At 41.4% G+C, this 72,089-nt stretch overlaps 3 protein-coding genes across 4 annotated transcripts; 2 read left to right on the top strand and 1 right to left on the bottom strand.

Moving 5' to 3' along the window:
- Positions 1-43,144: 43,144 nt before the first annotated feature.
- On the bottom strand, positions 43,145-47,612 carry slc25a47a (solute carrier family 25 member 47a). The gene is made up of 6 exons (XM_073493067.1): positions 47,095-47,612; positions 46,355-46,398; positions 45,671-45,742; positions 45,182-45,361; positions 44,759-45,023; positions 43,145-44,348 (listed from the first exon to the last, which is right to left on the bottom strand). The coding sequence occupies exons 1-6, from the start codon at positions 47,129-47,131 to the stop codon at positions 44,035-44,037; spliced, it is 912 nt and encodes a 303-aa protein (XP_073349168.1). The 5' UTR covers positions 47,132-47,612; the 3' UTR covers positions 43,145-44,034.
- A 397-nt stretch (positions 47,613-48,009) lies between these two features.
- On the top strand, positions 48,010-56,742 carry slc25a29 (solute carrier family 25 member 29). 2 transcript variants are annotated; one of them, XM_073493066.1, is made up of 4 exons: positions 48,010-48,266; positions 50,818-50,861; positions 51,418-51,501; positions 53,126-56,742. In XM_073493066.1, exons 1-4 carry the CDS (start codon positions 48,239-48,241, stop codon positions 53,894-53,896), a joined length of 927 nt encoding a protein of 308 aa, XP_073349167.1. In that variant the 5' UTR covers positions 48,010-48,238; the 3' UTR covers positions 53,897-56,742. The 2 variants fall into 2 exon arrangements, with proteins under 2 accessions (XP_073349167.1, XP_073349166.1); XM_073493065.1 differs by lacking the exon at positions 48,010-48,266 and having other exon boundaries at positions 50,728-50,861.
- A 7,915-nt stretch (positions 56,743-64,657) lies between these two features.
- Positions 64,658-69,615, top strand: vrtn (vertebrae development associated). Its single transcript, XM_073493176.1, has 3 exons — positions 64,658-64,814; positions 65,814-66,142; positions 66,678-69,615. The coding sequence occupies exons 2-3, from the start codon at positions 65,831-65,833 to the stop codon at positions 68,439-68,441; spliced, it is 2,076 nt and encodes a 691-aa protein (XP_073349277.1). The 5' UTR covers positions 64,658-64,814; positions 65,814-65,830; the 3' UTR covers positions 68,442-69,615.
- The last annotated feature ends 2,474 nt before the right edge of the window (positions 69,616-72,089 follow it).

Genomic DNA, 72,089 nt, shown 5'->3' with positions numbered 1-72,089 from the left:
TTGGATGTAATAAAAACATCGTGTACCACCTTTAATTTATATCGTAATGATATAATGTCACGGCAGGCCAAAACTAAAACATTGTTTTTTTTGTCCTTCTCACACTGTCACAGTGTGATCATGTTTAAAGGAGACACACTATTCTTTTACGTTTTTGTCTTTCAATGTTTTTTATATTTATGCATGTAAAAGATCTCGAAAGTTGAAGTCTGCACCACCAGAAGCTCCCCTTTCCCACAGAATATGCTGCTCCTGAAACGCCTCGTCTGTAGCCCCGCCTTTAATTCAGTGACTTTGTGACATCACACCAGGTCAATGTGTCACACATCTGCATAATTTATGCCTGGCACATACGAATTAATCTAGCACATCTGCTCTGGTGTTGTTAACGGTGCTGGGTCAGGCGTGTGTGAGCTGACCAATCAGAGGAGACTGGGTATTTAGAAGGGGGGGCCTTAAAGGGACAGGAGCTAAAACAGAGCGTTTCAGACAGAGGGTGAATACAGTGCTGCTGCATTAAAGCATGTAAACTTATCGTAGCAGTAACCCAAAATAAAATTATGACCTTAAAAATGAGTGAAATACGCCTCTTTTAAAAAAAAAATATCAGGCAATGTATGAGAAATAAAAGATCATTTAGGAGCTTCAAATTAGATTTAAGCTTACTTTTCATCAAAACAATGTGACTATCAGCCCCTCTAAACATGAGCAAAAAAATAATAATTCAATATACATATTCTCTGCTGAATGAAGCGCATTTGATTTTCTTCATAATGGCATTATTCCGTCACTGCCAAAATGGTTTAACTGCTCTCCTGTGACAGGATGGAACAAAAACAGCTCTGACGTCTAACGCTAAAAACACAAGTTTGTGCCTGCAGAAAGGTTTTCTGTAACGTCCGACATTCACCTTGCCTTATGCAATTCGAAAAGGCACCCGGTTATCATGACATCCCGGAAAGAGTCGACAAACCGAACATTTACCAGCAACATGGATGTGACTCAGATGCTGATGAGCAAAATGCAGGCATAAAAATTTCCAGCTTACTGATGACACACATCATTCTCACTCAAACATGCAAACTATGTTCATATCATGCCAGTCTTAGCATGACCTGGATTTTGCACGATGACGCACTCTCTGTGTGCAGAAGCTTTTCATAAGACAGCTGCGAGGAAGAGGCTTGATTGGTTTAAATGCTTGATACCGAATTAAGGCGATGATCTAATGGCTCTCGGGCTCGACGCCAACCTCGTGTTGCGCTTTAACCGTTGAATAGGCCGAAAGGACACAGCATTAACGTGTTTATCATCAGATGTAATATCATACTGATAGAATTTGTGTGAGAGGACGCTGACACGCTGCCAAACAAGCTGTTTGTCATAAAAAAGTTCCCATCGAGTACAAAGAGCGTGTGATCCTAGCCTGTAATAGAAAAAAACCATCCCATCAACACTCAGCGCTCTGTAATCAGGAGTTCCTGTGAATTTGGTCTCTCCACACCAGTCTGCGACGCTGCTGCTGTGATCTGGATTAGACCACTGGCGTCGTTTGGTTGTTTACATGCAGGCTAAAAGGAAGAAAAGAGCATGTGTGCTCGCTTGCGGAAAACTCGTGGCCGGTGTCGCTCTATTGGCCCTGAATGTAGTTTTCCTAGAATCATTAGGACTTCTTAGATCGGCTCGGGTCCTGCCTCGTGTGACCCCACGCTCAGAAGGGTCATTGCAGAAATACTCAAAAGCTCATTACCTCTAGAAATGGTTGTGGAAGTACAAACACTCAGACATGAGCCCCCTTCAAATCACAGACACACACTTTGACCGTGCAATACCTTCTAAAGCACATGATCGCAAATGTGACAGGATGACTGACTTTTGCTTCCTAGATTATGCTGGCACCCTTTGGCATTTCACCATCACCTTTACCTTTCAAGAGCCTTGAGTCAATCAGTTGGATCAGATTATCAGGGAGGTGTTGCCAGTTTGTGTTGGCAAGTCTTTCCATTGGCAAAACTTGTAGGATCCTGATTAGACTCATGATATATAAACACTGCGATCATGCCTACGCTGTCGTAAATAAAGGTTTATATTTGTACCTTTAGAGGTACAGTACGCTCTAAGGTACAGCTGTTGTACCCTTGACCCTGGGTACTTATTTGTACCTTTGTACCTTAATTTAAAGGTGCGCTACACAGTTTTAGGGAAATAATCTTAATCAGAGGAGAAAGATCTTCATTGGATTTTTTGTGCCTAAACAAGCTAAATAAACAAACTCTTCATTTTCACGACTGTTCATACTGTTTTACTTTGTTTATATGTGGCGGACCCTGCCACCTTTCTAGCCTCAAACAGTGTTCTGGGGACCTTATTTTCCTCTGAGAACAGCTTGTTCATTCAGTTATGGATTAAAATAAATATTTCTGAGTTTGTATTATTACCTCATTGATATGGTCAATATTAATTTGAAACTGACTTTTTGGCCCTCAAAAAGCTGCACATCGTTACCTTTAGCTCCAATATTTTGGGGTACCACAGAAATTGTCTCCTACCATACCCCCTATTTCTGACAGTGCACACACAACAATCCTAAACAGAAAAACACGAAGATAAAAATGTGACATGTCATCAGTGTTTTTCTGATCACTGCGACCCCACTTTCTCTTAGAATAATCACAGAGTCTGTTTTGCCTCCGTGAAAAACCCTTTTCATTGTTTGAGTCCCTCTTTCTCTTCTAAACCCTCCTAGTCCACCACCACAATCCCACAGCTACTGCTACTTTTCACATTCTCGACCGCCGGCTTGACAAGTATGGCTTAATGAAACACTGAGCCTTGATTCTGTTTTTTTTTTTTTTTGTTTTTTTTCTGAAATAAACTGCTGGAACCCTACTTTCATTAGACACGGCCTGGATCTTGGCATGGGAGCGCGGGTCATACAAGGACAGCCCAGAATAGGAAAAACAGCCCTGACGGAGCCTGCAGCAAAGCACTAAGAGTGGCAGGCATCCAGCATAAACCACTATTAGTACACTGGCCACTGGAGAGTCACTGAATACACACACGTCTCAGGTAGGACACACACACACACTCGGGCCTGTCTGGTGATCGCCATGACACGTATATCACGTTGTATATAGTTTAAGGTGAGGTGAGGTTGCAATAAAAGCAGTTTCGGCTATTCATGGTCAAAACACAGCCCTGTCCATTATGTTCGTCAGGCATTTGAGTAGGTTTGTAGTTACTAAGCAACCGTCATGTAGTCCCTCTCAGGCTAATCTGTCTAGGCCGCTGTGGCTGCATGGAGCCTGCGATGCACACTGATACATCACCTTGGATCACCAGCGTCCTTTGTCCACAAGAGCAGCGCCGACACGCCGAACTGGCCGTCTTTAGAGAGGCTGGCATTTTTTTTCTTTATCGCGCCACGCGGCCCGGTCATTTAGCCCAGAAAAATAACTAATCTGTTGTGTTGATAAAGAGTCAGCGCTCAGGGAAGATAGGTAGGTCTTTACACCGCGCTCCTTGCTGTGGTTTATCAGTCTGCTCAGAGGCGAGGCGCGCTGCCTCTTTTGACTTTTTCCGACGCCACCAAAACTAAGCAGATAAAGCTGACACAGAGTGCGCCAGCTGAGGTCTGATATGATGAGAGGCTGCTCTCAAATGTCAAAGCACAAAGTTACCATCCAGAAGTGATTTCTACTCCGGCTGCTAACGTGAATTTGACGTTTTTTTAAGTGCGTGTTTTGAACATTGATTGCTGTTGTCGAATGATAACAGAGGCTCCCCTGGGACAGGTCTCTTCCTGGAACTGACTGTTTATTTGACCCGCTTGGAAAATATAAAACACTCGCTTCAAAACAGATTCCCCTAAAACAGAATTCGTGCTACATAGGAGGTCTACGGGGGGTCACGGATGTGTGATGCAACCATTTCAGATTTTGATGGTAAAAAACCATTCATGATTATTATGCATTCATTTATTTCACAACACTGCAGACGTATAAAATCACATGACCATTTTTAATTTAATTTGTCACCACCACATTACTTTATTGGCTTTTGTATTGATAGTTGGAAGTGGAAATAATACAGCGATCAAATAATAAAGAACAAAAAGAAAGGTTTGTTTTCATTCTGCATTGCTGTCTGCCTGTTGTGTCGGTAAAGGTCCTTATTTCTTTTATTTTCCCCACTGTTCAAAAGGATTTCGTATCTTATTGTCTAATTTCTGACATGACCATGACCATCGGGGACGACGCCAACTCAACAGATGGGGACGGGAGAGACATGAAGCGGGAGAGGACAGAGAGGGAGCTGAAGATTTTTCTTCACGTACTTATTTATACAAAGTAAACGTGTTGCACCATACTCGACGCGTAGATATTACTGGAAGCGGATCATGGGATTTTTCGCCTGACATGTTGGGAAATAGACACCATGTAAGCTCTCTTGTCGAGAATTAGATAAGTGGATCTATACCCATCTTGAGCGCGTATGAATGAATAGTGAAACCAGGAGAAAACAGCTGACAACACCGCCTCTAAAGCTCACTAACGATCTTTCATCTCTGGAGAACTGGGAACCTGAACCAGCCGAGACTCCAGGAAGACACTGCTGTTTCAGAGAAAGAGCCAGATTAGCACATGAAACCACAGCTTCTCGTTTTTGTACTTCACCTCGAGTGAACGTGGCAGGCTCGCTGTTTCCCCTCCGTTTACAGTCTTTATGCTAAGCTAAGCTAACCGGCTGCTGATTGAAGCTTCAGATTTACTATAAGGACATTAGAGTGGTATCAAAATCATATGAATATGAAATCTTTTCCAAGATTTCTTCGACTGCAAATATGTTAATTAGACAAAACGAAAAAAATGATCACTGTCTTTTTATTTTCCCTGTGAAGTGACCTGATGTGTAGGTCAGTTCCACCGTTCCCGAGACATAACATACTTTGGTGTCAATTCTTTGTTATACTGGCATGTAAGGGAGTTTGTTGCCTATTAGACAGCAACATTTGTAGAATACCAAAAACAAATGTTTTTTAAAGGAGCAATATGTAGAATTTTTGTTGAAAAGATACAAAAATTAACCGTTTTGACGTGATGATGCCTGTGATGCTAGCGTGCTAATCAGCTAGCCACTGCCTGTCACTCCCCCGGTGCTGCAAGGCTAACTGAGCTAACGGCAGCTACATTTTAGCAAAAGTTAGCAGTAACACTAACAATATGCTGTTTGTTTTGGGTATGAATTCAATGAATTCAATTCAGATGGCCAATTCTTACGTATTGCACCTTCAACTATTTCTAATCTGAATCCAGGATCCACTCTGAATTCAGGCTGTACTAAATGTTTCGTCATTTGTTAGATGTGTGTCTTTAATATAAATAATGGTTTACTATCTTTATCATAATGCAACATCTCTTTTTCGGTGCAGGCAGGTAGTGATTTTCTGTGAGCATGTACCTCTGCCAAGGCTGCATATTGTTCTAAATTTATGAAAGAAGATCAGAAGATTTTTTTTATCTCTATTTCCTGATTCAATTTGAGCCGCTTCCCCTCAAAATGTCTGTGAGAACCTGTGTGTGTCCAGCCCCTCCAGTCTCAGCATAACCAGTAGTTATCTGCCGGTTAACTCACAATAGCTGCCATGTACCGTGTGGAAACCCAAACCTTTCAATTAGCAACAAGCATCATGTAGTTAAAAGTGCACCCAGAAACCTTTGCACTTTAAAAGCTGATATGAATTGAGCCGGGTGACGTTTTGCATAATTTAGAGACCACTTTCCTGCTCCGTCATGAGCTGTTTTCACCCTACGTGACCCAAAGACTGACTAAACAGAAGGGAGTATAGTAGACAGGTGGGACTATATTTGTTCCTTTGTCAAAGCTTATCAGTCCCTTTTTTTAAATCAAGATATCACATATTAACGAAGATCTCCAAGAAAACGTGCGCACACAGCTCACACACGTGAGGCGTGAGCACACACGACACAAATATAATAACTTTTTCAACACAATCTCTGATGGAGACAGTATTAAGACTTGACTCAGTCCGATAAAACTAAACAATTTGGGACTTTCCCTTCAAATAATCGCCGTAAATACTCTTAATACAGAGCCACCCAAGCGTGGGGGGGATTTTCCAACAACTCAGACAAGATTTCACGGAGATTATAGCATTTTTACAATAAACATTGAAATATTAAAGGTTATGGTTGAACAAAAAAGGCTGTAAGCTTACTATGGACCGGGGTGTGACCACGCTACCATAGTGTTAACTGACACTATTGGAAGAGCTGCAAGGGAGAGCGACAGAGAGCACACGAGACACTCAAAAGGAAAGAAGGTTCCTATTTCATGAACCACTGCAGTATCAGCACAGTTGCAGTCACTGACTCAACGGGAAACCAAAACTTAATTTGAAGTCAGAAGAGGCTAAAAAAATCCCCCCCCAAATACAATGTTTCCTCCCGTTTGAGCTACATTTACCAAAATCCACAATGCCCAGCTGTTTTGGGAAATTATTAAGCCCTTTCTCAAAAGAATGTATCACTTTGTGATGTGTTTTTTAAAGATTCACATGCTCAGCCGTAATGAATGTGCTCAGGGCGAGGGCCACAGAAGGGCCGGGGAATTTGGGAAGTATTGAGAAACTGTCTAATACACTGGTGCTCTTCATCTTTTTGTTGATAGTATAAAAAAAAATATTAAAACGCCGCCAGACTTATCCTTTAAGGCTTTGGGCGGAGCAGTCAGTAATCCTGTTTCCCAACAAACAACAATCACAAGAGAAGCTTTCCTTAATTCAACACGACCCAAAACAGATCTGAGGCAAAGCAAAGCAGGATTGTCAGGCGTCATTGAGTAATGGCCAAGTCACAAGTTCAACTTCGGTCAACTTTGATGGGAATATTTGCACAATTGACCAAAAGCTGTGTTGTCAGTTGTGACCTTTGAGGAGAGCACTGAGTTCAGAATGGAGGAAGCTATTGTATATGAGGCAATTCACTGTTGCATCATGCACTTATATTTAACTTTAACTTTATCTAACCCTCCTCAGTATGAACTGCATTTTTAAAATGAGTGAAGAATTATTTTATAAATCAGCTCGTCCTGTTACTAAACCAAAATCACTGTGATGCTTACTAAGTGCGATATGACTGTCGAGACTGTGTGATGTGCTTTGTACGTCTGGGATTATGTGTAATATTGTGTAACCATATGTTTGACCTGTGTGTAGCTAAACTTCTAGAACAGAGTCATGCTGCGATATGTACAAGAGGCTATGGTACTTGGGCCCCGTTGGGGTCGGAGCAATGTGAGTGCAGGCCAGAGGGGGACTGCAGAGCAGGGACAATCTTGCTCCAGCAGGATGCGGAGCAACTGGGCCGAGTGTGAGTGCGCCCTGAGAAACGTCCCAGCCTCAGCAAGACACGTCTCCAGGACATCAAAAGGACCTAAGCTCCAAATGGCAGGACAGTTTATTGCAGGATGGCACCAGCCTATCTGATAAACTGTCATCAGTTCCACCTCTTCAGACATGGCCCAGAGTTCACAAAGAAGTGTGAACTGCCCTCTCAGGACCCCGGACCCCAGGGTGCCGTGGCCTGTTCTAGATGCTAATCTTTGATGACTCCACAAAGTCAGGAGTGAAGCATCACTTTCCAAAGTGTGCATGAAACAGAGTGAGAGGGACAGCGAGAGATGCAGGACCCCACACCAGCAAAGGATCATTGACTGGAGAATCACCGCAATGCCTCAACCCCCCTTCCCCCTGCAGCTTCGCCAGGCATACAAACTTTACAAGGGTTGAATAATAAGGATAAGACAACACTAAGTCCATACTTAGATCGGAGCAGTCCGTTTTAAGGTCCCTCTATTCACCTTCTGTTGTGTTGTTGAACACAGCTCCATCTACACCTGGTCCAACCCCCCAGTCCTCTTTGTCTTTGTGTAACATCTCGTCGTTATGGTCTAGCTCGTGTTTTGTTGTTGTCACGTCTGCGTCTTTAGATAAGTAAATAAATGTTCGACCATAAAGTCGTTGTTTGTGGTTTTCTGCACATCTTCCAGTTACATGAATTACAATTAATTATTTCCCTTGAATTAATATGTGTGTTAACAGACCCACTCTTACCTGATCAGGAAGGGGTTTCACTGTGTTATTGTACTGACTATGAGGTCATGTCCCTGGTCGAGAGACTAACAATAGCCTGCATAATAACCCTTAATAATTAATACCATATTAATACTAATATAATTATGATCATACATATATTACTGACACGATGGGTAATGTTATAATGATGCAAGAGAAAATTCAAGAAATCATTAAAATCCTGATTGGTCAGCTCACACATGCGCGAGCCAGCGCCGCTAACAACAACAGAGCAGCTGTGCTACATCCATTCTTACAAGCCGAGTCATCCATTAGGCATAAATTATGCAAATGTTTTATCATGGCGAAGTGGTGTGATGTCACAGAATTAGAGGCGGGACTACTGACGAGGCGTTTCAGGAGCAGTGCGTTATGCGGGAGAGGGGAGTCTCTGTTGGACTTTGGGCTTTTTAACTATCAAGACCTTTTACATGTACAGGAACATGCAACACACTGAAGGAAAGGAAAGGCTGATTAATGATTAATATGATAATTGTTTAAGTTTAAACCTTTTCATTAATCAAGCCTCTCTCCTTTTGTTGTATTCATTTTCTGGTGTGCAAGAAATTGGATTTCACTGCTGTTTTGTATTTTTTTAGGGCATGCTTTAGAAGTGATGAAGTCAACGCTTCCTGGTGTTTCTTCTCTTTTTGAAGTCGAAATTGATTTCTGCAGAGCAAAAATATATATATATATATTTATACTTCATTTCTTCAAACAGTCTTCCTTTTCGTTATTTATTCAGCAGTTTGGTCTCATTGTGCTCCAAGGAACATACTGTACCTACATCGGCACAAAAGCAGAGGGGATCACGTAAGGTGCTTAATTACGTAAAACAGTGCCAACCTCTCTTTATGATTTCATCAGAATATCCCCGACTGAGCTCTCGCATGCATTTCTTATGATGGCCCAGTGTTTTCCGACCCTCGTGGGGGCATCCATGACAGGCTGCAGCTCCTTCAGATGTTCGCTGCCTTTATGAAATGAGAGGAGGCGGGCTGAATACTGAGCAGCTTCAGTTACCACAACATGGAGCCAGAGGGTGTTTATACTGCTGTTACTATGGAGATTTGCCTCTCCACTCTCTGTTATGTAATAAAGTTTTAAAATTCATTTATCTGAGGATGAAAGAACAGTGAGCCTCAACCCCTCAGAGGGAGGTAGACGCAGAGATTCAGAGAGTGTTAACAAAAGTGTTCGTGTAGCCATCAAGGTTGTTTATGATCTGAGCAACCTTGAGGATTCTGGTAACTCACTTTCAAGTTCACTCACCGCACACGTTCACGCCGTGACTGAATTTCATTGAGCGGAATTTATGAATTAATTTGTTTTCTTCCCTGTTCGTTAATGATTAAATGAATCTGCATCTGCTGTTCGTATCCTTGGGTGCAATAAACCTACAGCACACCACAGTGCAATATAATGTCGAGTGCATATGATCAAAGTCGGCGTTTCTGATTATGACAAAAAAAATGTGTTAGTTGGAGGTTTGAGGAATACTCTACCAAGTATTTGTCTGTTAGTATTGAGTAACTCCCTGCAGCTAAATTAATACAGGGGTTAAATATTTGAAAGACTCCTCGTCGAGCAGCTGAACCAACAGTTTCGTCCTTACGGTGGAACAAAGGTCCCGAATAAGATTTGAAACCAGGCCCGTTGCGGTTGTGTAGTTTGCGTATTAGCGCTGTGACGTCGTCTCTCTTTGTCACACAGTCGCAAACTGACGGATCTATTGTTTAACAACAGAGCAGTCACTTCCTGTAGTAATACACTTCTCCTCTGTTGCATTGTTTTTTTGCATTGTTAATTTTAAAGACACTCAGCAGAGCCTCCATGTTTGCGTTCACAAGTATGCACGCTCACTTTCTTTGGTGATTTTGCAAAGCTGACTTTGTGAATATTTTGAAGCCTGCATAACTTCTTCTTCTACTTTATTTATTTGAATAGAAAAACCTCTGGGATGGACCAATTTAATGACAGGGGATACAGTATGGAGGTGATTCACAGCTGCTCTGACCGGTACTGTGACTTCAGGGACGAGAAGACACGGCAGGCAGGGACAGGAGAGAGGTGTACCGCGACCAAAGCAGAGGTGACGTGGAACGACAAACCAAAACTGTGTTGGTGAGTTTGAATGAAGTGTGTTTTGCGACAAGTTAACGAGGTTATTAAGCTAATCTTAATTCGGTAAAAGACAGAAACTGGAATTCAGATCGTGTACGAATGTATTTTTTGATATTTTGTGAGTTTCTTTTGTTTTCTTATTAGGCTAAGTAGCACATTTTTACATCAGTGTTCACATCTTCCAGCTGAAACTACAGGGGTTATCAGACTATCGCCTCTTACGGTACAAAGTAGTATTATGAGACAGGACGGGTAGCTGGGTAGTGTGCTAACTTCAGTTGACATCTCTGCAACACAGTACATAGACGATGTTGACATAATGTCAACACTGTTATTTCTTTACATTCTGTTCATAATGTTAGGCATAAAAAATTCTCCAAGAAACTGTCCCCAGTCTTCAGTTGAAGGTTTTCATAAATCAGTATTTGTTGTGTTTCCATCAAGACTGTGTCAGACTGACACAACCTAACTGCTGCAGTCAGACGGCCGTGTGTTTTCACACAAAGAACGACACACATCACATTTCAATGAGCGGCTGCTGAGGGGAAGGTGCTGTTGATAAAGCTACTGAGCAGCTGTTCAACAAAAGGTTAAAGAGGGATTACTCATCAGTGTTCTTGAAAATTAATGATTGATTCGTGTTCCTTTTTAGTGAAATGAACAACTAAAAGTTATATGAAATGAGGACACGTGTAAAAAGCAAAAAGCCAGTCTTCTTATTCTCCATCTTTGTTTCCCCTACACCATCAAGCCTAGCTACACTGCACTGGGAAGGTTTTTTTTTTATCTCACAGCAGGCTCCTGCTCTGATCCTCGGGAGAAGCAGCAGGAAGGATGAGGCACGGATGTAGAGATTTTGCAGGAGAACCGGGGTCACACGAGGCCGGGTTGTCTCTGAGGAGCAGCGGCACAGAGGCGCGGTGGTACAAGGCACAGACCGAGGCGCGTGGACGGGACAGGTGACATGCAAAGAAAAACAAAAAAAAACTGACAGGGATGGAAGTAGAGTGAGATTAAACGAGGAGACAAGAAGAGCTACAGGAACGGTTACGTGCCTGCCATGAGGCAGAAAGAGTTGTAGCTCCCAACCCCAGATCTTATCAGAGGGAAAGTTCCAACATGCATGTTCCAGCTGCAGTGACGTACTTCATCGGCCTCTGGAGTGTGACGCGCTTGGGAGCGTGACGACGGCACACACACATACTCCATATGCACCGCAGGCTGCAGCAGCACTGGAACGATGCTTGATTAGTTGTGGTTATTTATGAGCGCTGATAAAACTACAGCCACAAAACACTTGTCAGAGCACAGATGAGTTTATTTGGCCTGTTGCATGGCATTACACAACGGCGGCGTTACATTAGCTTAGAGCAGTGAATGGAGAAAGCATTAACTGAGATGATACGAGGAAGATGAAAGAGATAGGAGTAAATGGAGCACAGGTGCAGTCCCTGGGCAGGCCCTTGTCTGCAACACCGACAGACTGTACTGGTAAATACAGAGAGATTAATGCATCTCTAGCTAGCACCAAGTGCTCTTCTGGGCAAGCCTGTATCGGACAAAGTTTGTTTACCGTGTAAGAGGGGAAGGATCGTTCTTTTATAATGAGATTGAAATGTCGTACGCACTGTTTACATACTTAAGTGAACTATTAAACAACACATTGACAGCTTGGCCCGGTATTTGAGTGACAAGGAAGAGCAAAGGAAAAAGATCATGTAAGCATCAAATGTATTTCACAAATGTCACCATCAACCCAATGTTTACTTTCGTCCGCCAGGTTTCAGCAGCATGCGACGTCAAGTCGGCAACTTGTGTACCAAAAATTTCCCGAGATGTTGCTCCGACTTGAGAGGCCGTGCACGTGAATTCTCCCAGTCGGATAAACATTTGTGGATTTATCCCCACAGCACAAATACATGTGTTTTCCCCTCATTCTTTGTCGATTTCTCTGTTTTCATCCCATGTGGCTGCGTTCCTCGTCTTCCAGTCATGTTTTACCTTCGTTTGCTGCCCAGGTTACACTGGATTATACTTTGTTTTTGGTTTGTACTACTTGTGTTTTATTGCCACCTTTTGTTTTGGATGTTTGATTTTGGTTTCTGCATTTGTTTTTTTTGGACTACTGTATTCAAGCCTGTTTTTTTGTTCTGTCACCTGCCTGTCTTGTGTTTGGGTCCATTTTTGCACCGTGGAAATAAGAGTTTGTTTCAGTCGTGTGTGATTCAATGTCCTCCTTCTCAAATTCTACAAACAACAACCCAAAAAAAATCATTAATATGTACACGTGTAAGAAATGATTGATTAGGCTTCCACTTGTTCAGTCTATACATTGTTATCTTTACACTGCAGGAACATGTGAGTCATGTGATGTTTCATGAGCACATTAGCAATAACAGACCTCTGCCTCCCAGGTGCGTGCTCACACTGTTGAGCTGTTAATATGTAACCATTAACCAGAAAAGACCACACAACTAGGACACGGGTGGTCCATCTATAGAAGAAAACAACATGCAAAGCGTCACAGGCATAACAGAAAGCGAAGCAAGGAGTAATATCTCTTAGGTTTTGTTGGTTGATACTGCTGTGTTGCTAAAAACATACTGTACAATTTGAAACTAGGCCAGTATAAATAGATATTTGGGAGAGGATGTCACTGATTTTAAGTCTCAGAGCACAATGCACCCTGCTCCGTGTAGTTAGGCGACAATTATACGACACAGCAGGGAAACGTGAACCCAGAGCTCCTTAAGATCATTGCGCTGAACTCTTATCATGTTAAATCCTTCCTCAGGTAACTTAAACAGATTGGACTAAGGCGAGCGAGGTAAAGATACGTTCAAGTTTAATATAAAACAGGCGGCAACTATAAGCCTGATCGAGGCAACAGAAATAGCCTAGACAATCCTGCCTGCTCTTACTATAAATACCTAATGCTGCAAGGATTAGCGCTTGGTCACCTTAAGTGTAAGGAAACAGATCAAAAGGTCACATTTGTCACAAGTAGGAGGCTACTTCTCCACCTAGTTTAATGTGTTATATGTGAGGGGGCTGACCTACTGACATCAGGTGACCTAGATATATATTTTAAGACGAACAAACAGTGTGCACCTTATCTTCACTGGTCACCATTTTGATGGTTGCATCAGAGTGGCCTTAAGGAGGATAGTCTCTTCTCAGAAAACCTTGGTTACATATGTAACCCTCCCTTCTCTGTTGTATAATATTGTTTTCCCCTAGTAACATATTCCATATATAGTCTACCAGACAGAAAGCTGACTGAAAAACGTAGGTGGCCTCGCTAATCTTCAGACCACCTTTAGCCAGTGACAATGGTGTGATTGTGAGCCAGCCTTTGACAGTGGTAGAGCAAGGTGCTCTGGCATGAAACAGATAAACAGACCTGTTTTCTGATGGGCTGAATAGATTTCTTTTTGCCTTACCTTATAGTCAGGGACCATCTAAATGAAAACAATCAACTCTAAAAAAGGAGAAGAAATGCTTTGTACCAGGCTTAGGTAGCAGTCCCTGCACAGGTATAACAAGCACTACGGTGACGGTTACAATTACATCACGCATAACAAACAAGAGATTGAAGAGTATACAGTACGGTGCATGTCGTCTCGAACGTCGTCTCCTTACCGTGACGTCTCGAACTGTCACGGTAAGGAGAGTGTAACCCTTCTGCACTTAAAAGCTGTTCGTCAACTGAAATGAACCAACAAGTAGAAGAAGAAGAAGAATAGATGATTAAACGAGACAAAGAAGAAGACTGTGTGACTGACAATGGGCTCCAAAACCTACGTATGTACGAAACCGTGACTTCGGTGTACCTTGTCTAATACCATGTTAAAGGCTCTGCATGCTAAAAGCTACCATCAGCATGCTAAGCAGGTCTCATGTTTGCTCTGTTCACCACCTTTGTTCAGCAGGTTAGCATGCTTACATTGTAAAAACTCGTACTGATGGTGCTAGGGGAAAAGTCAAGAAGTCATTCCAGTTATTAGGATTCATCCTCGGGGCGATATTGACACATCGAATAGCTGCACAGTTCATTGTTCATTCAAATTCATTCATACATTCATGTCAGACAGAATGTAAAACTGTAAAAATGGATGAATGAATAATAGAGAATGAGGTAATGCCAAGTTCATCTGAGGTGAGTCTTTATATCAAGAGCATGTTAAAGGTAGTTTGCCCCACAGTGCCCTGCATTTCACTTTTTGAAATGCTGCCAACCTATCAGGCCTCAGAGTGTGTCATGGTACGCTACACGTCCTGGACTATAACTGTTTGTGTGTGTGCGCGCACTTTTACTAACACAAACAGTTGTCGCAAGTGTATCTGTGCGTGTTCATGCCTGTGTTGTGTTTGCCGAATCTGGAACCCCCTGCCCCACCTGTGTTTCAGCAACCTCAGCGAGTACATTTTGTGTTTGTCGTGTGCGTTACATAACCTTTATCAACCGGTGATTCAAAGTCGTCTGAAGCAGCCCCCTTCACTATTTTCACAACATGTCAGATGAGTGTGCGGCGCTATCACGGGACTCAGTGTCCCGAAGGTTGTCTGGAAATGCTGCCTGACAGCAAGAGTAAAACTTCTGTCAGGTTTCCCAACGGTTGTGTCATGGGCCTAATGTCATGGGAACTGATACTGTCTTAGAAAAATCTGAAGCATCTGATGTAAAATGTTTTCAGGATTACACTTGTCGGTTTCATTTTCTCTATGATTTTTCATCTTTTTAAAGTATCACCTGGTCTTGAGGAGCACCGGAAATGAATTTTTTTGACTTTGAATTTAACACAGAGCTACACACATTTTGGTTCTTCTAAACTTTACCATTCACAGTCTGCATAGTGTGCACGCCTTTCATTCCTCTATAGGTGTCCCGTCTATAATCAACCCACTAGCTTCTCACCTTTTGAACAAAGCAAGGAGTGGCAGTGTCACTTAAGCATTTGCATTACATGTAATTATAGTACTGGATGCCAGAAAAAGATTTCAGTGACACTCTTACATGGTGTACGAATGTCACCTAGCTGATTCATCCGTTGGCTATTGATGCTGACAACCTGAATCTGACTTTTAAATAAGAATTACTTTATTAAATGGCAATATGTAGGAATTTTAATTGAAAACATGCAAAAATTAACTTAAAATTATCGACATTTTTCAAGATTTGTCTTCAAATGTTGATGTGCGCGTCTTGAGTCGATGGTGTTTACTTTTTGCACCATGCAACAGTTGTTTGTTGCTAGCAGCCTATCGTCCTGGTTATTCAGGCTGTTGTTGATTTTGCTTGGCATTGGCTGCTACTTTAAAAAAAATGAAGATTGGGATGACGAACCGGAACTAGGAGCGGAAGAGGAAGCCACCATCCGTCCCTGAATGATGTTAAAACCCTTCTGACGTCACTTGCTTGGAGGTGGTGTGGCATACTTTGACCTGACTCCGGTGGTTTGAGTCAGGTCCTTCCGTGCCCAACTCGGTACGTTATATCTGGTAATGGAAGTGGTGCCAATGGAAAACCCCTATAAACTTCGACCAACACTTACCCCTCCTAACCTCGTCTTTTAACAGGCATGTCACTGGGTAATAAGGTATCTGTCACGACTCCTGGCACTTCACGACAACAAACCATGGAATACCTTTATGTGTATATGGCAGGCATTGTCCAAGCGGACCCCATAAAGAACTGCTACCCGCCCGTGTTTGTGTCCATTTGGCAGCAAAATCCAGGCTTCTGCTGTCATTTCAGATCAATAATGATCAACTCATTCCCTTCACCAGGGGTTTTACCGTCCACCTCCTGACCTGCAGCTCATCCGACCATTAGTCCGTCAGTATTTATACCTATACAGGTCAAATTCATTCATTCTCCACCAGACTGTTGAGAGTCTTTGCTAGCTTTTCTTCTTTTCCTTGCCTAACTACCTGGACTACCTGGATTTCCTGGTTTTGACCCCTGCCTTTAGTAAACGTAACTTTCTTGCATCTAGTTGTTTTCACGCTGTGTTTTTGGGTTAAACTCTGCCTCAGGCCGTTCCAGTCTTATCTTCTTATCAGCGCGCAGCACACACAGTACACGCTCTCAACATGCAGAGCAGGCAAAACACATATAGATAATGGCAGGTTCCAAATCATAAAGAAAGAAAAAAAAATGTAACAAGGGTATATTTGCAGAGTCAGAGTTCAACACACTGTTAAGATGAAAGGAAAAAGAGTCAGCTCTGGTAAATTGAGGACAAGTTGTACCCAAAGTAACCCTTATCACGTGAATTTTACACTTCAACGTGGTCTTGTACAAGCCCTCGTTTCTGTACATCAACAGGCAATCATATACATTAAAGTCTGCCAGGTCAGCAGCTTTGTTTTATGAGGGTCACGTGCTCCTTTGGGGATTCCTGTGAACTTTTTTAGTGACTCATGTGGTCGAGACATCTCTTTTGAAGGGCATTAAAGCAAGCCATACGTGAAAAAAAAAATACTTTTACAATGTGGGAAGTACACTTAGTTTTGTGTTTTGCTTTGAGTTAGATGACTGATACCAAACTCACATGTGTCTGTTCAATATGAAGCCAATAGCAGGTTAGCTTAGCTCAGCATAACGACTTGCTCAACATCTTGTATGTTATTTGTGTTTGAATACTGAAATGTTAAAGCAATAATTTGTGGTTTTACAAGGGACCGGGGATGATGGGACCGGCCAGCTGAACGACACGGCGCTGGAGGCACACTTGCAATCTCAGGAACAGCTGGCCTCCTGGGTTTTTATGTACAGTCTCAGTGTCAGGCTAAGAACAATACGTAAAAATAAACATTTCGTGAGGAGTTGTCCTTCATGATGGCCAGACTAGAACACACATTCTATATAAACAGTAGTACATTATGTCCTGTCATTGAAGTTAAATTCTCCAACCTGTCAGGATCTCCAAGCGAAGAGGAAATCAGGCGTCTCTACAGGCTAAATTTGCTCACTGACCTGCCTGTCGTGTCACAATAAACATTTGAAATTGACTGAAAACGCTGCATGCTACAGTCAGATATCAAACTTTCCCAGCAGTGTGCATAAGGACTTGTTGAAATAAGGCTGCGGATGAGTCATGGCACACATCAGATGCACATTACAACATCCTCTGTCCTGGTGTTGTTGTGATGTTTATGAGAGCAGACTGTTCTGGTTTTGAGGACGTGAGACGTGTGCTTATTCAGTATATCACCGTTTGACCTCAGCTCACTCCATCTGCTGAGAGTAAATCTGTCACTCCTTTTGAACTTTATACATCTCCAGAGCCTGGGCCCACACTGAACGACCCTATCTCATCCACCCGACGGCAACTGTTAACACCCGCTGTGCAATAAATCTCCATGCTGCTGGAATGGGACCCATTCCACAGGTGGTGGGATTTACAACAATAAGATAGCTGTGATAGCCGTTAAATGATTCGAGGTCATCCACAGTGAGCTGGAGTCTCAATTCATGGTTTTTCAGCTGCTGTAACAAACTAATTAACAACACAGTTTAGGTGCACGTAGGAGGTGGTGGTGGTGGTGGTGTGGGCGGGAGGGGTGTTGTGCCAGGTGTCCTGCAAATGCACCGGAAAATTACTCAGCTGCAGCGACTGTGAATCCATGCAGACGCTGTGATCGTTTACGAAGCCAACATGCCCTTGTATTTCCTGTCCTCCTTTGTCGTCCACTGTCCTCCTCTCAACTTTCTTCCCCTCCTCCTTTCCTTTTTTTTTTTTTCACATCCTCTCTCACTTTCTCTTCCTGTCTTGCCGTCTTTAACCCCTTCCGATGTTATCCTGACTTCACCTCACAGTGTGTCCTTCCTCTTTGGCTTCAGCCCCACAGATGTTAAACCACTTGCTCCGCTACGTGGGGAATCCTTCAGATGTAAAAAACACATTAAAAAGTCTGGTTGATGAATAATGGATACCATGTGAAATTTTATTGTCTCACTATAATATATGTATTATATGTGTGTGCTGCAATAAAATGTTTTATGGAGGCCTTTTCTCGTATGTTTAACATCTCACTGCCAGTGCATCTGTCAGAACAATTCCCATGTAAACAACAGAGTCATTAAAATATGAGATGGTCTGTTATGGACAAAATGAGGACATTCTCTCAAAACATGTTTGTCCTTGTTGTGGTATCCCATGCCCCCTTCTCTGCTGGTATTCCCCCACCCGCCCAAATCTTACTTGCAGGCCAGAGTATTTGGACCCAAAAGGGACTCTTTGAGCCAACAATGGGGACACAACCCCAAGTGTTAATTCTTTTATTGACGGCAATGTCCTTTTTATTGATGTGGCTTTCAAGCAGTGTCACCACAGCGGGGAACAGATTCACCTGAACTGACCCTGAAAAGTACACAAACAACTGCAGCGAAAAACACTCGGCCCTCTGACGTAACTGTGTTTTTGGCAGATACGTCTAATGAACATATTGCAACACTCAATTGAGAGATACAGTGAATGAAACTGGGGCAGAGTCACGTTTTGAGTCACTTGTCAACCTACAATGTAAAACAGATCGTACGGATGTTTATGACAGCGTGACGTGAGAGTGGAGCGAATGGTGCTGGCTGGTGAGCGGTGACTTCCCTCTGCTGGAATTGAAGAAGACTTGCGTCGATATCACGCAGAGTTATGACGCATATCGGCCATGTCCAAAATATTAAGCCCCAAAGCTTACTGTCATTAAAATTTGTTGGTAAAAAAAACATAAAAGTGCAGTATCTACTGACACAGGGGCATCAATGGTTTATGTAAGACCTCTGAACACGTGGGCACTTTTTGCAATAAACTCAACCGAGTGGCGTTTTTTGTATTATGTTTCATTATGATTTTGCATCACATGTACAGTACAGTGTTAATTTAATCATTTTTTTCTAAGTAGCTTTGGTTAACCATACAAGATCTCTGGTAGCGTTGCTGTACTTCAGCTTCTTCCACAGTCTTGTGGAGGAGCTTCCCCAACACAGGATTGACGACACCATTGAGAAATCTGTAGAATTTCCAAGAAGCCACCATGAAGTAATAACAGTGAGCTTATGAGTTGTGTAATTGTTGTTTTGAATGTTAAGTAACACCCAAAGTTTTTGGGTTTTTTTTTCAGATGGCCTATTTATTGATTTATAGAAATGATGACATCATGTTCACATTTGTACTGACGTCAGTGCAAGTGTAGTGAAACAACACTACAAACGGCATGAAAAACAACTTCTGAGTTATAATACTGAATGTAGACTGTGATATGGTATTAATAAATGGTATGATGTGGTATTAAAAAATAATCATCCATGAATTCTACTCTACATCTGCATGAATGCCTCATTTCTCAAACTGACTATATGCTATATATGTTTTTCCTATTTAGTTTCCATTGCCATAGCATACCTAATCCTACTGCATCCACTATAATATGTAAAGAAAACATATGACTTACATGTTCTCAACTTCATGCTACATAAATCTGACCCTCAGGAAATTGCCATAAAACCCAGGATATAGTTTACTGCTTGAATACCTTCCCTGCCTAGGGTAAACTTCATGGGAACTCGTCATGCGTTACGACTACAGTAAATAATTTATAGGACTATAAATCCTTCACATATACATTTCTATAAAATCTTGAAATGTATATGTGGGAAGCCATAAATAAATTATATTGCAGTATATTCAGTTGGTAACTGAGATCTTTATCTTTCTGTTCAGAATGTAAAATATCAGTTCATTTTGTTTCCACTGACATGAACTTGGCCACTGTCACCGTTTTCAGTTTTACAATTATTTGTTGATGCAATTAGTAGTGGCTGGGTGGTTGGCAAAAACCCAGCTCTGCTGTTGCTGACCCTCATGACCTCTCTCTTTCTCTCCCTCTAATGTATGCCAAATGTACAGACACATACTAGACTGGCTTTTAGGCTGAATGTCACATTTACAGATTAGACAATACATTTACACAACAATAAAACTGTGTATGTGAACTAGATCAAATTGTTTACAGATGGTGAAGGAGAAGCAATGGATTTGCACGGAGCTGCAGCCACCCGTTTATAGCTGTGGTCTTTGGTCTGGTCTGAGTGTGCTGATAGCTGGTAGCAACTGGGAATTAATCAGCTTTGTCTGACCTGATTATTGTAGAATATTCAAAGAATTTAGACCAACTCAGTATTGTTTTTGTTTTTTTGTGAACCTTGTGTGCCAAAGAAAACACAGATTTTTGGCACAGCCACAGCCATGGGGCTGGAAAATGAAGCCAACGCTGAAGTACCAAAAACTCTACAGGGGTGAATTTTTGTTTTAATTACATTGAGGCTTGAAGTTTGTTGAAGAGTGGGAAAAAGAAAAGACTAGAAAGACTTTCTGGTGAGTTCTGACTTTGGGCAGAGACAAAACTAAACACAGACACACAAATGCTTGGCGCCTGTTGTTGCTCACTATGTTGCGGCTAATGTAACGTAAGGTGTTGTGGCTGTTTGGAGCGCTTAGGGTAGCTCAAAGAAACACAAATGTTCCTGTGATCAACTAACATGTGGCAAAAATTTGCTTCTCTATATGTGTGAACACAGATAACTTGTGAGCCTTAGCTAGCTTTGTAGCTTCCAGCTTGATGGTCTCGTTTAGCTAACTAGGCTCGCTTCAGCTCCACCTACGCTCAGAGTTAAGCGCAGTCAGATACTGCAACTGCTGGTTCTTCCCATTTTGAGCTGCATTCTTGCCCTTCAGAAACTTGCGGGTGGCGACAATGTGGACCTGCCCACTATTTTTGGAATAAATAATTTTAATTCACAATTCATAACAAATAAGTCTGTCATCACCTCACACAAATGTCAAGTCTTCACCGGGAGACTTTATGCTTTTTTTGGGATGCGTTATACATCTTTGACAGTATGTTGGAGGGGAGAATTAATCTTATTGCATTTGAAGTGCTTACAGCTGCATTAAGTGAGTTTGACAGACATTAATATATTAATTTTGAATCTACTTACTTAACCGTGTGTTTATCTGATAAAAAATGGTAATCCTAAAAGAGACTTACGAAGGATTTAAAGTATAATGTGAGATGTTTATTCAGCTGTTAGATTAGTAAACGTATAAATCCATGCGGGTGACATAAGAAAGCTAATTATTCTAAAGCACGGTATTTCTCAGGAAACAGATATTTAAAGATAGAGTTTAACCCATATCTAATGCTGACGCTCTCCCCTTTGATTCTGAGTTGTCCACAAACATTTCAGGGTGCTGCCTAGATATTGCAGCGTGTCCTGCTTTTGTCATGACTTCAAAAGCTTTTCAGTCTGCTTTCTCCCTCTGATGTTTGTATGGGTGAAAGCCCCTTTTCTTTCCTCATTTTCTGTCTTAACATTTTCTTTGATGTAGAATATTCCGTTTGACAAATCAGAATTATGGGACGTTTGGTTTTGCAAAGTAAAGGTCACCACTTATGTGCCGGTTTTCCCTTCGTATCAGAGACTGTTTCATAATATAAAAAGATGTCCGATGACACGAATAACATTATTTCCTTGAAATGTTTATTTTAAGTTGACCAATTAATCAGGCTTTTGTTGAGCGTAGTGCTGCCCACTGCGTCACTCTCTGTCCTTACAATGTAAAGGTTGTGAAAAAATAGAATAATATTAACGTTTAAATGAAATAAAGTTCAGGTGAAACAGAATAATGGCAACTTGCAATTAAAAAAAAATGTACTTGGATAGTAGCAAGGTTCAATAAAAGAATAATCATTATGTAACAATGGTAATATGTAATGGAATAATATTGTTTAATTAAATAATGTTGGGTGATTAAATAATGGTTATGTATAATTCATTGGGGCCATGTTAAATAGAATAATGGTAACAATAACTGAATAATGGTAATGTTTCATATGGTAATCTATAATTAAATAATGGTAATGTATAATTCAATAGTGGCCATGTTTGATAAAATAATGTAATGTTTAACTGATTAATTGTTATATTTCATTGAGTAATGGTAATGTGTAATTAAATAATGGTAATGTGTAATTGAATAGTGGCAATGTTTAAAAGAATGTAATGTTTAACCACTATTCAGGGTGATGTTTCATAGAGTAATGGTAACACGTTATTGAATGATGTTAATGTTCAACAGAATAATGTTAATGTGTGGTTGAATGCTGGTTACGTTTAACAGAGTAATTCATGTATAAGTGAATAATGGTAATGTGTAATTGAATAATGGTAATGTATAAGTGAATAATGGTAATGTATAAGTGAATAATGGTACTGTATAAGTGAATAATGGTAATGTGTAATTGAATAATGGTAATGTATAAGTGAATAATGGTACTGTATAAGTGAATAATGGCAATGTGTAATTGAATAATGGTAATGTATAAGTGAATAATGGTAATGTATAATTGAATAATGGTAATGTATAAGTGAATAATGGTACTGTATAAGTGAATAATGGTAATGTATAAGTGAATAATGGTAATGTATAAGTGAATAATGGTAATGTATAATTGAATAATGGTACTGTATAAGTGAATAATGGTAATGTATAATTGAATAATGGTAATGTATAAGTGAATAATGGTACTGTATAAGTGAATAATGGTAATGTATAAGTGAATAATGGTAATGTATAAGTGAATAATGGTAATGTGTAATTGAATAATGGTAATGTATAAGTGAATAATGGTAATGTATAATTGAATAATGGTAATGTATAAGTGAATAATGGTACTGTATAAGTGAATAATGTGTAATTGAATAATGGTAATGTATAAGTGAATAATGGTACTGTATAAGTGAATAATGGCAATGTGTAATTGAATAATGGTAATGTATAAGTGAATAATGGTAATGTATAATTGAATAATGGTAATGTATAAGTGAATAATGGTACTGTATAAGTGAATAATGGTAATGTATAAGTGAATAATGGTAATGTATAAGTGAATAATGGTAATGTGTAATTGAATAATGGTACTGTATAAGTGAATAATGGTAATGTATAATTGAATAATGGTAATGTATAAGTGAATAATGGTACTGTATAAGTGAATAATGGTAATGTATAAGTGAATAATGGTAATGTATAAGTGAATAATGGTAATGTGTAATTGAATAATGGTAATGTATAAGTGAATAATGGTAATGTATAATTGAATAATGGTAATGTATAAGTGAATAATGGTACTGTATAAGTGAATAATGGTAATGTATAAGTGAATAATGGTACTGTATAAGTGAATAATGGTAATGTATAAGTGAATAATGGTACTGTATAAGTGAATAATGGTAATGTATAAGTGAATAATGGTAATGTATAATTGAATAATGGTACTGTATAAGTGAATAATGGTAATGTATAAGTGAATAATGGTAATGTATAAGTGAATAATGGTACTGTATAAGTGAATAATGGTAATGTATAAGTGAATAATGGTACTGTATAAGTGAATAATGGTAATGTATAAGTGAATAATGGTACTGTATAAGTGAATAATGGTAATGTATAATTGAATAATGGTACTGTATAAGTGAATAATGGTAATCGTGCTCCACTGCAATGAACACAGACTTATCCTCTTTCCAAAACACTTTGCCCCTGAAGATATTTTACAATTTGTACCTGTCAATAAATCGTAACTTTTTCTGAAACAAAGCAAATCTGTTTCACGAAATAAACGGAAAAATTATCCCTGAATGATGCTCCGCCAACCCTCCTCCTGTGTATCCCGCTCTGAGTTTTTCTTCTTCACGTGTGTACGTGGTAATTTAGCAGAGCTCCAGTTCTCTACAGTTTATGGGTTCTGTGTGTTTCTTCCCTAATGAGGCTTGGGTTGGTGGTCTCCTGGAAAAGGCCTGTTGCTGGCAGGGAGCTATTTACAAAATAAGGCCCTGTATGTTCAAGTACAACAGTACAACAGTTTAAAAAACAAGCTAATTGAGCGATAGAGGTTGAATCAGGTCATTTAGATGAAGGTTCATTGAGCGAGTCTAATGCAAGTGGGAATAAACCCCCAAAACGAATTAATTTAGTCAGAGTCAATCAACGTTGCTGTTTGTGTTTGGCTGTGCCACAACAGAATGACAGTGACAATTAGGAATAATAAGGCCCCTCCATTTGTTCTCACGTTCCTATAAGGGCTAAAACTGAAACATAATGCTGAATCTCTCAAGCTAAACTGACAGTTGGGCCTGGGTTTCACAGAGTTGAAAGTGTTAAATGGAGCAGAGAAGGTTTTTAGATGATATACTGCCTGTTTGCTGACATGAAAATCACAGCAGCGTTGGTTTTATGATGTAAGCCTGCTGTGTCAAGCCTTTGTATAATTGAAACGTCTGGTGTTGTGACCTCTTTACTCTCTGGTATGTTAACCCCATGGGCCTCATTGAAGGCTAGCCTGGTCCCAGGCTTCTGTGGCCTTACTTCAACTCTGTCACATGGAAACAGAAAGAACATGGTGTACTTCAGCGTTGGTCATTATCAATCACAATGTAAACTCATTACTGTGTCACAGTACTGACCCTTACCTAAATACATAGATGACCTATTATTCAAACTGTAGATTCAGCCACTTGTCTTTGTGCTGGGAAAATGTCCACGCACTGAATACGTGGTCGGCCCGTTCAAGTGGCTACACATTTTCTTTAGCATCAGTAATGACACCATTACCACTGATGTTTTTCCACACTTTCCCCCCCCAGTTTTGATGCTGTGTGCAACCACACTGTGCACAGCTTGAGGCAGGGAAGGGATGGCGGTACCATAGCTCTTATGAGACCAGAGGCCTATTTTTTTTTGTCCCGTTTGGCCCACTGTTTGGCTGACCTGAGCCAGACAAGCTGCAGCCTCAGCTACCAGTTTGATCCTCTCTGCACCTCTATTCCGGGGCATTACATTTTCTTGGTTCTTTGGTTCAGCTTAGCCTGTTTTTGTGGTTGAGCTCGGTCAAGGTCTTCACATGCCCTTCTGTTACATGCTCCCCCTCCATCATCACAGTGTTAGTCACATTGTCCTTTTCCTTGAATTGCTCTTTCAGCTGACTCGCCTTCTTCTGACATTCATTTGCTCATTCCCTTCGGTTCACAGCTCCTCTCCAGCTCTCACAGTGCCTTGACCTCTTTTCTCAAACACCTGCCGTCCTTACATCACCGGATTGAGTTGGTTTGCCTCACTAACTACCTACACATTTAATCAAGTAGCGCTGAGCTTGTGTTCTTTGCATTTTTTCAACCTCATCCTTCTACTCCACTATATTTTTACTCCACTACAAAACATGTGATAACCACATATGGGAAATTTATTCTTAACATTTTAAATACCGATGAAGATACTTCTACTACATACTTTTCCTTTTGAATTTTGAATCTAGTAATGAGATGACCTTTGCTGTGAATTGGCGCTATCCAAATAAAACCTGATTGTTTAATTGATTGAACATACAATTTACATAAAACATTTTTTACATTTACATATATGAGGGGGGCCAAACAATTAAAACACCTCTGTCTATTCTTCAGTACAACAAACAATGACCTCGGACTGCTAAAGCATACAGTATAATGAATGAACACATCCCAACAAGTTGTCATTAAACATTATAGGCATCATAAAGTAGTTGTATTGGATTGAAAAAGAGTGTACATATCCGCTGAATGTACATTTAAGTCCACACAAAAAACTAAATGTAAAATGATGCATAATCAAACAGGCACAAAGCAGTGCAGATATAAATGTATGCTTGACCCACAAGCAGTATATTCCTCTTTTGATGATGAAAAAGTACCTACTTATGCCCGACAACGTCCTTTGTTGTCTTTTCTGTTTCACATCAGATCCCCTACTGTGCTCAGGAATAATAATGTGGATAAGAACAGAGAGAAAACCAGTTGGCTCTTTCCCCCCCAACACAATTAGCTTTTCAAACACTGAAACTAACATACAGCTATGAAGCACATTTCAACCCTACATATCACAGTTATGCTCCGGGCAGCGAGACAAACAGGAAATGTAACATGACGCATGGTGCGTAGTGTACCTGTTTCCCCGCTGATGTCCTGATGCCACAGCTCTGTTTTGATGAGCACTTTCTGCCTCAGCTAACCTGAAATGTTTCGTTTCAGTCATTTCATCTTCTCTAGCTCCGATTTTAGTTTTTCTTTTTGCAGCTGATTTACAATTTTTTCCACTCTGGGCTGTTTATAACTGAGATTCTGCTACAATAACTGAGATAATGATTCACTGCATAATCTTGGACCTGTAATTACTCAGGTCACAACAAGCTATGCACAGCTACAGTGCTGTACTGTCAACAATGTCACTTGTCTTTGCCGTCTTTACACTTTCTTCCACAGCTGTCAGAAAAATGTATGTTACTGTACATATGTTGAAGTGATAGGTTGGCGTCCAGCTCTCATGTTTTAGGAGGAAAAGATGGGTAGATAGTTAACTTCAGCTTGTCTGGCTCGTTTGATGTTGGAGTGAGGGTGCTCTTTGTCAGGGTTGTTTCAGCTGCTCCTGCTGTGCTGACGGACACCTCCGCACACCCTGATCTGGCCAGCTTTGTACGATAACTCCTCGTCTCAACACTAAAGCAGACCTTCCATCCATACCACCCGTTCTCACTTCCACATTTTTTGAGATGCTGTAAATCATGCCACTTTCCCTTGGTTGTGAAGTGTATGCCTTTGCAACATCAGAAAGCACTGATACCATCACAGACGGTATGAAATTAGGACAAACCTCCTGCAGAATGTGTTTATTATCCTGTTCTGGCACCAGCCTGTCTGCAAATATTGAACGGTAGTGTTGTCAAGATAATCAATATGTCATGACACATCAATTCTGAGTTTGATGGCCATTTTCCACAGTATCCATAACCAGTTAAGTTACACCTATTCCTATTGTATCCTGTAACTTTATCAAACAGTAATAAAAGCTAGGAAGTGGTTAAATGCTAATGTTCGCTGTTGTCTAACTGAAGCTAATGGTTCATCAAATATGTTGTTTTACTTTGAAATATGGCCCAGTGGTCCTTCAGATTTTCACTGTCCAAAGTCATTTCATTTGCTGATCGATCAGGAAGTGGTGAAATGATAACAATTTGTCAGATTCCCTGTGTTTGTAGGACAGCATTACGAAATTTGAGCTTCCCACCCTGAACGTGATATTAGAGGATACCGGTTGTCGTGGGAATGTGGCCTATGTCCTCAAAAAGATGCATGCAGGGCCTCAAGTTGGAAACAAGTGACTTGTGCGAAAATGCTCCAGGGCACAGTCAGGACGGCTCAGGACACAGTCTGCCTGAACACCACACTGACCCTAACCGTCCCCATGCCTTACAGCCTGCACATCGATGTCATGGCTAGCTTTTGTCCCTCAGACTAAATCTTCCACCCTCAGCATCATGAGACTGAACTTTGTCTCGAGTATCCGTGCAGAAAATGCAAAAGTATTTAGCTCTGAAACACTTTGTAAAGCCTGCTAATGAACGGGCTGCGAGATTATCAGACACCACACACGACTGTGCCCCGAGCTGCCTTACCAGTGGGCTCAATGAATATACTGTCTCGCTTGAGAGTACAGATGTCTCGTAACAGACTACCGTGTGCTGTTTCATAGCCAAAACTCTCAATGTCAGACACTTTGCACACTTTGCTAGCTAAATCCCATGCGAGGCTGATCTATTTTTACTGGGTAGATCAGCACATGCTCACGTCACTGGACTGAGTTTGTGGAATTTCCGTGAAGTACCAAGAGGATTTGCTACTTCAGGATCATCAATGTGCAAAAGAAATGATCACCACAGCTCATCTTTCTCTTTAAAGGATGAGCCATCTCGTTGGCTCGTGCACGTAACGACCTTTTAGCGCCATCTTTGTTTTACTTGAATTTTTCTCCAGTACTTTTGGGTCGTCTTAAGAATGTGAATGTGCACTGCTACGTGTTCTGGTTCTGGACATACTGTTCAGGAAAAACCACGGGGTACATTTTCTCAACAAAGGTTCTCCTTCTCCTGGTTGAACATAATTAATCCCCTTTAGCTGTGGCCCTGACAAGGATGTTACTGTCCGTACTCGCACTAAGTACCCCATCTCGAGTGGTTTCACTCGCAGAGGTGTGATGACTCTGGTTGGGATGAGGAAAATATCACATGCTCTACTTATTCCTGAATTGCCATCTCAGTTACATGAAGGTTAAGTTTGCATCTTTTGGAGGAATAATGCCAAATTATGGTGTAACTGGGCTCTTAAACAGCCATTGTCACAGTATCTCGACTTTGGAAAGATTGAATGCATCTGCGCTCAGCCACTGAGAGAGTCCCTCACCAACACATTCAGCAACAGTAATGACTGGGGCTGTTATTTTTCTGCTGATATAACGTTCATATCAAAGTCTAAACTACCCACATGTTTTCTCAAGACTTCTTCAATGACTCCTCGAGCAGTCAAATAGTGTTGCATTCAAAAAGAGCTGCTGAAAGTGACTCAAGGGACTGGTTAAAAAAAAAAAAGCACTGCATGTACTCCTTCCCTTGTATTCATTCTGCTTGTATCTTTATGAGACTGTAGCAAATGAGTTGTATCACTGCATCAAATGAAAAGTAGGCTACAAATGCAATTGCAGAGACATCTGACTCTTGAATAATTGCCCGGGTGTATACGGATAAAGAAGTCCATTGAATCATCTGCAGCCTGCAACTGCAGTATTAAAAATGAAAAATGATCTGGCAAAGATTTGCATTGGCAAATCAAATACAAGTAGACATCCCTGGTACATTTAATTTAATAATACATTAATAGTTTAACTTGAACATTTTCTGCTTTCCATGTGTTCAGCATTTACCAACTTTCCAGATGTATCATATTTACAATTTACAGGATATAGAATAAAGCTATGGCAAATGCTATTGTCTCGCTATTTAGGTAGCTAAAAAGCTAAATGCAGTACGTAATTTAAATGTAATTTAGGACATTTTTCCACAATTTATTCCACTCTGCAGGAAGACAGTGGAGCACATGTAGGCCTCCAGGTTGGTGACTGCACATCTGGACTATACTATATGGACAAAATAACAGAATATCCCCATACCCCCGTTTTTTTCCTCGTTTCTTCCATTTTATTAATCTAACATTCCTCCCCATCTTGTTTTCTCAAAAGTTGCATATTTTTATGGGTGTGCTACTCTTTATGCTGTTATTTATATTTAATATAGTCAAAGCCTAAGAACATGTATTAAGAGTTGAATTGCATCTGAGGTGTAAGTGGTTCAGAATAGGACTGCTATGAACAGAAAATTCAAGTAAATCAACAAAACTTCCTGCCTGAAATTAAACACTGACCAACAAGTAGCCACAACACAGCCTGTTTGGAGATTTAATCTGTAACCAGCCCAAACCGATGGCTCAAGGATGTCCACGGCATGACGGTGATGAACCAATGGAATAGACAGCAGACTCTCTGCACCCCAGCAAATCAGCCTTAGCCTCCCACACACACCCACACAGGTGTGTCATTGAAATACACGAAACAGAGTGAATCACAGAGCTAATACTGCAACTGTGGGTCACCAGACTGCAAAGAAAGGTGCAGGAGAATGTGATGGTCAGCATTACCCTAATTTTTTTTACAATTTAACCTTTTTAAATGTTGTATAGTGTGACAACTTTGACGTCATCGAAAGGTCCATGGAGAGATAAAATAGAAAAATTTTGTTGCAAACATCTATCGTGCCTCTCTTCTTCCTTTTGCTCTGCTTTACTCTGTGAGTAGGTCAACTGACCCACAAGACACAAAAGAGAGCGACGGTCTGATTTTATAATCAGGGCGCCGTTTCATGTTAATGAAAGCCATCTCCAGAGGAATGTCACCTTTTAACCTTGCCAGCCTACATCGTCCATACGTCTCGTTCAGTGCTTCGCCATTGAGCCATGAGAACCCCATTGTTTATTTTAGCTGGAATGAAAATTTGGCTTTTCTTCAATTAATTATAAAATACTTTGTCAGAAGTGATTTGAGGGCCCTCAGGATGAACTTGTTGCGCTGTCAACTGCCCGCGCTCTTAAAAGTACAGGAGCAGAGTTATCGTTTCAAGAAAGGACATCATTTTAAATTCCTAAAATAAGTAATCTACTGAAGGAAAACAGTACTTGCATCTTTTATTTTTAAATCAAAAGTGAAACCAGCTGCTGCATGATAAAGGTGTTTAGTCCAAGATGGAGGTAAATTATAAAAACAGAGCAGCAATCTGTCTCAAAGAGGACATGGGAATGTACAACCGCATAATGACCTCACAGGAAACTGAACTAATGCTGCCAGTGCCAACAATGTATAATTGAGCATTGCAACGAAATGGAAGCTACTGCAGAGGATCTGATATATTCTGTAATTAATTGGGTCCAGACTTTTATTTTGACGTTGAGTGGAGGTCTGCTTCAGAAGCTGCGCCGAGGGGAAACAAAAGACTGCGGCCTCATGCGTTCTTCCAAAAGGATACAAGGCTTCTTTGTCAAGGAGCCCAATGTCCTCCTGGGCTCGGATGGAACTACGTGGGTTCATGTGAGTACAGCAAACAGTCAGGGAAAGAACAAGGTCATAGTTGAAAGAAACCAACTTTGACTGTTTTGTCGAGGAGCCCAATGTCCTCCTGGGCTCTGCTGGAACTACCCCCCTACCCCTCACACCTCCAGGGCTCCCACCAGATCTCATCCTGTTTTCCCTGTGCATCGTGTACTGAATGTAGTTTACTCCACACAACCCTTGGCTGAACTGTTGGATATTTACTGCTCAGTCACCGCGGTACACTGTAGGTGCAAACAGCAAGGAACGAACGTGAACTGGATTAAACTTTCATCGACTAAAAAGACTCCACTCAGTAGCATTGTAACAGCACCGGATTATGAGCTGCAGTGTTTATTTAGCTATTCTGTCCAAAACTATGCACAAACTTTTGGATTTTATAGATGCAATTTGAGCACTACAGCTCAAAGCTTCCACATTATTCCTCTTTTTATCTACATTTATTAGTATTTTGGCAAGTACAGGAGAGAACATTATGTACAACTTGACTTGGCTACCATGTGGAGCCTAAAACTGTTGAAATGGTTGAAATAATGTGGAATGTTATCACAGCCAATTTAACCATATTAGAGCTGAAATGATCAGCTTGACTGACGGTAAAGGAAACCTATTGTGCTGTTTTTTGTTTTTTTTCCCCTTCCCTTCAGTGTTTTATTTGTTCTTGCGCATGGGAAGGATCTTCAAAGTTAAAAAGGTCATAGCCCACACCAACAGAAGCTCCTTTCTCCCACACTAAACACTGCTCCTGAAACGCCTCGCCAGTGGTTATGTCACCATGTCAAAGATTTGCATAATTTATGCCTAGCAGCAAGTTTGGCTCGTAAAAATTGATTTAGCACAGCTGCTCTGTTGTTGTTAGCGGTGCTGGGTCAGGCGTGTGTGAGCTGACCAATCAGAGGAGACTGGGTATTTCTGAAGGAGGGGGGCCTTAAAGAGACAGGAGCTAAAACAGAGCATTTCAGACAGAGGGGGGATACAGAGCTGCACTGCTGGACACGATGACATGTGTTTTCTGAGCATTAAAGCATGAAAACCCATTCTAGTAGTATCCCAAAATAAAACTATGAACCTGAAAATGTGCATAATATGCTTCCTTTAAATGGATCCAGGTTCTTAAATATCAGCATTCTTCGCGTTTCCTTGCTTTTTAAATTTATTATTATTATTTTTTTTTTACATTTTGGACTTATAGTCAGATAAACAAGTCCTAAGAGGATCTTATATTGGACTCACTGCGAGGACTGCTCACGAATGGTTTGAAGAACTTGACAAAGACAAAGACGAGAAGTCGACCCGGCCTCCAAACTCCCCAAATCCTAATCTGATTGAGCATCCATGGGACATCCTGGAACAAATTCCGATCTGTGGAGGCCCAACCATGGATCGGACTTGGCTCTGACCCACTGAGGCATGGACACAGGACTTCAACAGATCCTTTGAGTCCTGGGGGTTACAACACGGGGCCTCCATGGGTTAGACTTGTTCCGGGATGTCCCAGAGAGGCTCGATTGGATTGGGATATGGGGATGGCCGGGTTGACATCTTGAGCTTTTGGTCACATTCCTTGGGTCATTCATGAGCGGTTTTTGCACTGGCAGGGCTCATCGTCCTGCCGGGGAGGGCCACTGCCATCAGAGAGTACTGCTGCCATGGGAGGCTGTGCTTGGTCTGTGATAAAGTTTGGGTGGGTGGTGCGTGTCAAGTGGCATCCACATGAATGTCAGGACCTAAGGTTTCCCAGAAGAACATGTTGTGGCTGATCGGTGTTCAGATCCGGCTTCGTCCGCATCGTCTAGTCATATAAATGTGCCAGACAGTCATGTGTTCTCGCCTTGTTCCCAGACGACTGTGCTTTTGGAGATGACTCCCCAACCACATTCTGTTTGTTAAACCTGAGGCTTAGTTACAGAACAGTTCCCATTTTCATCAGATTGAACATTTACCTCAGCCTGGGAATGATTAGCGTTCGTCCTTATAGGGGGTTCTGTCTTTAGTCCTCAGTTCTGTGTCATATTAAATGTTGAAATTTGTAATTATTGCCAGGGGTCTGAGCTCCTGTGTCCATGTCAACATAACGTGCAATGTACATTTTCTGTGCACTTTGTACAGCCTCACCCTGCAGTACAAGATGTTGACAGACCCGAGGGTTCAACCAACAGAAACATAAACAAGGGTTTGTGAAATCGCCAACACATGTTGAGGTGATATATTAGAACCATTTGACAGCTTATCATTTACCATGAAGATAACATTAGACTATGGCACATTTTCCAGTGTTCTGCCACGTTAAAACCAAAGGACTTTTGTTGGTCAAAAGAAAGCGTCAAAATATCTTCAATGGTTTGGTTAAATGTTACTTATTTACAGTAAAATCAGAAGCACAAAGATTCTTTATATTAAAAACAGCAAGTCAGTGAAAATGTTCTCGTGGTGCGCGCATCAGAGTTTTCATCAATCTTAAAACGCAATATGTTTTAACAGTATTCCAGTGTTGTCTGCAGCAGGAAGTCATCATTTCATACAGAGTGGCCTTCTTTGTATTTCGCAGGAGAATCAAAGCTCTGTGAGAACTACAGAAGAGACGAGAGAATAAAGGAATTTTCTTTGTCACCCAGTCTCTGGTAAATGTCACATAAAAACAACGAGAGATAAGTCTTGATTTGCTCACATACATTGTCCTTTGAATGGTCTTTCAAGTGCAGATATGCCTGAGCTCACACAGAATCATTATTCTAGGTGGAACAGAAACATGTTGTGAAGAATAAAGTAGGTTTAGGCACGGTGCGTTGTCTCAGGATCATTTTTTATTTTTGACCAGACTAAAATATATAAATTCTTAAAACACAAGATGAAGATACAAGTGTACATTTATTAGGCAGCATGAACTCCAGCTTCTCACAACTCACATTGCAAAATTACAATAAAAAAGCATGTCAGTAATAATAATACATTTAAACAAACACCCTAAATGGGTGCAGCAAATCACCACTAACCCCACACACCAGGGTCCCACCAGATAACGTCCAGTTTTTAGGAAGCTGAAAGAAAAACCAGCTGCATGGTAAGTCCACTTTGCATGCTTTGTTACCCACCCCGATCTCCTCCATGAGAGATTTAACTATACTAATAATAACGACACGCCTTCTATCATCTTTGTTGTTGACAGACAAGAATCACGGTTTACACAGCTGGAGGTCCTTCTCAGATAAATGGGACATTAAGTCATTTTAAGTATGTCAACAAAGTCCAGAGGGACTTTAAAAATTGCTGGACAATGGGAAATACTTTTATTTCCATTTTTCCTTCTCACCCTTATCCCAGTTGTTTTGTCGAGAAGCTGCACACTCATGGTAAAATCCAGTGAAGCTTGCAGCTAATGATCTTTGTGTTGCATTAATTAGCAGGGAAAAGACAGAAAAGAGAAAACAAAGCATCTTTATTGTTATTTTTATGTTGCCAATTATGCATAACGTTTCTGTTATTCTCCAACTTTGCCGACCTTGGTTTATGATTTAAATCTACAGTCTGGTGTCTGCGAGTTTTCACTGCAGAGAAGATGTAATAGTTTCATCATCTCGTGAACTTTAAGCAAAGATTGAAGAAATGTGGAATTTATCTACAGCAAATATCGGTGCTCGACACATGGTTTGAATATTTCGTGTTTCCTTCCCCTTGCTCTCTTCTGCCAAAGTGTCATCAGAGTCAAGAATCTCCTGTGTGTTTGTGCTGGACTGACCTGGTCTGAACCCTCCACCGATGCACCAGGCTGTCACAGTGTGTAGGCGATCAGAGATGCCAACATCAAGGCTGCTGAAAGGCTGGCTCCCAGCGCTGCGTGACGGCTCCCTCCGTTCACCTCTCTCCTATTCTTATATCTAGTCTTTATGCTTCCCCTCCTCTTTGTTTACCCCTCTCTCGCTGTCATGCATGTCCTTCGCTTGCTGCTGTGTACCTCTGCTTTTCCTGTCCTCTCTGCCTGCTCATTATCTCCACACAAAGCGTTCTTCTCTCTCACTAATTTTCTCCATGTTTCTTCTTCGTGTACTCTGCAGACCCTTGCTGGTTCAACTGAGTTCACTTTCTCAGGCACTTCCTGTGCTATTGCTCCTGTAAACATGGACTGGGAGTAAATGATGTTGTAGCAAACTGCAACTGAGGCACTTCTCAGTAAGTATTACCTATAGGTGAGGTTGGATTCCTTCACTCTCTGTTGCCCGGTTCAGAAACCAAATGCCAGTGTAAAGGGCTTTACTATTACTATAACTATAATTCTTTGCTTCCTCAGGAATCCACTGACCTCATTAACCTTGAATATATAAGCTTAAAGTATTATTTTAGCTTAACAGTAATCATTTTGAACCTCTGAATGCTTTTGAGTCTTAATGCTACTTGTGACCTGTCCTTTATGGTCAGCTCCTTATGTGTCCCTCTGCCCCTAATGGTTTAATTTTGTAAATTTTAGTATATAAACGTCTGTAAATGTCTGCTTACCATAGGCAACGTTGGGCTTGTTTTTCTGTAAAGTTGCTTACAAAGTTTGGTAGTTGTCTAATAAAGTCTAATAAAGCGAAAAAAGCCTAGTGTGTCCCGTTGCAGGATTCGTCTACAACCCCGTTCCCTATACCCCTCTTCTTCCCACATACACACCACAAGCATGGGTGTAATTTATAACAATGCCAGTGACGAGGATGCCATATCCTTATTTTTTAAACCCTTGTGTTTTTAAAAATGACAATAAATTTAGCCTTTAACTTTGTATAGAGTAGTAGGAAGAGACTGTAGTGAAGGACTGGACTCCACCTCAAGTGAAGCATGATTAAAAAGCGCTCTGCAGAGACGTGCACACGCATCATGCAGATCTTCCTCAGCATGCCAGTTTACACAGGTAATAATGTGATAATTGATATAGTAAGTGTAGTGATATTATTGAAACTGACTTACGTATTAAGGGGCACTATGTAGTTTTGGAGAAGAAATTCAAACTCAGCATTTTAATATTTACAATATTAATGAGGTAATAATACAAACTCAGAAATATTTATCTTTTCCATAACTGAATAAACAAGCTGTTCTCAGAGGAAAATAAGGTCCCCAGAACACTGTTTGAAGCTAGAAAGGTGGCAGGGTCCGCCACATGTAAACAAAGTAAAAAAAAGTACGAAATTGTGTTGTCCTTTAAGGTCACTTTGTTTATTCAGTCATGAAAACGGAGATGTTGTTTATCCAGTTTGTTTATGCATAAAACTTAAAAAGTCAACGAAGATCTTTCTCTTCCCCAAAACTACACAGTGCACCTTTAATAATGACATGAAATTCTCATCTGAGTTTAAGATACAGCACGAGCTTGGACATCTGCACGCAAGAGAGCAAGCATCCAAAATGATATGTTGTGTTATTTTGTGAAAATGCATTGGAGCCGGTCTTTCAGGAGAAGATAACTGTGTTCAGATGTGACAGGGAAGAGAGAGGAGCTGTTGAATTGATTTATGCAAACTTCTCGGTAGGTCGACACAACTCCGCTTCCTGAGAAATTTGAATACTTTATTGGGGACATTTGTGGTGGAGGGGATGCTTGCATCACTGTTGTGGCTGTTTACTGCCCCATCTCTGCAATTAGGGAAGCAATGGAGAAGATTAGGAATTCATGGTCGTCTCACAGATCTTCTGAACTGCTTATTATTGGTCACACTAACCTCAACTGGTTTTCCGGCACACATACGGGCAGAACGACCTCTGTTTTGAATTAAATCTGTCTCAGCTGATATCCCAACCATGCAGACCAATTGAATGAAGACTCTAGTTAAATCAGTCTGAATAGATGTTATTCTGAGAAACAAAACGCCCTTTTCTTCTGATGCTTTCATCCCGTATGTAACCACCCGGCAGTGTGCGTCAGTAAAACTAGAAAAATAAAAAAGCCACACCAGTGATTAATTATGAATCTCAAGGATCTCTCTTGAGACTGTAACTCAAGACTCAAGACTTTCATTTATCTACCTAGACATCACTTGTACCACCAAATATTCACTCAGACTCATTATGTGCTCAGTTAGTTAAAGAGAAAACAGTCAGCTTGTTCCATGACGTCACCGCAGGGAGACCTAAATGACTGTCAATCGCCCGAATGCAGGAAGTAAAAGTAAAAAGCTCTCCGAAAAAGAAATACTCAAGTAAATTACAGATACCTGAAAAAATCTATTTAAGTAAACGAGTATTTGTACTTTGTTACTTCCCACCACTGGTAGCTAGGTCTTAGTGTATATGTGGTGCTGAGAAAGGTGTTCCACAAAGATCCATACTGGGTCCCACGTCATTCAGTCAGTAGACCAACCCCTTTTTAGTGACCCCTTTCCAAACCTCCGAAAACATCTCCAGGTAATACTTGTCCCGTGCGAATAGGGCTTAATATGGCACAACCCAAACTCTCTAAGAACGTCCTCTCTCCTTCAACCTACAGCTACCCCCAGTATGGGATGAAATGAATAAAAAAGTAAGTTCCAAGATAGAAAATGTGTTTTATGTTTTATACTGAAACTGTTGTTTTAAACCTGCGTCTTGATTTTAGGATGCCACTTTACATCTGGCCAGGGACAACAGATGAAAACTAGCCTCTTGGCTAATTCTGGCATATTTACAGCAATGTTCATCAATATGCACTGTCCCTGACAAATAAAATGAATAAATAAAATAAATAAATAAAAACTCCCAAAATTACATAAACTAATATCAACTAGAGACTCAACAGTAACTAACAAGACAGCTGATACAAAAAAAAAAAAAATTGATCCACAGAATGCACATTACACAACATGTATAGAATGGGTTCAGGTTCAAATACATGCTCATTGAACACATCAGACAATTACTTCCACTTCACCTGGCTGTGCCCACCAACTCATTACTTCTGTGGCATCCCTCTCTCTCTCTCTCTCTCTCTCTCTCTTCATTTTTCTTTGTCTGCACGGTGACCTCTCAGTTATCAAACCGCCCATCCAAATGCCCTCGCCATCGCCAAGGAAACTGTGACGTCAAAAAAAAACGTGGATTTTCAATTTCAAAATCAAACCACACTATGAAAAAACCTGGGCCTCTTTCATAATCATATTAAATTTACCTGTGAACTAATCTATCTTCCCCCACTTTCATGTTCTCTCTTTCTGTCTGTCTGTCTGTCTGACCATCTGTGTGTCTGTCCCTGTCTGTCAAAATATAATGGAATAAAGGAGACATATAATGTTCATTTTCATGTTCATTTTTTCATTTTGGGTTACTCCTAGAATAGGTTTTCATGCTCTAATGCTCAAAAAACACAATTTCCTCATACTATCTGTGTCAGCTCTGTATTCCCCCCTCTGTTTTAGCTCCTGTCTCTTTAAGGCCCGCCCTCCCGGATAACCAGTCCGCTCTTATTGGTCAGCTCACACATGCCTGAGCCAGCACCACTAACAACAACAACAACAACAACAGAGCAGCTGTGCTTAATCAATTATTTTTTTCCAAACTAGCCACTAGGCATTAATTATGCAAATGTGTGACATGGTGACATAATGTGAGGTTATGAAGTCACGGAATTAAAGGCGGGACTACTGACGAGGTGTTTTAGGGGCAGTGTTTCTGTCGGAGAGAAGAGCGTCTGTTGGTGTGGACTTTTTTAACCTTTAAGATCTTTTTTTATACAACACACTGAAGCAAAAGGAAAAAAAAAAATGAAAAGCACAACAGGTATCCTCTGATGATTTGGAAGGTGGATGTGAAAAAGAAAGATCTTCATTGATGGATTTTTCATGCCTAAAAAACTAAATAAACAAACTCTCTTTGTTTTCATGACTGAATAAACAAACTGACCTTAAAGGACGACACAATTTCATGCTGTTTTACTTTGTTTACATGTGACGGACCCTGCCACCTTTCTAGCTTCAAACGGTGTTCTGGGGACCTTATTTTCCTCTGAGAACAGCTTGTTTATTCACTTATGGAAAAAATAAATATTTATGAGTTTGTATTATTATCTCATTAATATTGTAAATATTAAAATTAATTAATTAAGTTTGAATTTCTTCTCCAAATCTACACTGTGCCCCTTAATACGTAATGGTAACACGTTTGACCTCCTGCACAGGATGGACGATACTTTGCATTTATTTACCCTGAAAACTTAATTAGACAGATTTAATTTCACAGCTAATAACCACAACTAGAAACTCAGCTGGTTTCCAGTAATATGCATCTGGACTGAGTTGTCATAGGACTTGAAAGTGTTTCCAATGAGGAAAGTTTTAGATGCTGATCATTTGAATAATATCTGTGGTTGTATGTGGGTGTAGTTTATGGTTAATACTGATCTCAGTGAGAATTCACAGATAAATAAACCTGCGCTGGATGAATTTAACGGAAGGAATTACTTTAGGTATCAGTGATGGACAATGATGAATTCTTCCTCGTCTCCTGAGAACATTTCCATTTAAAAGCGCTGTTGCTTGCCATTAGGCAGTCTGCCACGCAAGAAACAAAACAAGCGCAGCACAAACACATTACCGAGCACGTCATTTAAGGCACAATTTGCACCGAGCATCAAAAAGATTTATTCAGTGTGTCCTTTCCTCCTTCCCTTTGCCACAGTTAGTTCCACTTGAGTATGAAGTACAATAGCGCCCCCACTCCTCCACCTCCATCATCAACATCACCACTCTTCCCTACACTTGTTAGTCATCAGGAGGAAAAAGAGTTTCTCATGAATGCATCGTTCATCTCTCTCATCCGATGCAAATAGATTTCCCTCTTCAGATTAAAAAGCCTTTTTTTCTTGCCTGACTGCTTCTATTAGATTAGTTTGTTTTCTATTTTTTGCCATTTATGAAAAGCATCTCTTCTTCAAACCCCATTCATCTCCTTATGTCATCTTCCAATACTTGTATATTTAATGTTTTCTCTCCACCTCCGCCCCCTCTGTTCCCTCTCCTTCTAGCATCTTCGCTGTTACCCTTCCTTCTCATCCCTCCCACCCCTCTATGTTCTCCCGATTGATGCCATCTGAGGTTGCAGGCCCAGGCCGCCGGAGCTGCAAATTTACCCAGCAGCACACGTCACTAACAGGGGAGCGCAGAGCTCCCAAAATAGCCCAAACAGCAATTGGTGAAAAGGGGGCCCAAGTGGTAGTTACCGAGGACCGATTTCTGACAACAAAATGAAGCTTTCCGAACACCGTGTGAACACCCATCATTTAATCACCCACGTAAAACCCTGCTGGTTGATTTATCATGTGTTGTGGCGCTTCTTTGGAAGGCATTCGAAAGTTGCCTAAGATTTTATTTTGAAGCCATCCTTCTGAATGAATTTGTTCCTCTTGACAACGAGGGACTTGTGACGAGGGAAACCCTGGCTTCTGTGCCATCCCTGAATGCACAACACAGAGCAACACAGACGCACATACTGCAATCCAGCTGAAAGACATGAAAGGCTCTTCTGATGTGAGTCATGTGCTCGAACTCATTCCACCCATTTGCTTATTAAAATACCACCAACACAATATTCACGACTGGGGTAATAATCTGTTGCATGATCTGCTTTGTGCAACAGAAGTGATATGATCTTGTTACTTTAAATCGTCTGAACATCATCCAGACACGGAGCAGGCCAGGTCACAAACAGATCCTTTTTGACCACTGCCAAGTCCTAAAAACAAACCGTGTCGCTTGTGTAGCTGTTGCTTGATCCCCAGGGCACATGTGAGCAAAAACAGCATCACCGAAGCAAGGCAAATGTCAGATCTTGATTAATAACAAAAAAGGTGTCACTCAGTTCTAGTAATTTCATGACCAGCCAGCGTGTAACGTTACTCAATAAGATCTTTAGATGCTTGCATAATTGTGGGCTGTTGTTGCATAAGGGGAAAAGACATGCAGGGTTTAATTAAAAACAGCTAACAAAGGCAACATTCAGGGGTTTCCTTGTTTCACAGTACGGACTGCGATTCCTAGAATTTCAGCAAGGATCCCATTGTGGAAAAAAAAAAAAAAAAAAAGCCTGGTTTATGAAGCTCGGCGCTGGTTTGGAACTGAAAGAAAGATAATGCAGCCCATTATATCAAAACCATTAGCCCCTGTGGACCAAATGCCGTGAACCACACAGAACTTCTCCTAATTGTTCTGTTAGGTCACGATTAACTAATTAACACCAACTTGTAGCTCTTCGAGTTGGAAAACGACTGCTTGAGACTGATTTTTCAGTCAAATCTGTAAAAGTGGGTCCACAGAAGCAAACTAAAAGACAATAATCTTGTCTTCAGTTTGCTCGTTTGCAGCTTATAATCCGAAGTCCTGCCACACAACTGACAGAAAACATGTCCCCCGGGGTCTCACCCAACATGACCCCACTTCATCCACTGAGTAAATCTGTTATTCGTAAGGCAATTAAATCATTACAGTTGAGTTCTTTATAATAGGTCTTTATTGCACCCATGGTGGGATAAACATGAGTCAATTACACATGTAAAGCTGATGAAAACATTACTCTCAGACCCATCTCACGTGGAGTTCAGTCCACGCAAGAGCCCTAAAAGAGAAAGAGGGAGTAAGAACGTCTGGGCCGGTCGGAGGAGCGGTGGCGGTTAACTCACTCAATCAGCTCTTACAATGTTTCCTAGATTCCACTTGACATTGCTCGCGGGATAAGCTGATTTGGCTAATTATTTCATCAAACAATAGGCTTGTTTGTCCCTCTAATTTAGAACCTGGCAAGGAATACAAGAGGTGGCTGTCACGTTCAAGAAGCTTTTGATTTTGGGGAATGTCAAGATGGATGGTGACTTTTCTCCACACACAGCGTCCAGGTAAAAATAATCAACACGACACCAGAAGGTGAGTTCATGGAGGGCAAGTTAAAGGTGCAATATGGAAAAAAAATATTTAAAAAATGGCTACCTGTCACATTCAGGGGGCAGTATATATCACCGGAGTAACCATCAACTGCTGCTAACTGTAGCTGCCCTTAGTTGCTTAGCTCAGTTAGCCGTGCAGCTAGCGATTCAGACTGAGAGCTCACAGGAGCCTTGATACCGAGACGGGCCGGGGCATCTGAATATCTCTGGCTGTAGTTTGCAGTGATGACAATTTCCGAACAACCCCGTTTTAAATTTGAAAACAACGTCTTTTATTTCATACACTGGACTTACAGTTCGTCTAAGTTTGATGAAGCAACAGGTTCCATGATATCTTCACAGCTGTAACTGTAATCCACGAATTACTGTAATACAAGCACCCCTTCTCTAGATTCTAGATATCACATTAAAGAAATTGAAAGTATCATAAAATGTTTTTGTGACAATATTATTTTCAGTATCTTGATGTGGATGACTTTGCCAATACGGTGTCAGTCACACACAGCGCTGGTACAACCCTACAGAACAGCACATATTGTGATATTTGAGCTGTACATTCATACAGGACACATGTCAACAGTGCCTGCTTCAACCAGGTGAGCTGGTTCCTGAGCTCTGATATCGTGCATACTCACTCACTGACATCATTCACTGGGACACGTGATAGAATGGAGACATCGTTAACATTATCGGTCGCACCTGCCCTACATTCATTCATCTTAGTGCCCCTTTTGGCCTCAGGTGAGCGTGCGGTGTCTTTATGTATGTTTAATTTTGCATTGTTATTTTTAACTTAAAGTATGTTTTGTTTTTCTCTTTGTCCGAGGTGTTTTTTTCAGATAAGCCTGTGATGGCTTTCTATCCACCTGCACATGTATTTTACTTTTATTGACTTTTTTCCCGAATGGTTTACAAAAATAAAAATAAAAAATGCAAATAAACTAAACTTATATACCAAAATGCTAGAATTTAACACTGATTAAAGGGGCATTGTGTAGTTTTGGAAAAGAAATTCAAACTCAGAAATTTAATATTGACAATATTAATGAGGTAATAATACAAATTCAGACATATTTATCTTTTCCATTAGTGAATAAACAAGCTGTTCTCAGAGGAAAATAAGGTCCCCAGAACTCTGTTTGAAGCTGGAAAGGTGGCAGGGTCCGCCACATATAAACAAAGTAAAATTAAGATTTTACGTTGAAGATCTTCCTCTTCTGGTTAAAATGTCTTCCCCAAAACTGCATAATGCACCTTTAAAGCTGAGGTTGTAAAGGGGAACACGCTCGATACAAAAATGTGTTTTGTGTCTGCTTTTTCCTCCACAAACGTTCTCCATCAGTGAAACTACATGCGTTGGTATTGTCTCGTGTGTGCAGCGATATAACAGAAATCAATACAACATTTAATCATTTTGTAGAACTACCTTTATTATGGAAGGCACAATAAGCATCTTCATCATAATTATATAAATATATATAATAATTGAGAATTTTTTTTCCCTGGTCGGTCAGAGAACTGTGTTCGCTGAAACCAAACTCCAGCCCTTAAAATGCATACACAGGCAGCAGCTGTACTTCAAATGTATATTGAGTACAGATCTCAAAAATGTTCAAGACAAGGATGGAATAAAATAAATTAGCTAATACAGAGAACGTTTGCTACTTTTTCAGTCTTTCCACTGATATACAAACATTCAGCTTGATAAGGAAACCCTTATTGATTCCATTTATACAAACACCATTTTATAAATCCAGTTCACCAGGGGTTAAAATATCAACATATATTGTTTTATCAAGATTGCCCAGCTTTGCCATTTTGCTACTTAGCTGGAAATAAACTGTAACGGAGCTTCTGATATGCAGCCGTGCTGCGTGGGCATGGACGGGTATCATGCTCGTTGCTTTAAAATTGTGCGTGCTGCAGCTCATTCATAAATTCTAAATTCAAGCAGCCCAGTACAACAGTCTTCCTGTCATAAACAGAGAGCAAAAAAATAAAAAATAAAAATGTAACAAGCTGGCCAGGGCCGCCATCTAGTGGTCAAACCTAGCTGGTCCAACCTATGGTTCAAACTGTGACCATTACTGACAATTACTCCTGAGTGTATTAGGATAAAGTACCCTTTCAAGCATTAGACTTGTAACACTTAGACTTGTTAACAATCATTCCTTATAATCATGCAACTCAACTGACATTTTCCTGCCGAATATCTTTAAAACAAACAAACAAACAAACACAGACAGAAAAAACCCGAACAAAACACGAGTCATTGTGTCTCGAGGTAGTCAATACTATTCAAACCCTAAACGAGGCTGCTGAGCTCTGTCAGGTCCGGCTTGGAGGACGTCGGTGGCTAGCTCGTACGCGGTGAAAACCACCATGTTGACGGGGAACGCGCGCAGGTAATTGATGCCCAAGCTCCTGAAGAACACGCCTCCTCCCTCCACCCTCGCCGTCTCCGTGATGCAGTGAATAACACCTTTGTATCTCCTCGTCTCCCGAACGCCGTCCATCTGCATACGGGCTTTGATCACGTCCATGGGGGTTCCCAATGTCCAACCTGCGATTCCTGCTATGCCCCCGGCAAGCATCACAGCACCCCAATCTGGAGGGAAAGAAAAGACGGTGGAGTTAAAGGGAGGCAGTGACATTTAAACATTTCGTGTTGGCATCTGCCCGTACATCATATAAGAAGCCCAGTGATTGTTGGATTAATGTCGTCACACATTTATCACATGGGCTGCATTAAAATGTGAAAACATCCATGAAGATAAATTTACAGTGCTGACACATAAGCAGTGATGGAATGTAATCGAGTATTTCCAGTTTTATGCAACGTTATACTTGTTTTTCACTACATCTCAGACAGAGATATTGTACTTTTTACTCCACTACATTTGTCTGACATCTTAAACTACTAGGTACTTTTCAGATTACAGGATTTAATAACCTTCGATTACCATGTTAACCCCCGAATTAGGTGATTATGAGTTTGAATTGTTTTTCTTCACTCACCTGGTTTTTTCTTGCCGCTGCTCGTCAGCATTTCGCTGACGGTTGCGTACGTCAAGAAATACGTAGCTAATGATGGCCCGTCTCTTAGCATAAGCGGGAGCGCTGATCTGTAAAGCCCCATGACCCCCTCCTCTTTGATGATGCTCAGTAGACAGTGAATTGGACCGTGGTACTTGGGTTTGGGCATGCTGGCTCCACTTCGCTTGGACTCTGTCTGACACTGCAGGCGTACTTTCACTAGGTCACCTGGACACATCACCAATGTCTGATGGAGGCAGAGAAGGAGAGTCTCAGCGGCGGAAGTCTCAAACGCGAGCGCTAAACATGTATTTTTTGTGTGTTTTAGGTGAAGTAACCCTTTACAGTCTAAATGGCAGGTGAAATGAATCACATTCGTCACACGATTCAACAGCTTTCAGTTACCTGAGCTATACCCCCTGCCATACCAGACAGGAAGACTTCTAGTTTGGTGTTTGGACCGGTTCCACCTCTTCGCACCTGGCTCAGACACTGCAGGCAGTTCCTGTACGTGCCAAACGACACTGAGGACGTCAGAGTGACTGTGGTCAGGGGTAACGACATGCCTTTGAAGAAGCCGTGCACCTGATGACACAAGCGAGAGAAACCGAACATTAAACATTTCTGACTATTTTGAGCGATTATCTGTTTTATTATTCTGATGTGGGCGAATTGTATCCAAATTCCAAAACTGTTCTTTAGACAAGACGGTTGTTGAAAGTGTGTAATTCACATTTTGTTACACCTTTGACATTCCTGCTATTCTCACATAGTTGGTCGCCTCAGTTTTTTGGCTTACATAATACTCCCTGTTGCTTTCCTTCTCAACAACTTCTTAGAATATTTTGAGAAACATTTTATAACAGGCACATTTACAACACCAGGTCCACTCACCCCTTCTTTTGAAAAAGTTGTCGCTACACACTGCCATATTCCACTGAACTGTTTCTGGGTTTGGATCCGGACCTAGAAACATAAAGCACATGATGTGAAAAAGAGAGTTTGCATTCCAGTTTACATTTCTCTCAGTGTACACAGAAACAGACATACAGATAGTAACTGAAGAAATGATTAAAGGTGCACTATGTAGTATTGGGGAAGAAATTTTAAATCAGAAGAGAAAGATCTTCATTGACTGATTTTTTTTTTTCCTGGCAGATAATTTAATTATAGCCCATAAATGGAACCGATAATTCAAAGCCAAATTGCTTTAGATGACTTAACAAGTGCAGCATTTACACACAGTATGTGCTGGTATGCACCTTTAAAGTCGGTGTGCCAACAACGCTGTTGTTGCGTTCCTGGCATAGAGCTGCTGCACCTGTGTAGAGCCACGCAATGTAGGCAAAAATTCTATTTCTAAGTTTGTATTATTATTATTATTATCTCATTTATAATGTAAATATTAAAATTCTGAGTTTGGATTTCTCTTCCAAAACTACATAGTGCCCCTTTAAAAAAAAAAAAAAGTGAATGACCAGTACGGTGCTGTAGGATAGCACGTGGAAAGAAAGCAGCTGTGTGTACACAATATAAAAAAATACTCTTTATACAAGTCAACGGTTCTACATACTGTACCTTCACGGTGTCCAGAGGGTAGCCCACTACGACTCCACATGCACCTGTGTGTTTCCAGAGAGAAGAGAGCCTCAAGGACACATCTGGCACAGAGATGCTCAAGGTTGTAGGTTTTAACTGCAACCTTTTTTTTTTTTTTTAATGAAAGTGCAGCTGACAGGGAGGTCAAATGTGAAGTTAAAGAGAAAATTAAATCCCAGCAAACTGATCTGTTTATTGCATTCTTCTGAACTTGACACTAAGGTGTCCCGGCTTACTTAAGGTCACAATGTTTTCACAATTGTCTGATCTGTTAAGTACATCCGTCACATGTTGGTGCGATCCCTTCCTAAATGTTGGATGGATTCAACTGGTTGAGAGCAAAGATGCCAGATTGGCACAGTCATATATACATAAATACAGTATATTCTAGGAAAAGTGTGCATCCAACACATTTTGATTCCCAGCTGCCAGTCAAACCAGTCACACTTGATATCATCTGTCAGTACCTGTTTTAGATGTGCGGATGCCACATACAGAACATGTACAACAGGACAAGCAAAGGCAGTTTGACAAGGCACATCCAAATTTAAGTCGGGGTTTATCTCATCTCCACACGTGCTGCTGTCCTATTGTAATCGCGCCACGCACACACACACACACACACACACACACACACACACACACACTAGCTCTCTATTTAGCAAACACCTCATGCTAACGTCACACGACAAGCTAGCTAAAACACAATTAGCTGTTACCTGCAAATGATCCAGACAGAAAGTCGGCGATATGCATCCTGTCAGACGGTGACCGACCGGCGCTCAGGTGTCAACTGGGAGCCCATTCTCGCTCCGGCATGTTGTTGGAGAGCAGTCACCTTGTGGGTGTTGCTGTTACATCACGTGTAGCTTATATATGTGTCTATGGGCGTGACACGCTGCTAGCCAAACAGCATCGACTGCTGCTAGCATTGGTGCCGACTTTAGCCGAACATAGCCGAAAGGTTTAACTGTTTATAAACGGGTCGTAAACGCAGGGAAATTGTTTATATGCGATTAAAATCACATTTAGAGCCATATCGTCGTATTTTGTATTATGCTTTACCCTTTAAAACCCCGTTTGAATAAACTCTTCACACATATTACCGCATATTAATTGATTTCAAGTCGTTTACTGGAGCTAAATATAAAAAACAGTAATGAATACACTCAACTTGTGTAACTTATTATGATCCACGCCGCCGACACGGCTCCGTGTTCTGGTTCCGCTCCAAAGCGAAAACACACCGCGCGCGGCACGAATGACGCATTTCAACACCGGGACAGCCCCCTTTGCGCGTCTGCAGCCAATCAATGACGAGGATTACGTCTGAAGCGAGGCGTCGGCGTCATCCCTTCGTTCTGATTGGATAAAAAAAACAACTCCAACCGACGCCGACAATTCCCGCCCCCTTTTCTAGTTACTTCCGGCGACGCTAGCTTGCGCTCGCTACAGAAATAAACCTCCTTGGTGTGCAGGCAGCGGGCAGAGGGTGTCCGCATTGACTGTGAGCGACAAGCCGGTTCGTGGAGGTCGTGTAGCTCGAGAGAATAGTTTTGTTCGACCTAATAGTGGGTCACAGAAAGACAAAAAAAATTGTCGGCATTTGTGGATTGTCAGGTCTTAGAGGGAGGTGGTGGGAGGGGGGGGCGGGCTCGTAACCTTAGCTAGCCAGTGCAAGCTAACAGAGACGCTAACCGAGAATCTTAATTAAACCATTAGCTAAACAGAAAGGGGCAGTGACAGCTGTACGAAGTAAGAGGTGTTATTCAGACACAGAAGTGCATAGAAGTGCCGAGAGGCCTCTTCAGCTAGCGTGAGGTAACGTTTGGTCCCTAAGCGAGGTGACGTGCAGGAGCGGTGATGGACTTCGTTGCTGGATGCATCGGAGGTAAGTCGGTGTACATCCGCACCTTATCTCCGCATACATGAGTGAGGCACAGCTGCCACAGATCCGGCTTGATTTGAGACATTAAAAGGTTGATGGAGCTGAGGTGAAACGCCAATCTGTTCCTCTGCCTTAGCAGCAAAACACACACACTGATGTGATGCAACTGTGTCACAAGATTGCACGTGCATTTTTCCAAAATTCATCCGCATGTCTGCTCACTAAAGACAATACTGTTAAATCTGATTGCTTTTGACCTGGTGGCGGACTTTGACATTCAATGAGTGTTCACTTGTGACTGTCTCATCCTGCTTCAGGCACAACTAGAATATGATCATGTTAATTTTTAATTCCCTACAGTAGTTTGTATTTCTGATTGCTAAAAAAAAAAGACCATACATGAGTGTTTTGTTGAATAAGTTGACCTTCAAAGACAGAATTCATATCTAATTGAATTCACCAGGTCTGTTTATGTTCAGCGTATATCATATTACAGGGTTTACACGGGGATGATATATGTCTGTCCTTCCTCACAAAGGGTGCTCCAACCTTCAGTATTTCTCCCTCAAACCACCTGCACACCCTGCTGAGAGCTGAAAGCATGCAAACACTACACAAGTGCAACCCGAGCTGGCTGTTCAGAGTTTCCACACAGCACACACCCCTTCTCAGACCAATCCCGTGCAGACCATGTGGTTTCCCACCCTCTCACACCCTCTGTGTTGGAATTCAGGGTGTCATCTACAGTCAAACAGGAAGCTAGTTGTTGCCGTTTAAGATTAGCCCAGTGTGTACTTCAACACTCACCTGAAAAAGAGGACACACTTCAGGGAACAGTTACACCCTGAAATGTGAGGTTAGCAAAGTAGAGTCATTTTTCAAAGCCAGTAAAGTTTAATTTCATGCCAGCGTCCCTCAGACAGCCAAAGATGGGTGTTGTCACACTGAAGAGATTTGTTGTACCAACCATGATGCAACATCCTCCTCTGCTTGTTTTTCCCGTACTCAGATCATACCAGTATTTGGGGTCAATGACCGCTCATCATTGTGTCAAACACACGCCTGTCTGTGTGCTTTTCCTGGCTTACAGCTGGGACTCATCCCCTGATTGGCTCTTTTTACAAATGAGTCAGGTGACGGTGCAGGCGCTTATGTAGGATTAGCCTGCTGTGGTTTGTTTACACGGGTTTGCCAGTAAACTCAAGTTTATTTTTGTTCCAATATGATTTTTACTGTTTTTCCTTTTATGGTCATGTTTTCAACCTTAAAGCAGTCTAATTAAATTTTTAAATTGAACAAATGGCTTATTTTTTCTCAAACAAATTCAATTGGAAACAACTATGTTTGCCAACTTGTGACGGGCTTTTGTAACTGTTTTTGACTTGTTGTTGACTAAAGGACTGATGGAACATAACAGTAATAACATGATCAGGCATTAAAAATAGCAGTCACCAGTTTATGTAAGGGATAATGTTCGACGAGATGTCCGTTAACAGGAATTAACGGACAACCTGGATGACAGAACTGTGGTGTAATGCTATTTTTATTTCAAACTGTTAATTGATAATATAATCATGCAGAGATGTGTGTTTTTCCATTATACAGCAAATTAAATACCTGACGACAAATCAACGCGCAGAATTACACCGATGCCTAAATTATATAAAAGCCATAATAGTGTCATAAAGCAGTGTTAGTCATTGATCTAACACACCCACAGATATTTAAGACAAATTAACATCATCCCATTGCCTGTAAAAACCGTACACAGCTATTTATTTGATTATATAGTTACTTCCTTCCTTTCTGTATATACTCTTAATGCTGTTTGTGGTCAAGTTGGGAACTTTTATACATTTTTAACATGGACTCAGGTGAGAAACCCAAACTGGCATGTGCAACACAAGCCGAGGTTATCTAACTTTCAAAGGCGCCCTAGAGAAAGTTTTAGAGGTTGCTGATGCCCAGCGAGCTGGCTCTGGCTCCGGCTCGATAAGGCAGTGTTACCCTGGAGGAGATGGCAGCGGGCTCTAAAATTACACAACAGTGCCAGCAGCAGGAGCTTTGGCCTTCAAAGAGTAATAGGTCTGATGTGTCATCGGGTCTAGATTCCTTAAAATACTTAGAAAAAGTGGCACGTATGCTGTAACTGTGTGGGCAGTGACAGCTCAACAGAGGTTTGGACCGTCTCAGAGTTACGACTTTATTGGTCTTACAAGTTCAGAACAGAGATTAAAGCTGGATGAGTTGGTATTAAGTTCAACAACCAAGACAACAAAGGTCAAACACAACCAATGTTAATGTTTACACAGATGTCTGAAAAAAAATGGAATAACTCACATACAAGGTAACAACAAGGGTACACTGTTTTCTTTTGATAGAATTAAATATTAATCTTTTATTATGTATTATATTTTATGATTAAGCTGTTTGGAGGCTAAAATCACTCTCTGTGCTTTGCATTTGCAACTTTCTATCAAGACAGATTAATTGATGACAGAGTCAGGATCATTGTCCACTGTATTTTTCTCACTGTTCTTTCCTTTGTCTCCAGGTGCTGCTGGAGTCTTGGTTGGACACCCGTTTGACACAGTAAAGGTGGGCAAAGGTTTTTTTTTCAAGGCACAACGTAATTCCAGAGTTTTAAAACCGCTTTATAGGCCTCTTGAGGTCATTCTTCCATACACACATTCGGGTGTTTGTGAGGCAGTGACCAGTCCACCATATTGTTGGAGGTGCAAATGAGGAGGTCACCGTCGTCAGGTTATCGTTCTTCTTTGTCGCTGCCAGGGCATAATTCATGGTGACATGCTGTAGTGCAGGACCTGCAAGAACTATCATTGAATGAAAGATAAAGACAAGCTGCATCCACTTAAAAAGGCACTTTGGGTCTTGTTTGACACCTCCAACATTATGAACCAGATGAACCAGTTCCAGGCCTCTGGTGTTGTGTATGCTCACTCTCTGACATGCCTTACTGGGACACTTAATTGAATAGAGCCCCCGTTCACATTATCGGCCACACAAGTCATAATGTCTGCCATGAAAAGGGTCTACTGGTTACTCCCTTTACCTCTGTTACGATGGATTGAATGTCAGTAGGGAAACGTTTTCAGGGTGTAACTGTTCACTGAAGTGTGCCCTCTTTTTCCAGGTGAGACTGCAGGTCCAGAGTGTCGATAAGCCTCTGTACCGTGGGACGTATCACTGCTTCCAGTCCATCATACGGCAGGAGTCGGTACGTGAATGAATTCAATTGAAAATCTAATGCTAATATGCACAGTCAGCAGTATTACCGATACATGCTTATGGCAGTGTTATAGGTTCCCAAAAAGTTGGGATGCTGTGTAAAACAAATAAAACAGAATGTGATGGTTTGCTACTATTTTTTTTTATATGCACAGAACAGTACAAAAACAATATATTTAATGTTTTCCCTCGTCAACCTCATCAATTTTTGTAACTATATGAGTATTTTGAATTTCAAACAAAATGTGACAGGGTCAACAAAAGTTTAAAGGAGTCGAGTAATGATCCAGAAATACCTGTTTGGAACATTCCACAGGTTATTACCCGTTTTAGGCTGTAGATCTGTGAGCTGTCTGCTCTTGATGACATGTACAGTATGTAATATTTGTCTTTGACAGAATCTATATTTAGTGAGGTCCAGTGAGCGTGGCAGGACCCAGATAGCTGTTATGGTCTGTGAGGTCAGAGTGACCCGATAGTAGAGTTACGTCACTCTTGGTCTTATGACTGAAGGCAGGACCTTCAGATGTGAGGCCAAAGTAAGGGACAGTTTGAGTGGGGGGTAGCATGTAGTTTTACTGAATGTGGTCAGACTTGTTTGGTTAACTTTTGCTTTTCCCCGTTGACCTGATGAAACTTTCTTTTCTCTCATAGCGACAAAGATGACTATTTTCAGCCTGAGAAGTGAATTTAAAAATCTCATTCACATCATAGGATTCGTTATTTAAATCATCTTAATATCTCCCCTTACCATTACCCTTTTATGCAGAGAAAAAAGGTTAAGCCAGACCTGTTTCACCTGTTTCTAGGGCCATTATTTAAGTAGCCTCAGGTATTTACACATTTTTCTGCCTCCGCGTCAGTGATGGTTGCAGCCGTACATACAGTACATAGTTGGGTTGTTCATACATACGTGTTTCTGTTCATCCCATTCTTTTGAAAGCGAACATCCACTTGGACATTTTGCTGTCAAAGATTAAATCCCTTTGATGTCACAAAACACATTTTTTAGCTGTAACTCAAGATCGACACTTGTTATCTTCAAAGTCTTCACTATAAATATATATATATGTTATATGAGCCGGGACAGACATCGATGTGAACTTCAAATTGATGAGGCATCCAACTGCGAGGCCGGTAGTTTTAGTTTCACTTACTGCAGTAAAGAAAAGTATTATAGAAAGGCAAAAATGGCCATGCTGAAAAGATGAAGTAACTGTAGAGGCTGGTCTTATACTGTATAGAGCAACAAAGATAAAAGGGAGTTTATGAAAGGAGAAAGAGTCTCTTATTGTGATGGAAGCACAAGTGATCCATGCTGTGAGAGTTCCACTGAAATCCTTTTCTCCTGATGCTGGCTGGTTCTGAAAACACCACATGTGGGATAACCTGCTTTTTAAAATATTATATAATTATGTTATTATAGCACATATTTGTGTATTTAGGGTTATGTAACTAAAAGACGAAGTTAAAAGAGATGCTAAATTTAACCCAAGTTGCTGACCAACACTGAATGTTCTCATTAGTTTAAAAGAAAAGTGAGCCCCTGGGTGCTGGTGATTTAATTTTATGGTGGTGGTTGTCTAATGTGATGTCTCTTACCCTCTCCACAGGTATTTGGTTTGTATAAAGGCATTGGATCCCCCATGATGGGACTCACATTCATCAATGCTATAGTGTTTGGTGTTCAGGGAAACACCATGCGGCTGCTGGGAGTTGACACCCCCGCAAACCAGTTCTTTGCTGGTGCGGCAGCAGGCGCCATCCAGTGTGTCATCTGCTGCCCCATGGAGCTGGCTAAAACCCGCATGCAAATGCAGGGTACCGGAGAGAAGAAGTCCACCAGGAAGCTGTACAAGAACTCCCTGGACTGCTTGGCACGCATCTACAACCGGGAAGGTCTGCGAGGCGTAAACAGAGGCATGGTGACCACGCTTATCCGCGAGACACCTGGCTTCGGCGTGTACTTCCTGTCCTACGATGTGTTGACGCGCAGCCTCGGCTGCGAGCCAGACGACCGTTTCATGATCCCCAAACTGCTGTTTGCAGGGGGCATGGCTGGCATCGCCTCCTGGCTTTCCACCTACCCCGTGGACGTGATCAAATCACGGCTGCAGGCAGATGGAGTGGGTGGGGTCAACCAGTACAGCAGCATCGCTGACTGCGTACGACAGAGCGTCAGGAGAGAGGGCTACATGGTGTTCACAAGAGGCCTCACCTCCACGCTGCTACGAGCCTTCCCTGTGAATGCAGCTACCTTCGCCACCGTCACCCTCATCCTCATGTACGCCCGAGGGGTGGAGGTAGGACCTAAAGACTGTGAGCCGGTTCAGCCAAGCCACCATGCACAGATCCAGCAGCAGGCCCAGCCCTCCAGCCTGTGACGGCACAGAGGGGCTCACCCTCAACCTGGGCACTTTACAAGAGCGTGGGAAGACAAAACATACATAAGGACCCTTAATTACTGTCAGATCAGTCATTCCCAATTTTAAGTCAGATTGTGCCCGGTTTATATAAACTTTCATGTCAAAAAGGAAGCAAAGGAAAAACATATTTTTATTTTAGCACTAGTTTAAGTTTCTGGTTTGCCTCTGAAGATGCAGACTTGTAAAGGGGATGGTGTTACCTCTATTGAGAGAGGAGCTATGAGATTCATGACAGTTTTTATCTGCAGCTTTTATCTGTGAGAAACCTCTTTTATGAGACGGATCTTGTTATAGAACGGATGGTGAAGGTAGTGTGCTCACTGTAGACACTGATGGTTGTCTCTCTCTTTCTCGATGACATATATCTTGAAACGTGCAGTGTTTAACTGCACCTGTATATATCACTGATTTTGATTCTTTTACGTACGTTGGAAATGTTTTTCCTGCCTTATAAGATTGGTGTAAGGAAGCTGAAGCAGCTGTTTGTACCTAAACTGTATCCTCTGAAGAGCGAGGCAAGAAAGAGAGAAGGAATGTAGCATTTGATAAGTGCGCAGAACTTATCACTTGTGTGTGTTTTCTAACCAAAACAACAAACTGCAGCTATAATCGAATCGTCACTAAAGCACTGTTAGTCCACACAGGACAGGTGAACAGAATCCACTGGTCTGTAAGGCTGATTAGGGACCGAGTGCAAAGTGTGTTTGTGTGGATCGGGATCATAGATGGCACTATGTTTTATGTCTTGTTTGGTTGTTCGTCTGGCATGTTGTGTTTTACTGAGTAATGCGAAGTTTTGTCATTGTGACTTTACTACTGTATTAAAGGCCTGATCCAGAGGCGGAACATTTTGTAAAAAGAATGGGTTTTTTTTATTGTTTTTTTTTTATTTGTATATTTAAACATATATATTTTAAAGCTGTTCATGATACATTACTGCAGGGTCAAAAGATAATGCTAGCGGGATCCTTCAAAGTTTTCAAAGGAGTTGAAACTGAGGGGCCAACAAATTTAAAGCTGTTGTAAGAGTTGACTTTTCGGCAGTCCCCTCCCTCCTCTCCCTCCTCTCCCTCCTCTCCAGATCACCCTTCTTGCACCACTCCAGCGTGTTTTTTTTTCTTCGCTTGCCGTGTTTGGTAGTATAAGCACTCACTGGGATTGCTGGAATTGGAAGCTTACCTTTTCCGCCATTGCCCATAAACCGCAGGATCCTGCTCTCTGCATGTGCACGAGCAGACAGGACCGCCTCTTTATGGCGTTCTCTGTCCTGATTGGATAAAATGAGCAGGGATACCAGATAATTTATTTTCTCTTTTAGGGCATGAGCAGGGAGAGGAGAGGAGAGACATTGGTTACTGAACAAACACTCTATTACAGTGATTACTGTTGGAATACAGAGATATTTAACACCTTTTTTAATAAGAAAATAACGCTTACAGCAGCTTTAACTTTATCTCAAATTTGAATGTGGGACCCATAATTGCCCTCCAGGGGTCACTGTGGCCGTCTGAGATGGTTTCAATTGCATTCTGATCGGGCAAATTTGAATAAAATTGATTGGACCCTCAAGCACTGAAACATTTTGGTATTAGGCAACCTGCATTATGAGAAAATACCAAATGCTGCTTCATGTTTCAACTAGAGTCTGAGGAATTAAAAACTGACCCTTTAAATGGTGCAGAAAACATAATTTCTTGATTTTAGTTTCTGTTTATTGAGCAAACAGACCTGCATTAAGTGTTCCTGTGGAAGATTTTGAAGGTATTACTTCCCTCAACTTGACCAATGTGTATTTGTGTGTACATTATACTGTACCTAATCTGGATCAGGGCTTTAATTAGACATATTCATTTTTGAAATGACTATATTATATTAATAATGTACAAATATTGTTAATGAGTGGGAATTGTCTGCTTTCCTGCATGTGTGTGATCAGTATCAGATGACTTTTGTCTGCATTTTCTGCCTGAATGTTGAATTTCTCGCTGTAAAGCAATCTCCCGTACAAATGCATACGTGTCAGTACAGCTGATGATCTGTTCTGCTGAGTGCTTTCTGAGCTTTGTCTGAAGATGTAAAAGCTTGCAAGCAAATCAAACTACTGTTGTCATGAAGATATTAGAAAGGAGGGGAATCCCAGATGCACTAAAACCCTCAGTGTGTTGAATGTATCATACCTGTGGTCGCTCACAGGTGTTCGGACCTGTTCGGGAATCTTGTTAATCAAATGTTACCAGTTTGAGTCGTTCAAAGCAGCCGAGAGACACTTGACAGTCTCTCGTGTTTTGTTTTCTGGCTCGATGGCGGGCGGTGATGACAAATCGAAGTGGAAAAAAGTGCAAAGGGATGTTTGATCTGTCTGTAGAAGCTGCTTGTGTTTAATCAGTAATTCCACCTCTTGAACTGTTACCTCCTACTAAAAGGTCTAAAACTCGGCAAATTGCCATTTGACAGCTAATATTTAGTCCTGCTGATGTGAAAGATGCAATATGTACAGGATGTAACTTTATTAATGTGAGATCATTTTGAAGTGGCACTGTAAATATATATATATATATATATTATATATAAACATACATATATAACATATATTTTTCAGTCTAAAGTAGTCGTGTGGTTCCCTGAATGTCTTGAGTTTGAGCAGTTTTCAAAGTCTCTATTTGACCAGTTTGAGTTGTTACACTGGAGAGATTTTACCTGAAAAACTGAGATATTTTTGTAACATAGTCAAACTTAACCTGTTTGTCTAGATTTGTCACTGAAGATCTGTACAAATGGGTAAATAAAAATGAATTCAGCAGCTGCTTGTTTGTTTTCAATCTAACCCTCTCTGATGTTGTACGAATGCACAGAATGTATTGTTCTTGTTGATTATGATAGCAGATCCCATAAATAACAAATTATGACATTTACGGCCTGCTCCCTGTAACACCCATGTAAAAAAAACATGGGAGTCGCAGCTGTTATACTAGTTTGGTGACCGGTTTTGGAAACATGACAGGAAAGAGGAAAGGAAGAGGTGAAGATTAAACAAGTTACCTAAACAACAAACAATGAATTGTATCAAGGCAGGGACGAGCTCGAGCTGTAAGCTTTTATTTTTGATTATCTTTTAACTCACTGCAGTGCCGCCATTACGTTAGATGAAACAACTGGGCACCTGATCACTGTGAAGTTATAAAATGTACTAATAGAAAACAGCTAAAGTCATTGTTGGTGATTAATTGTGTCTCATCAATTTAGATATTTAGTTAGATTTATTGGCTATTTTGGTCATTTTCAATTTGAAATGTTGGCAAATATGTATTTTTAGCCAAAAGTCTACACAATACATCACAAACCTGTGCCACAAAGCTATTCATGATTCAAATAAGTGACCCGGGGCTAAATGCTTCCTCTGTATGAAACTGCAAAATGTAGGTAGAACCGTAATGTTTCTCACGCCAGTATAGCCAGATGAAAGTATCAAACCACCTGTCAAAAGGTACTGGTAATACAGGAATCGGTCGCATCTACTGCAGGCAAGAACCCACAAACCATTGTTTAAACTGTCCCACCCACATTTTAAATGCTTCCTCCGCCCATGAAAAAATAAAACCACATCTAATCAACTGATAAGGCTTAATGAGGTCTTATTGTTCACTGCTGAACATGAGACCAATGTGTCCAATTAGTGTAATAAACTTCCTAGTTTTAGTTTTGCATGTAGCACAACCATTTCCCACGACCCCCCTTTCAAGTATCTTTTAACAAACGTACAAAATGTTTGTTATCATCATATGTAGTGTCAGCTGGGTGATACTTGTTTGCAGATGGCTGTATGCATTTAGAGATTGTTGGGACACATCTTCAAATATAAATAGGCACAAACGCATTGCGATACAGTTACACAACTCTCCACTCACATTTGTAAATAATAAATGTAAATAGCTACAGTAAAAGCCTCATAAAGATTCATATTGTCACATGAAGAACAAGAACAGTGACTGTGGTTTTAACCACTGAACCAAAGCGCCATCTGGTGATGGGTGGTGGTAAATGCAACGACGTCTTAAAAGGGTCATCAAGTTCATCCACATTAAGATAAATAAAGGAAGTGAGAAAGAAAGGAAGAAAGAAAGAAAGAAAATCATATTGTAATCTTCTCTGGAGACCTCAGTTGAGTGATGCTTAACATCAGTCTGAAATTTAAATCCTTATAGTTTTACTTACAAAATTCATTCTATCCATCAGACTAAAGAACATTTAGTTAACAGAGAGCTGTTTGTGCTACGGTTGCCAACAACCCTCAGCAAAATACAAATACACACTCGATCATCACACTTTCTCTTGCATTCTGCAGTTTACTAAAACCCTCACTGACCCATTTATCATCTTCTGAACGGTCATCTCTCTTCACAGGACTCACAGGAGAGAGGAACAGTCCGTCCTCATCAATAAACGTCTTTTCAAATCTCATGAAAAGAGCTGTCAGCCTCAAACAAAAGACAGAACACCGACCAGCACTGCTGAAGGTCGGAAAGTTTTTTAGTTAGACATCGTGTTGAGCCCACAACGCTCTGTATGATAGACAGCAGTGCAAACCTCGAGTGGATGACTTTTGCTGTCAATAATTTTGTTTTAGACCATCTCCACATTTTCACTTTTAACTGCAGAGTCCATGCTTTCATATTACATTTCTAAGGTCGCTGGACATCACAGCTCGCAACAACATCCTGTGAGTAGGAGCCGCTGTTTAAAGATACAATATCTAACATCTCCTTATTTAAAGTGTCTAAAAATAACCCGACCTCTGTCACATATTTTGTTGAGTTGCGAACTTACATTATCCCTAATGTCTAATTTTCATCGGCAGTGGTGGTTATTTAACAATAAAGACAGCAACTCCCATGATGCCACACTACTTCACAACATCATCATACTAAATCCTGTGTTTTCATTCTTTTGATTCAGGGACCCCTGGCAGCAGATATGTGTTCAAATCTTCTTCTTCTTCTTCTTGTCTTCTCCGTCATCACCAGCATCTGTTAAGGTTTTCCACATCAGGTTGGTTGAGGATGTTGGCAAATGCAGGAAGTGACGCTTCAGTTGACCAACGCTGAGGGTAACAACACTGAACCTCAAGTGTCCTTTTCATAACGCACAGATTCGCATGCAGGATGGCTGGAATCGCCAACAATCTCACGAGGCTGCTGCTGCTTTCTTTTATCAGAACAGGCAAGTGAAGCGTCGACACAATCTCATCCTGTGATCTTGGTTTTTTCTAATCTTATCTTGAACATTCCCTATTTATCTTTCTTTTCTCAGGCGTAGACGGGGATGGTGGTCTGTTATTTGTGGGACAGAGCTATAACATTATGTTTCCATGTGAAAAAAGTTTAGTCTGCTTTCATTTATGGCACTTCAGCACAGGAGAAACAAGTGCAGACATTGCCATGGCCATTATTGGAGAGACCCATAAAGCTAAATCAGAGGATGAGGGCTCTGAATGCTCCGTGCAAATCAAGGATCTCACAGAGGAGGAAGTCGGACGTCATCGCTGCCAACAAAGGACAGATGACTCCTCTCCCTACATAGGTGAGCGCTGTAAAGATTAAAACTGTATTGCTGTGTGGGTTGTTATATAATCCATTTCACCTGGTAATGATAAGGCAGAAAAAGACACTCAAAAAACATACATTTATTCTTGATTTCAGCCCCTGCAACCACCCAAGAGTTCAACCTCATGCCTGGCAAAACGGTGTCACTGCAGTGTGTTCTCCTCAGCTACGTACAGATGGGACACTGCGATACACAGCAGCAACAGGTCAGCGTGACGTGGGTGGATGAAACCGGCGCTGAGATACAAGAGGACTCGCAACATCAGATAATACAGCAGATCTCTTGTGATATAACTCTGACTGTCACCTTTCAAAGTCCTCAAGTCAGGAAGTTTAGGTGCCGGGCGGCTGTGGACGGACAAGTCCAGACTTCAGCAGAGCTGCGGGTCAGAGTCCCAGGTCTGTACCACCGATCCTGACCAGTTGACTTCAAGGTGGTGAGCGCAAAGAACGAATAATAACAAATGTTAATTTCTTTGTAGCTCTTAAAGGGAGAGGACGAGGATTGATCGTGGATCTGGCACCTGAAGATCAAGGTACGTAAACCAGTGATACTACCATGACAGCAAAAATGTAGAAATTGAAGTAAAAATGAAACAGAATAAACATTGATATATGTTTTATTTCGTTTTATTTTTTTCTGCCAGAAACATCAGGCAGGCCAAATTGCACCTTATGGCGGGCCAATTAGGGGCCACAGGCCTCGATTTGGGAGGCCCTGGTTTAAAAACAAAAACACTGAGGGGCAGTAGTTTTAATTTAATCTAAATATTAAAAGAAGAATTTGACATTTTGGTAAATAAACTTTCACTGTCTTGCCAAGAGTTCAATAAGAGGATGGCCACCACTCTCATATCTGTCTGTTTAACGTAAGGCCGGAGACAAGCGATGGTTATCTTAGCTTAGCAGGAAGTCACTGCACCTGGCCAAGAAATACTCCTGCACACAACCTATAACTTTACAACTAACCATAAAACTACCTGCCGTTTTTACTCTTCGTTTTAAGCGAAATTTAAAAAATGAAATATAACATGTCATACTGTGAGCTTTAGGTGATTTTTTCCCCTTTTGATAGAACCAAGCTGGCTGTTTCCCCTTCTTTACAGTTAGCTAAGCTAAGCTAACTGGCTGGTGGCTGTAGCTTAGTGTAGAGTGGTATCAATCTTCTCGTCTTAACTCTCAGACTAATCCTTAAAGGTTAGATACGGTTTGATGCTTGGTCATTATTATGTTAAATGATGACGTCCATTTGGATTTTCAGGTAACAACCAGGACCTGACGGGCGCAGCTGTGGGGGTGGTGGGATGTGTGGTTTTGACTGCGCTGGTTGCAGCGTTTGTTGTGAACAAAAGAAGAACAAGTGAGTCCTCCTAAACATCCTGAACTTATAGAAAATGGTCTGTGAAAATCGCTCAAATGGTCAATTGTCACATACCTGTTAACCACACATGAAACTATACACGCACCTCCAAACATGCGTCAACAGAACCACAGGTCACATTGCACCACTGTATGTACTGTGTGGTTTTTGACGCAATCATAGGGGAGATGTGCTAATATCCTGCAAGTTGTGCCTCCACTGTTCCAACACAATTTGTTGTAAAATATAAATGTGTGCACTTGTTTTTATTTTTATTTTCAGGAAACCAGCTGACTGATGAGTCAAGTAACACGACCAGCACCAACAATGTGAGTCAATTCTTATTCAAGAACACACACAGGAAATTCTTTTTGTGCTTTTGGCTGCTTTGAAAGTTAATGTTGAATGTGTGTTTTTAGGTAACGAGTGAGGACGATGTGATCTACGCTGACATTGTTCTACCCGTCGGCTCTGACTGTGTGTGGACCTACGAGAGCGAGACCACTGAATACGCCTGCGTCCGGTACAGATAGTCTGCTGTGCACATTCTGAATTGCAGTGTAACTTTTCTTTGTTTGTGAGCTCCGACTGTGTCACTGCTGTGTATTTGACTGTGATTTCCTCCGAATCATATCCCGTTTTATAACTCTCAGCACATTTTGAACCTCATGTGTATTTTGCCCTTTGACTTGGCCATTTTGCATTTTAATTATGGAAAATGTTAAATGAAGTCTACCTCACTACATGTTACTTACATTTGACTGTACGTATTTCTTGACTCTCTATCAGATGTAAATGTATATACGAGTATGTAGCCTATTCGCTGAAATCGGCATCCATTGTCGTTCATGGTGTTTCTTTTTGTTTTATTTTCAAAACTGTATTCAAGTCTACAATAAATCCAAAGATGACAAACTCGATCTTTAAGTCTGCACTATCTTGGACAAAAACCTGCCATTCTGCTTGCATAAACATGCCGAGTTAAATTCTGTTTGGAGCCGGCTTCAGTCTCAGTACACACACAGTCACACCTGCACACACACACACACACACACACACACACACACACACACACACACACACACACACACACACACACAGACACACACACACACACATACATACAAGCAGACACACTCAGTCACAGCAGGTGAGAGACTGCCGGAGCCGGTCCCAGCGTTGCTCTATTTGCATTTTAAATGTTGCAGCCAGCCCACTACTGTGTTCACAGTGCAGCGCAGCACAGCTAATCTACACACCTAAGGTGTGTGATTGGCTACAGCCAAGAGTCTGAGGGGGTTGAAGAGATGGTGCAGACACAAGAAAGGGGGAGATGAATAAAGTGGAGCGGCTGCACTGGCATAGGTTACAGTCGCTTGATGCATATCACGTGAAGTGGAGGCAAATATGCTTACACGATCGAGAATATGTTTATTTCTTGATTTTGTATTTCAAAAACATGCAAAGGAGGAGAGTAGACAGGTTTTTTTTTCTCCAATTTGTTTACAGCATTACAGTGAGAGGAAGATGAAGGCAAAGAGGGATGTAAGAGAGAGTAAGATTTAAACACTGTAAAGGATATCAAAGTACATAAACTATCCCTGAACTCACACTCAAATCAAAAGACCCTGCTCACCTCCATGCTGATGGAAAGTCAGGTGAAGTTTCGTACTCAACAAAACATTTCTGGAGCTTCACAGCAAAACATTGTTGCAGCATTCTCCTAAACAACTGAAGTAGATGGGGACTTGTTTTAAAATGGGGGGAAAAAAATGCTCTTCCAGCAGAATCCAAGTCTACGAAAGGCCAGAGATCCCAAATTGATTTGTAAAGACGTTATTTAAACCCTTTCTTAAGTCTTAATCACTGTAGCTACTCAGCTGAAAGGGTTAGCGTGCAGAAGTGGGTGCATGAGCTTGGAGACTAGTCCAGAGACTTGGACTACGCAGGATGAGCTGTATGAAGCCATTTTGTTTAGGTTTTTTGGCTGTTTTCTCACATTTTAAAACAAATCCCAGAGTGTTTAACAGAATGCTGCAACGCTGTTTTGCTGTGAACTCCAAAAATGTTTTGCTGGCTACAAACTACAAGAGGGTGAAAAGATAATGAATGAATTTTTCCTTTAATGAAACAATTGACTAGATAAATTTGGCTTTTAAAGGGGCACTCTGTAGTTTTGGAGAAGAAATTCAAACTCAGAATTTTAATATTTACAATATTAATGAGGTGATAATACAAACTCAGAAATATTTATTCTTTCCATCACTGTATAAACAAGCTGTTCTAAGAGGAAAATAAGGTCCCCAGAACACTGTTTGAGGCTAGAAGGGTGGCAGGGTCCGCCACATATAAACAAAGTGAAACAGTATGAAACTGTGTTGTCCTTTAAGGTCAGTTTGTTTATTCAGTCATGAAAACAAAGGCGGTTAGTTTATATAGTTTGTTTAGTCGTAAAGATCTTTCTCTTCTGATTAAAAAGTATTTCCTAAAACTACATAGTGCACCTTTAAAATGAAAAGTACACTGATGGAGTGTGACCTCTCTTACACTCCACTCCTCAAACACTTCCTTTGACTGTTTTCCGATACCATTTCATCATCGTTTGAGATTTTACACCAAGTCAAAGGCGATCTTGTTGCTCGTGTCTCAGCAGACTTTCAAGTGACTTCTGAGAGATTTGAAAAGGCGGCAAGTGAAGGAAGCTCTTCATTAAAGAGGGAGAGCTCTGTGCTCACACACGTGTTACCATACCTCTTAACAAGTGGGTGTCTACATTATCTCAGCTTGCAACGTCAGAAATACAAACCAGTGGTGTGGTGGAATTGTGCCCATTCTTCTGTAAACCCCCCAACACACACAATCGCACTGATAAGCTTCAGGTCGAAGCCTTGAACCCCGGTGAACTCAGGCACCAGCTTGTCTGCCAAAGCGGTGCTCGGAGTGGACGGATCAGCGGGGGCCAAATGCTGCTCTCCACCCTGGTGTGTGAGTGTGCTCGGGGTATACAGTAATAGAGGCGAGGCGGTGTGGGGGTTGGGGGACAGTGGCTGGGATTGTTGTGCGTGTGTGGAACAAAAGGCCTTGATGACTGAAATCCTGCAAAAGGCAGGAGAGGAGGTGTTAAAAGTGATACAGTGGAGGAACGAGCAGACATGGAGCTCAGGAGCCCTTCTCTCCTCTCATAAAGTCCACACCCTGTCTGCACATCTAATCCGCAAAACCTGAAGTAGAAAGTGGCTGACTTGAAGAAAGAAATACAAAACTGTAGTGCAAGTTCATTGTTCCAGATGTTTCTTAGACTATATTCTCGCCATTAAGGAGGGATTTCATCAAGTTTAACAAGCAATACAGTTACAAATCTAGGCAAAATATCATTTGTGCAACCAAATGAGAGCAAAGACGCAAGAAAAGTGCAAAAAATAATCAAGATTGTTCTGGAAGCACTTGACAAATAACCTTGGAAGTGACCTGTGGACATCTGGATTTGGCTTTGACAAAAGGAAAAGCAGAAAAAAACAAAACACAGTGATAAAAGCTAAAAGCACCGATACCTGTTAACCTACAGGCTGCCTCTGTGGGCCCCTGATGACACGTTGGCTTTTGTTAACACTTCACATTGAAATTGACCCTGGCTGGAGTCTACTGGAGGAGGAGGGAGGAGGAGGAGGAGGAGGAGGTGTTTCTTGACGGCAGGGACAAAAAAAAGCGAATCGACGATTGACAATTTCCTGGAGGGAGGTGCTGCTTATCACTCCCAAACATCTCCTTGCGCTGCTCACCGGAGGAGGACACAGGACACACACCGGGGCTGGACGCGCACAATGGACTAAAACTCCCAGAGAGAGAGATCAACACTATCAGCTGAGAAGCCGCCCGCTGCAAACAAGCCACTCTCTTTCAGTCTGTGGACGTTCAGGTAGGAGCATGATTGTTTCCAATGCGAACAAACAAGCAGTCCAGAAAGGCGTTTTGTGTGTTGCGTTCAAGTGATACTAACTTAACTTCAGGGGATTCAAACGTCGCAAGTTCAATGGAGTGTTTGAAATTACGCACGGAGAGCCTCAAACGCACAGTCAGGGCGCAGCACAAAAGTAGGCCACACAGTTTTAGGTAATGACTTTGAAGTTGAATTATTGAAGAATTTAAACGATTCACATTGGCTCATTTCTCAGAAAAAAGACTATAAAACACACTATCATCGATTTTTACTGACTTTTTCTTGGATGTAATTTGTTTTCAGGCCTAACCTAAAGATAAGATAAACCTTTAAACGGGGGAAACACAGCTGTGGTGTTGCAGAAAAGTTAAACTTGCATTTAAGTACCTCATATATCACTTTAATACTTCATTATGCAGGAATGAATCCAGTGCAATAAATTAGTGAGGTGTGTTTGTTTTATTTTAAAGGCACCAGCAGCATTTAATCAAAGGGGCACTGTGTAATTCTGGAGAAGAAACTCAAACCCAGGATTTTAATGAGGCACTAATCAGAAATATTTACTTTGTATAAACAAGCTATTCTCAGGGGAAAATAAGGTCCCAAGAACACTGTTTGAAGCTAGAAAGGTGGCAGGGTCCGCCACATGTAAACAAAGTAAAACAGCATGAAACTGTGTTGTCCTTTTAGGGTTTGTTTGTTTATTCCGTCATGAAAACAAAAGAGAGTTTGTTTATTTAGTTTTGGTAATGCATTAAAAAAATATATCAGTCAATGAAGATCTTGCCCAAAACTGCATAATGTACCTTTTTAAAGCTGCAGCTGTTTTGTTTTTCCACTGGCCAGATCACAGTAATCTACATAATCCAGTCTACTGATAATAAAGGGCCTGATGTAGAGAGATTCCCAGAACCATCTGTTTTTACTCATCACCATCACAATCATTCACCGTCTCCCCCTCCTCCATCCTCCCTCCAGCTCTCATCAGACCAGGTATGATTCAGAGGAAGGAGGTCGTGCTTTCTGTACTGGGGGATCTCCAGGAGGCCACGGAGAGCTCGGGCCTAGACGCTCTGACCAGAGTGGCCCTGGAGGTCGAGCAGGTCCTCGCTCCCTTCCAGCTGCCCGTGACCCCCTGTCAGGACTTCCCGGAGTGGGCAGGCGTGGACGATGAGGCCCGTGGTCTGTACCCAGCCGACGCACCCATGGGCCTTCTGCCTCTAAACTGCAAAGGAGAGGGCAACTTGTTGTTTGATGCAGTGAGCATGCTGTTGGTGGGCAACACTGAACTTAGCTTGGAGCTACAGGTGAGCAGCGATTGTTTATATCTTGCTTTCTATGATCTAAATGTATATTGTTGCGCTTAAAGGGTACCCCTATCAATTTTACACATTTTACACAAGTGCAACTGCATATGTGAAAAAAGTAGTTTAAAGCCTTTTGTGGCTCAAGAGGAAGCTGCATGTAATCTGAAAAACATCCTCCAGTGATGTCACTGAGCCGCCAAGTAGCATTGTGGGTAATGTAGGCGGCAGGTTTTGGAAAGCAGTTCACTGTTCTGCATTGAACTCTTATAACACTGTTGGACGGTTTAAAAACAAATGATCAAAATTGATCCAGCAGAACCAGAACTTGCTGCCTACATTACCCACAATGCAATTTAGCCACTGAGTAACATCACTGGAGGCACTATATGAGATTATGTGCAGCTTCCTCTGGCACTACTAAAGGCTTTATGCTACTTGTTGCACATATGCTTAAATGTGTTAAAATTGATGGAATTACCCTTTAAAACAGTACTTTATGATTGTAATATTAACTGCATCGTTTGGTCCCCTGCAGGTACGGACAGTGGTGGAAATGGTGCTGTGGAAGAGATATTACCTGTCTGGGATGATTGATTCAAAAATGATGCTCCAGGCGGTTCGCTTCAGTCTCTGTGCCGAAGAGTCTGAGGACATGCTCAACCTGCCCGTAACAGTCTTGGAGGCCATCTTTGATGCAGATGTCAAAGCGTCCTGCTTTCCCGGCTCCTACGCCAACATGTGGCACGTGTACGCCCTGTCATCTGTACTGCAGTTTAACATCTACTCCATCTACCCCATGTTCAACTTCAAGATCCGACCCTATTTCAACCGTCTCATACGCCCAAGGACCTGGCCTAATGACTCTGACCCGCTAACCCTTCATGTCATGTGGTCTGGCCAGCTGCAGTCTGAGTCGTTGTTCAGGCCAAATTATTTTGTGGCACTAGTCCAGACAAGTGACCTCACGTTTGGAAGCCCTAATAGTGAGCAGAGAGAGTCTCCGATCAACGGTGAGGAGCTCTTGAACCCGGATTCGCAGCTGTCATACCCGAATTTGAAGGACAAGTACAACATCACCAAGAGGACCTTCTACCGCTGGAAGAGGCAGACACAGGAGCACTGCAAAAAGTCTGCAGCCAGGTACGAAGCAAAGTACTTCTTGCAGGCCTGCTACTTGGAGGGTAAGCTCATCCCTCTGCACCAGTTCAAAGAGTTTTTCCCAGAGATCTCAAGGTCATCTTACTACAACTGGAAGCACGAGCTCCTAAAAACCGGAGGGAACTTCTCCACCTCATCATCAACCGGAGAGATCAGTCCTGGTGAGAGCACAGAACAGGAGGTCTGGTCTTCACCGGAAGCAAAGCAGGACGAGCCAGACCACCATGACAGCGTGGCCAGTATGTTTGGCCTCAGCCTCGGCAAGCTGGATCTGGATCGTGCCCAGAGTGTAGCTAATATGCAGGAAGCTAAGCGCTGTCTGCAAAATTGCATCGCCGTGAATGCCTCGCTCCCCTTCAGGGTCTTCAAAAGAAATTTCCCAGGGATCTCCAGATCCACCTACTACAACTGGAGGAGAGAAGCCATGCTGTTCAACAGAGGTTACAAAGGCAGTGTCGGCAGCAGCGAGGACAGCTCTGATGCAGACAAGAGCCAAAGTCCAAAAAGTCTGTCGCCAGTCACGCCAAACGCCAACCAGCCAGTCTTTACCAGAATGAGGGTCTGCAGGAGGACGCATAGAAGTTTCAGGCTGGCGTACATGAGTAAAAAGCAGCTCCGAGATGCTGCAAAACTGCACGTCCAGAAGTCCAAATGGTCCCTCACAAAGTTCAAGCTCAAGTTCCCATCCATGTCCCCGTGTTTCTACTGGCTGTGGCGTAGTGGTCAGAAGCGCAAGAAGAAGATGGTCACACAGGACGCAGAGATCCACCTTCCTGAAAGTCTTGAGAACACTGCGACAGAACACAACGTTACGGAGAGAAGGATGGATAGTCAGCACGTGCTCCCATTTGTTGAGAGTCCTAAATATGTACAAAGTTCCTCCACGCCCTCCTTTGATGCCCCACATTCAAAGCACATCCTTCACGGAATGACACCCATAGATGAGCAGATGTTTGCGATGGATGTCGTGGCCCTGGCCAACTTCAAGGCCAAAGCCAAGCTGTTCCTGCAGCGACGCTTCGAGGAGAAATCCTTCCCTACATTCAAAGAATTCCGGTCCTACTTCCCCTTCACCCCGCGCTCGACGTACTACATGTGGAAGCGAGCTTTGTATCACGGGGTGTCACTGGTTCATGGGTAAATATGCAAAGTTTTAATCCCATTAAAAAAAAATGGGCTTCCAGGATTACAAAAGAAATCTCTGTCGAAGAACTTCTTGGCATTCAATCCTCTGAAAACATCGTACCTTCACCTTGTAGACGTCACGTTCTTAAAGACTGTTGAGTATGCCGGCTTTGCATCCAAATGCATTGTGTCCTCCCTCTGTCCCCCCCACCTCAGCTCATTCCTCCCTCGTGGACATTTGCACGTGTGTGAAAAGAAACTTGGTCCGCTTAAACTCTGCATGTTGCCCTCCAGGCAACAGGCAGTTCAAAGCTGCTGTTTAGTGGCATTTTGTTTGAAGCCGTTCTCCTCCATTCTCCTTTTTAATCCTTGCTCAGCATTGTGGTCCTTTTTTTATTTTTTCACCTTTCTTTGTAGTAAGACTGTAAATGCCTAAATGTATGAATTTTTTTTTTGTTGATGCATGTGATACTGCTCTGGGAAAGTCATGGTGGTTTGTTGATTTTTGATTATTTGAATGTAAAGAGCTGCCAGTATTTGTTTTCAGAGATGGGTTTACTCGCTCTTGTTCAGACATCTTCTGTGTAAACAGGTTTCCAGTCCTTTCTCATAGTCCCCCCCTTTTTTTGATTATTGAATGTAAACACCTCAGGGATTCACTTTCTGCACCCAGGTTTTATGTGTTTTTTGCCATTTTAATGACCAACTTTTAAGATGCCTCTTTTTCTGTGAACATGATATAAACTGTGAGTTTTGTCACTTTATTTGCACTAAAATAGTTCCCATCACACTGTTGAATGTATTATCTTAACCATCATGCACCCTTTGGTTAAGTTTGGTCTATTTTTGAAAAATGTTTACTTGGTTTCTTTACTTGAAAACGGAATATAAATGAAGATATTTTATTTTTTTGTACGATCCTTCATTTCAAAACTACCTATTTCCTTATTATATTGGGGAATATCAGACTTTATAAGCTACCTTGGCAGTTTTTTTTTCAGCCACTGTTACACCTCCTGAATTATAGATTTTAGTTGGCATTTGTACTTAGTGTATTTATTTTTCTTTTTCATTTCACATCTGAAATCAGTACTTTTGAGACTATAATGTATAACTGATACCTTCCAGTCATTCAGTCAGTAAAGGAATCTGTGCTGTCAGGCTGTATATCAATAAACCATCAACCAGCATCACCCTGCTTCATTCCTGTTTAAAAAAATCTCATATCATGGGCTATTTAACGCTGCATTTTGGTGCCAGGTATCGCACATGACCTTAGGAAATGGTGCTTCAGCGTGTCAGATCATTAACACAAGCCGTGCCTGACAAATTGTTAAAGCGGCCACGTGTTTTATGCTCCACAATGTCGAAAAGCAGGCGTCGCAATAAGTCAAGCCACTGTAAAACCTCTTTGTAATTTTCCTAAATCAATTGGTCTTCCTTCCAAGTGAGTGAGCCATTGTTCTGGCTGAAGTGATACCAATAACCCCTCTCTAAGCACTTCTAATCTTCTGCCCCATCAGCTGCATCTTGATTTGATTCTCCGACTGGATAAATGGGACAGATGAACACATCACGCATTCGTGGCAGAGGTCTGCGGTGTGTCACGACCCAGAAGACGTGCCGGGCCTCGCCAAGTTAATTTACGCTGACATACAGTGCGCTGTACAAATGATAAAGCAAAAGACAAAAAGGAACAAAACTGCATCCTAAAGTGCGAACAAGCAGGTCAAACCGAGCCGGTGGCTAAAGAATAGCAATGAGCTCTGAGACTGTTTTTTTGTGTTGTGGTTTTTGCTCACTGCCTTTTCTCTGTTTAGCTATTGTGCTTATGGTAATGAAGGTAATGGTCAAGAGGGTGGAATTAAGTACATACAGGGGGGAAGGGGTTAATTGTATGCATGGGGATAGAGGTGTTTGAGATAAGACCAGGAACATCCAAGAGTTTGGGGGAGGGCTGGAGGTGTAGCGAGAAGGAAGGGGGGGATCTGTGATACAGACTGTATTGTCTTAAAAATCAGCATGGAAACCATGTTTGTTCTAATAATACCAGTCGCTGCATCATTTTACACATTTTCACCTTCACTATTTCACTTGCTCTGTATTCATTGCAACTGTTTATGTTTAGGGACAAAAGAAAAATCTGTGATCACACGTGTATATAACAGAAACCCTCAGTTGCCTCAGATTGTGAACAGTCTAAGGATCCCCAAAAACAATTTTTCAGGGTGAGGTGATTTTTTTAAGATCAGAGTTGAGCAGGATGTTGTGAAGCAATATTATTTTTTATTTGGTGTTTTTTACATCATGCAGTCAAGGTTAGCCTGCAACTGAACTGAACTACACTTCAGCATTTCAAAATCCTGTTTGTCCAATTTAAGAGCCTGATTTCAAGGTGTGTTGTTTTTATATATGTGATTAGAAAGTGAAAGTTATCAGATTAACACAATTGCTCTCAATTGGACAGAATACAAAAAGATAACCTGCACATAATCTGTTAAATGGGTGAATGGGTGCTCCTGAGAAAACTAAATGAAGGGAGGCTTATTGATAAACTCCCTGGTTGTGCTCATTTTCTAATGGGATGAGTGAGGAGATTTAATTTGCTTGTTTCTTTATAGTTTTCATATAAACTGTGTTGTCTTGCTGGGATGTTTTCATGTGACATAAGGGATTCTGTTCCCCCTGTTGGGATGTATCTGCTGTGCTGATTGTGGTTACCTATAATTACCTCTCCTGAGTATATTGATGAAATTGCCAGAATACATGCTGAGGAAGGGCGGCCATTGTGGCAATAATAAAGAGTCAAATGGGAGTGTTCTTGTCTTTCTTCTTAAAGGAGAGGCTCCCATTTTTCAGATTAGTCTTAAAACAGCACTCTAATGCCCAAATTGCTCTGAAAAAAAAGTTTCTGCATTTGTGTAATGTGATTTTTTCACTTTTTGTGAAACACAAACAATGAATTTCGTACTAAAATGACGTGAACCTTTGTGTATTTGTGTAACTCCATCTGCTGATGCCTCATATTAGCTTCAGCTGAACTTTGGAGTAGACTTGATGAGTGTTGGTGGTTACATTAAAACATGAAATAGTCTATAATCCAGGAAGTCCAATTAGAGTATTAAAGGCTTATCAGTTGCCAAAACTGATCTCTGACCAGAGACAGGATTATACAACTCTAGAACACTTTCACGGTGTCAATTACAGATGAATATTGTATCCTTTAATACAAACAGTGGAAGTAGGTGTATGTATTTGGCCAATGCAGCGATTCGACAGATTATGCCACATTCCACTGTAGCAAAAGTTGAGCTTTTTGGGGACACTGGGATTCGTGCTAAATCAGACTGGCTCAGTGAAACTGAACGAGAGTGACATGTTTTTCCACACAGTTAAACTGAAGGCAGCTTGAGGCCCACACAAACAAAACCGAAGATCTAGCAGCAACGAAGTCGGACTGCTGCATTGCTGCAAATACCACAGCTGAAGGCCGACGGGGTCGTACGGTCTGCAGCCTATGGGAGAAGAAATAACTCTCCCATATCAGCAGGTGGCAGTAATCTGTAATCGTCACTGATTCGCTCAGTTAAAAAGCCGATTTTTCTTTCCGTGCCAGTGAAAGGGTCACAGACGCTCACTGACAACCCCGACATTAACGTGTCAG

The sequence above is a fragment of the Pagrus major genome, chromosome 22 (assembly GCF_040436345.1).
Source record: "Pagrus major chromosome 22, Pma_NU_1.0".
Lineage (NCBI taxonomy): Eukaryota > Metazoa > Chordata > Actinopteri > Spariformes > Sparidae > Pagrus > Pagrus major.
The sequence above is the reverse complement of the archived record's forward strand: the minus strand, read 5'-3'. Positions and strand labels throughout refer to the sequence as shown.

Bases quoted from the DNA above. Each gene is read 5' to 3' on its own strand.
- slc25a47a (XM_073493067.1), bottom strand. From the start codon at position 47,131: ATGCATATCGCCGACTTTCTGTCTGGATCATTTGCAG. The intron at 46,399-47,094 runs GTAACAGCTAAT...GGAAACACACAG, and splicing joins TCTGTCTGGATCATTTGCAG to GTGCATGTGGAGTCGTAGTG. The intron at 44,349-44,758 runs GTGAGTGAAGAA...CTTTCCCTCCAG, and splicing joins CAGCGGCAAGAAAAAACCAG to ATTGGGGTGCTGTGATGCTT.
- slc25a29 (XM_073493065.1), top strand. From the start codon at position 50,757: ATGACAGAGTCAGGATCATTGTCCACTGTATTTTTCTCACTGTTCTTT. The intron at 50,862-51,417 runs GTGGGCAAAGGT...CTCTTTTTCCAG, and splicing joins ACCCGTTTGACACAGTAAAG to GTGAGACTGCAGGTCCAGAG. The intron at 51,502-53,125 runs GTACGTGAATGA...CCCTCTCCACAG, and splicing joins CCATCATACGGCAGGAGTCG to GTATTTGGTTTGTATAAAGG.
- vrtn (XM_073493176.1), top strand. From the start codon at position 65,831: ATGATTCAGAGGAAGGAGGTCGTGCTTTCTGTACTGGGGGATCTCCAG. The intron at 66,143-66,677 runs GTGAGCAGCGAT...GGTCCCCTGCAG, and splicing joins AACTTAGCTTGGAGCTACAG to GTACGGACAGTGGTGGAAAT.